The sequence below is a fragment of the Eriocheir sinensis genome, unplaced genomic scaffold (genome assembly GCF_024679095.1).
Source record: "Eriocheir sinensis breed Jianghai 21 unplaced genomic scaffold, ASM2467909v1 Scaffold738, whole genome shotgun sequence".
Taxonomy (NCBI): Eukaryota; Metazoa; Arthropoda; class Malacostraca; order Decapoda; family Varunidae; genus Eriocheir; species Eriocheir sinensis.
This window is the reverse complement of record NW_026112096.1, coordinates 150,660-222,223: the sequence shown is the minus strand read 5'-3', so window position 1 is coordinate 222,223 and position 71,564 is coordinate 150,660. Positions and strand designations below refer to the sequence as shown.

At 44.9% G+C, this 71,564-nt stretch overlaps 2 long non-coding RNA genes across 14 annotated transcripts; one reads left to right on the top strand and one right to left on the bottom strand.

The window, feature by feature from the left end:
- Positions 1-45,344: 45,344 nt before the first annotated feature.
- Positions 45,345-47,855, bottom strand: LOC126994176 (uncharacterized). Of its 3 annotated transcripts, none has more exons than XR_007748877.1 (4): positions 47,714-47,855; positions 46,456-46,848; positions 45,923-46,321; positions 45,345-45,788 (listed from the first exon to the last, which is right to left on the bottom strand). It is a non-coding gene; the product is annotated as an uncharacterized LOC126994176 (long non-coding RNA). The 3 variants fall into 3 exon arrangements; XR_007748878.1 differs by having other exon boundaries at positions 45,923-46,256; XR_007748879.1 differs by having other exon boundaries at positions 46,456-46,783.
- On the top strand, positions 45,897-48,155 carry LOC126994175 (uncharacterized). Of its 11 annotated transcripts, none has more exons than XR_007748873.1 (5): positions 46,064-46,159; positions 46,424-46,488; positions 46,557-46,881; positions 46,947-47,206; positions 47,747-48,155. It is a non-coding gene; the product is annotated as an uncharacterized LOC126994175 (long non-coding RNA). The 11 variants fall into 11 exon arrangements; XR_007748875.1 differs by having other exon boundaries at positions 46,424-46,621; positions 46,817-46,881; XR_007748869.1 differs by having other exon boundaries at positions 46,424-46,621; positions 46,752-46,881.
- The last annotated feature ends 23,409 nt before the right edge of the window (positions 48,156-71,564 follow it).

Here is a 71,564-nt window from a genome sequence, read left to right as displayed (position 1 = left end):
TCTGTATCATGAACCCAAAGAAACACTCCTGAGAACCCGATTAATCCTCTTTGTGGCCTTGGGAATGAGTTGTGGGAGCCGAAAGTGTCCCAGAAAACGGTCCTCCCAGCTTGTCTCTCCCGGCTGGTCCTCTTCCTTCCCTCCGCCATGAATACTCAGCCTCCGCTCTCCCTTACGTCTTCCATTACCCTCTTGCCTGCAGTCTCTCAGCCCCGGCCAGTTGACTTACATGCTGTCGAGTGTTTATGACCTTTCCACGACCTCTCTCTGTCTCTCTGGTTCTGGCTCTGTCTGTCTGTCACTCTCGCTCTCATTCATTCATTCACTCTCTTTTTTTTCTTTTTTCTTTCTCATTTTTCCTTTCTTTCTTTTTCTTTCTTTTCTTTCTTTTTCTCACTCTTTTTCTTTCTTTTTCTTTTTTCTTTCGTTCTCTCATTCATTCTTTCATTTTTCCTTCCTCCTTTCTTATTCATTCTCTCTCTCTCTCTCTCTCTCTCTCTCTCTCTCTCTCTCTCTCTCTCTCTCTCTCGTTCCCTCCCTCCATCCCTCCCTCTCTCTAATGTAAATAAATGGTGTTTCTGAACTCATTTTACGTGTAGAATACAAGTTTTGAGCCCCGCAGTGGACTCCCTAATTCAGGACAAAGTCGACTCGAAAACTTTACTTCCCTGCTATCATAGTCCAGAATTAGTCTCATATGTGTGTGTGTGTGTGTGTGTGTGTGTGTGTGTGTGTGTGTGTGTGTGTGATCTGTTTTATTACCTCTCTATATACGTCGACAATTTTTGTATCTATCCAATATACTATCTGTCTATCTCTCAATCTATTACTCTACCTGTATCTATCTATCTCCAACCATCTTACTATATCTCCTTTAGTATTGCATCTATCTATCAATCTATTAATCTATTATCTCCATTTATCTTTCCATCTCTCCATCAATATTACATCTATCCATCTGTTTCCATCAAGCTATTATCCATATCATCAAAGGAATAAGGATAGGAAAGGTGGGGTTAGGTGGAGTTGCCGGGGTGGAAGGGTAAGGATGGAGGGGGAGGGAGGGGGTGAATGGCCAGGGAGTGATAGTGCAAGGCGTGAGTGTGAATGTCCGTCATCCGCAGCCCAGCCTCGCCTCGCAGTGTTCAGCGGACGGCCCTTGGCAGGCGATGTCGTGGCCTCGGTGTGCATGACAAACACTGGCGGCGGGCTGGACGAGGTGCGCCATTCTTTGGGATAACGAGCTACAGCGTCTGCCAGGGAGTGTGTGAGTGTGTCAGTCTGCCAAGGGACGGCGAGTGCGAGAGAGAGAGAGAGAGAGAGAGAGAGAGAGAGAGAGAGAGAGAGAGAGAGAGAGAGAGAGAGAGAGAGAGAGAGAGAGAGAGAGAGAGAGAGAGAGAGAGAGAGAGAGAGAGAGAGAGAGAGAGAGAGAGAGAGAGAGAGAGAGAGAGAGACTTTTTGGTATATTTTTAAACATTTCAACTTCCAAGCACACATATTTGGCTTTCGTAGGAGTTCTGGGCATTTGTAAGGGTAGTTTATAACCCTGGCGGTAGTCTGACCCTTCTGTACCATGAACCTAAGAAAAATATATTTGACAAGGCTTTCGTAGGAGTTTTGGGCATTTCCAACGGTAGTTGTATGAGCCTGGTGGTAGTTTGACCCTCCTTCTGTACTGTGAACCTAAAAAACACTCGATAGAATCTGATTAATTTCATCTTTGGCCTTTGGGAATAGTTAATGTGAGGGGTGGCAGCGTCTAACAATACCGCCGTTTGCTCCAGTTGGGAAGGAAAAGCAGACTGTCCTGGTTCATACGACAAGCGGGTTCACGGCGAGCACATCAGGTTCTGCCGAGTCACCGGCGCCCCTTGTCCAGAGGTCACAGTGGTGTGTCAACATACGCTGTGCCGCCGCCACGCGCTTCCTCTCCTCCCTTCCCTCGCCTCGCCGCCTGAATAATGTCGCCACCTCACGCATTTTAATGAGTGTGACAACGTGACTGAAGAAGCGTTCCACTCACTCTGGGGCGCATAAAAGCACTGAAAGGATGCTGTAGTTACGAGTGAATGGCTAGCAGTTGTATATTTCTTAATGTAGATGTTCAGTGGGGTAAAGAAGCCGAGTTATGATTATGTTAACGTAAATGAAGAAGCGTTACGCTTACCCTGGGAATCATAAACATACTAGTAATTGATGTTGTAGTTACGAGTGAATGTCTAGCAGTTGTATATTTCTTGATGTTGATGTATAGTGGAGTAGAGAAGCCGAGTTATGATTATGTTAACGTCAATGAAGAAGCGTTGCACAAACTCTGGGAATCATAAACATACTATATTGTTGTTACGAGTTAATGTTCGTCAGTTGTTTTTTTTTGGTGTTGATGTTTTGTGGGGTAAAGAACCCGAGGTATGATTATGTTAACGTAAATGAAGAAGCGTAACACAGACACTAGGGAGGATAAACACACTTACTTAATGTTGTAGACACGGGTGAATTTCCTATACCGGTTATGTCTTTCTGGTGTTGATGTTTACTGAATGAGGTCTAAGTGCTAACGTGAATGAAGAAGCGGTCCACTGACTATAGCTCCCATAAGAATACTGAAAGGATGTTGTAGTTACTAATGAATGTTTAGCTGTTGTGTCTTTCCAGTGTTGATGTTTGGTGGATCGATTATTGCGGTAGTTAGTGTGGTCTTAAGGGGACATGATTTATAAGGATATTGAAGTTTAGGTGAAAATATTTGGTACCTGATCGGGAGTTTTTTATTATTATTATTGTTTTTCTTTTTTTTACGTCGTGGCCTATTGCGCCGGTAGGCTTCTTCCGGTGGATCCTGATGGTCGGCCCAAGGCTTCTTCCGGGTAGGGCCTGATGGTCGGCCCAACCCGTTCTGGCGCAGGCGAGTGTTTATAGTGGCGCCATCTTGCACTGGCTCATGCTACCCTCCCGGAGCTCATCTTTAATCCTAGAATCTTGAGTCCGGGTTGATAGGTGGTCTTCTGGACAGCATGTGGGTAGTTTTAAGCCACTCGGCGGCGGCTGAAAAATCCCAGCTTGGTGGCACCGGGCGGGGATTAAACTCGCGTCGTCCTGATCGCGGCGCCGTCACGCTATCCATTCAACCACCGTATATATATGTGTGTGTGTGTGTGTGTGTGTGTGTGTGTGTGTGTGTGTGTGTGTGTGTGTGTGTGTGTGTGTGTGTGTGTTTTCTCTCTCTCTCTCTCTCTCTCTCTCTCTCTCTCTCTCTCTCTCTCTCTCTCTCTCTCTCTCTCTCTCTCTCTCTCTCTCTCTCTCTCTCTCTCTCTCTCTCTCTCTCTCTCTCTCTCTCTCTCTCTCTCTCTCTCTCACACACACACACACACACACACACACACACACACACACACACACACACACCTTCGCAGCTGTCAGGAAATAATCGACTATTCCTTCCGTTCGCATGATGTTCCTGAGACGCACGCACGAAGTCACCGGAGTCAAAGGCCCATATTCTCAAACATTTCGGGGCTCACTCTCCCACATTTGATTAAACTATCGTGGAGGTTGTTGTGGGTATTGCCATGGGTAGTTTTTTGAGTCTAGTGATAGTTTGACAAGGCTTCTGCACCGTGAACGTTAAAAATACTCATGAGAACCCGACTTATCTGCTTTGTGGCCTTGGAGAATAGATGGTGTGAGAGGTGGAAGTGTCTGAGAATACCTTCCCAGGACCCACATTCTCAAACGTTTCGAGGCCTTGGGATCTCAATTTCAAGAGGCTCTCGTAGAAGTTGTAGGGATTTCCATGGTGTTTCCATATTTCTGGCGGTAATTTTGCAAGATTTCTACGCCATGAACAGGCAAAACACGCTTGAGAACCCGACGCATTATTCCTGTTGCCTTAGAGAAGTATCGTACCAAGAGCCCGAAGCCTTTGAGAATACGAGTCCCAGGGCTCTACACTCACCACCACCTCCCTGCGCTGCCCTCTCGTCCACGCCCTCCACGAAGCCTGTCATTATTACCGCTTCATCTGCCGTCATGTACTCTGCCGTTATTGATTTGCAGGTCGCACAGTACATCACACTGTTCTGGCTACTCCTACGCCCTTGTCGTGGACTTAACTTTAAGTCACGCCTCTTATTAGCCCACCAATATTCAGACAACATCCTCCCAATTTAGAGCAAGACTCATTACAGTCGATCTTCGGGGACTTCTGGGACCTGCACGCACCACACCCCCGTCCCTCTTGCTCAAGGGGGGAGTGACCATTCCTTGTAAGCTGAAAAATTTCAGCCTGAGCGGAGCTCGAAAAATGATCGTGTGTAATATTTTTGCTGGGATCTTATTTATACCTCACCGCTGGCAGGAATGTAGGAAGAATCTCTCACAGACTGAAAGAGGGGCGACCGCGGACCACTGACGACGAGGCTGAAAGTGTGTGTTCGATTTGTTGCGTCTGCCAGTGAGAAAGGAGGAAAACGAGGGACGCATTGCTGCCTTGCCTCGTCTAATGTGGGTCAACCATGGGACAACGACATGAGTTGAATGGACGCAAGGGACGAGAAGTGAGACGAAGAAATGATTAAAAGTCGGACAACAACCAAAACGGGCGGACGATAGAGAGACTGTCGACCTCCTTGCGATCTGGGTAAAATATGGGACAGCGAGCGGAGTGGGCGAACGGAATGGCTGACAAGTTAGAGATAAAGGCTGAAAAAACGGACAACCAAAGCATTATCGTATCTTCGCTGGTAGACGGACGTTAGAAAAACAGTTGACCTTCTCGTGGTGTGGGTCAACCATGGGACAGTGATTTGCGGAGTGGAGTGGACGCAAGGGACAGCAGGTAAGGGGAGGAAAGGCTGAAAGGACGGCCAATAGGAAAACACTATCGCCTCTTCATTGGTATAGGGGGGCGATAGAGACACAGTTTGAGTTCCCGTGATGTGCGTCAATTTGGGACAGCGACATTTAGAAAGGAGTGGACGCAAGAGCCGAGAAGTGAGAGGAAGGAAGGTAAAAAGAAGGACAAGCTTGAGAATATTATTGTATCTTCGTTGGTATAGACGGGCGATAACGAGACACAGTTGCCGTCCTCGTGATGTGGGTCAACTTGGGACAGCGGCATTTAGAACGGAGTGGACGCAAGAGTCGAGTAGTGAGAGAAGGAAAGGCTGAAAAGACGGACATCAAGCAGAACAGTGTTGTCCTCTTCATTGGTGTTGGCGGGTGATAGACACAGTTGTAGTTCTCGTAAAGTGGGTCAACTTGGGACAGCGACATGAGGGGTGCAGTTCACGCAAGGGCCGAGCAGTAAGAGGAAGAAAGCCTAAGATCCATATTCTTCAACGCACCGGGCTCCTATTACGACTTTCTCCCAAGGCCGCAGAGGAGATTAACAAGGTCTTCCTGGGTGATTTTCCCTGTTTATAAAGTGCAGTAGTCGTGTAAAGCTATCACGAGGATCACAAAACAGTCCATGGAAATCCCAGCAACTTCTACGAGAGGCTTTTCAAACCGGCGACCTGAGGAAGCGATACGTCTAGGAATACAGGATTAATTAAACAGACGGACAAAACGAAAACATAATAATATCTTCACTATTTTAGGCAGACGATAACAAGACACAGCTGCCGGTCACGTCGATGTTTGTTAACCAGCAGAGACATTCGATGCGGCTCGTGAAGTGGACGCGAGTACCACCCCGTGACGCCGAGGCCTCACGTGGGTTGGTCCGGGCGGCCTATTAGTAAACTCAAACTACCACCAGGGTCATAAAAGTACCTCTGAAAATGCCCCAAACTCCTATGAAAGCCTTGTGAAATGTGTGCATGTGGACTGAAATGTTTAAGAATACTGTCCCTGCAATACTGCGTCGTTTTGTTATTTGATTTTACACCGAAAAGAGTGAGTGATCTTTTCAAGTGTCTGAGAATACCGATCTATTGTTCACCTGACACCAACGAATACCAAGCGTGTGAATTCTGGGCCCCATACCAACCTAAGGGCCAGATTACTAAACTCCTCGGAGCCTTAGTACATCTGTTTTTAAAGGCTTTCGCGGAAGTTGTCGGGGTTTCCATGGGTGGTTTCCTGAGCCTGGCGGTAGTTTTGCAAGGCTTCCGCGCTGCAGTGAACGGGGAAAACACTCATGACAACCCAACGTAGCTCCTCTCTGGCCTTAAAAAAATAGCCGTAACAAGGACCAGAAGCTTTTGTTAATACCAGTCGGGAGTTATAGGGGTTTCATTGGTTGTTTCCTGAGTCTGGTGTGTAGTTTTGCAAGGCTTCCGCGCTATGAACGGGGAAAACACTCAGACAACCCAACGTAGCTCCTCTCTGGCCTTAAGAATAGTCGTAACAAGGACCAGAGTCTTTTGTTAATACCACTCTAAGGTTCCCCAGACACGACCGCGAGACGCGCTGTCAATACCGAGGACACAGCGTTAGCGTGTTTGCAGATCGAGGTTAAAAGGTTTCGTTTGGCCTCTTCCCCTCCCTTCCTCTCTTACGTTGACTCTAGTACTAAATTAGGCCCGTAGGGGGAGGCTTACACGGCTAAACCCTCTCTCGGTGGACTCTATTTGTGTGTGTGTGTGTATCTGTCTGTCTGTCTCTCTCTCTCTCTCTCTCTCTCTCTCTCTCTCTCTCTCTCTCATTCACACCTGACCTCTGCTGAGAGAAGGTCGTGACTCACCCTGCTGCGCCCCACAACATCGCTTGCCCTGTGTTTTCGTCGTGCTCTTTGGCGTTTGTGTGTTCTCGCTTGTGGAGCTTGTGTGGGGACTGTGATTTCACGACACGTGTTTGGTGTTTGTTCTCTTGTGGTTTCTGCCTGTGGTTGCCTCTGTGAATTGTGTTTCCGGTGTTTTTGCGTGTGATCTGGCTGTCTCTGGGTGTTCTGCGTGTTTCAGAGTGATTCAAGTGTGTTGTGTTTCCGGTGTTTTTGCGTGTGATCTGGCTGTTTCCCGGTGTTCTGTGGGTTTCAGAGTGATTCAAGTGTGTTGTGCTTCCGGTGTTTTGCGTGTGATCTGGCTGTTTCCGGGTGTTCTGTGGGTTTCAGAGTGATTCAAGTGCGTTGTGTTTCCGGTGTTTTTGCGTGTGATCTGGCTGTTTCCGGGTGTTCTGCGTGGGTTTCAGAGTGATTCAAGTGTGTTGTGTTTCCGGTGTTTTTGCGTGTGATCTGGCTGTTTCCGGGTGTTCTGCGTGGGTTTCAGAGTGATTCAAGTGTGTTGTGTTTCCGGTGTTTTTGCGTGTGATTTGGCTGCTTCTAAGTGTACTGCGTGGGTTTCAGAGCGTTTTGAGTGTGCTGTTTTGTTTCCGGTGTTTCTGCGTGTGATTTGGCTGTTTTCGAGTGTTCTGCGTTTCGAGTGTGTTGTGTTTCCAGTGCTTTTACGTGTGATTTGGATGTTTATAGTGCTCTGCGTGGGTTTCATAGTGTTTTGAGTGTGCTGTTGTACTTAAGGTGTTTTTGCGAGTGACTTGAGGGTGTTTAGTCGTGCTTGTGCTTGGGTTTCTGAGTGTTTTGTGTGTCCCGAGTGTGACTTTGTGTTCCCGAGTGTCTCACGCGTGATTTGGGTGTGTCGACAACCCACCTTTGAATTCCTGAGGATTCAATCTGCTCCTCCTCATTACACCTCTTTAAATCCCCTAGAGTATTAACACTTCTTACACCCAGTTCCCTCACCTCACCTAAGCCCCCCCCCAACCTCGCTCTCCTCACATCCCTTTTTCTCCTCCTCATCCACTAGAGGATTAGCACTTCCTACTCCTCCCTCACCTCCACATATTTCTAAGCCCTCCCCCCCTCACTCACCTTACCTCACATCCTATTTACCCATCCCTTCACCCACCTTACCTCGCCTCTTTCTTAACCATTATTTTTATCACACACCACACTCACCTCACATCCCTTCCTACTCCTCCTCTCTCCCACTTACCTCCTTTCCCAAACTCCCTCTCACTCATCTCACCTATTTCCTAACCCTCCTTGATCTCACACACCTCTCTTTCCCCCTCTTTACTCACCTCACATCCCTTCCTACTCCTCCTCTCTCCCACCTCACCTATTTCCTAACCCTCCTTGATCTCACTCACCGCCTCTCTTTCCCCCTCTTTACTCACCTCACATCTCTTCCTACTCCTCCTCTCTCCCACCTCACCTATTTCCTAACCCTCCTTGATCTCACACACCTCACTCACCGCCTCCCTTTCCCCTGCTTTACTCACCTCACAGCCCTGCCTCCTCCTCCTCACTCCCACCTCACCTATTTCCTACCCCTCCTTTATCTCACACAGCTCTCTTTGCCCATCTTTACTCACCTCACATCCCTTCCTACTCCTCCTCTCTCTCACTTTTCCTCCATTACTAAACTACCTCTCACACACCTCACCCCCTTTCCTAATCCCCTTCACTCTGTGTTTTTATCTCTTTCATTTCAGCTAAGATGGCGCCTAAGAAGTGCAGTACTTGTAACGGTAGCTTCTCAGCTCACTTTTTAACAGGGCGTTCTGCTGTCTGTCGACTGTGTCTGTCCAGGCAGCATCTCGAGACAAGACTGCAGGAGCAGGAAGAGAAGATGGAAGAAGGCCAGAATAAAATAATAGAGCTTTCTCACCAGGCAGCATCTCGAGACCAGACTGCAGGAGCAAGAAGAGAAGATGGAAGCAGGTCAGAATAAAATAATAGAGCTTTCTCGCACTGTTGCCTCCTTGCAGGAATTCATCCAGGCTAACGTTGCTGTGGTGCCAAACCCTTCCCCAACCGCCCCCTTGCCCTCAGCGGTACCGTCGACACCAGCGGACAACACCACGCAACGGGAGGATGCTAGTGGCACCGCCCATGATGGCTTCACCGTCGTGAATGGAGGAGCCAAACCAGCCAGACAAGCGATTTATCCTGTTCATTGCATCAACAGGTTTGCCATTCTGGAGGAGGAGGACGAGCAGGAGAGCACCTTCCTGGTGGGTGACTCCATGATTCGCCAGCAGGTCGTTGAGTTCTGCGGCAGAGTTCCTCGTCGAAGACGGAACTATTGCTATCCTGGTGCTGGGATCGACGACATAACTGCTGCTCTTGAGGAGATCTCCCCCCAGGCTACTAATGATTCACTGTTTGTTATTCACACAGGTACGAACGACATCACCACGACCCGGTCTGAGGAACTCCTGGAGAAGTACCGTAGGCTCATCCAGCAGTATAAGACTAAATCCCCTAACATTTTGATTTCAGGAGTTCTACCACGGACTTGGGCGGAGAGCGACTTTTTCAGTAAGGCCTTCAGCCTCAACAACCGCTTACAGACTCTTTGCAGGGAGCTTGACGTGGAGTTCCTCAACACATGGGACAATTTCTATGGACAAAATGAGCTCTTTCACAGGGACGGATTGCACCTTTCTCCCATCGGGGCAGCCAGACTCGGAAGGCTCCTCAACGAAGCAGTGCGTGTCATCCGAACAAAAAACGAGTCACGGCCACGTCCCTCCACCCCACCCGTGTAAATAGACGCCGTGCATCGCAACAAACCCGTAACCGTGATCCCGCAAGTACCACCACCTCTATTACTAAGCCTCTTGATAACTTAAAAATCCTTAGTTTCAATGCGCGTAGCCTAAGAAACAAATTTGATGAACTGAGATGTCTTGCTTTAACAGAAAATTTTGACATAATTGCTATAACTGAAACATTTATCGACACCACAAATATTGATTTAAGTTCCGAATACAACATAGATGGCTACAGACTCTTCAACAAAGATCGTGTAAACCGTAGAGGCTGTGGCGTCGCCCTTTATGTAAAAAGCTATTTGCAACCCACTGACAAAACACCGGGAAACAGTAACGTTGAACATTTGTGCGTGCGAGTAAACATTGCAAAAGTCAACTTAAATATATCTGTCACCTACAGACCTCCCGGCCAATCACTCGATGACGACCTTGAAATGTACAGCGTTTTAAGGCAGTCACTTAATAACAGCGACTCACTGATATTAGGAGACTTTAACCTCCCCCATATCGACTGGGCGACACTGTCAGGTACAGAAGGCGAGTCACATAGAATGATCGAATTTCTAGAAGAAAATTATCTAAGCCAAATGGTTTCTGAGCCAACTCGACAAAATAATATACTCGACCTTGTTATAACGACCCAAGATAACCTTGTCAGTAGTGTCACGGTAGGAGAACACCTCGGTTCTTGCGATCATAAATTAGTGCGCGTCGACATTAAAGCTCAATCATCAGTGACTGAAAATAAAGTAAAGGTGCCCAATTTCAAAAGAGCTAACTTCGTAGAAATCCGACAAAACTAACAGAAATACAACTATCAGATGACGGCAACGTAGAGGAAGCCTGGCTAAGCCTTAAAATTCACTTACTCACTCAGCAGAACACATTCGTCCCCTTGTGCGAGAAGCGAATTAACACTAATAAAGCCCACCGTGGTTTAATAGCGAAATTAAACAATCAGTCAATGAGAGAAAATTGTTTTACAGGTTAAAGAAAGAACAAAGCACGCCCGAAAACATTAGACTTTATAATGATGCCAGGCGACGAGTAAAAAGACTAGTAGGTCAGGCAAAGCGTAGATACGAAGAAAATATTGCAGCCAACTGTAAAATAATCCGAAATCTTTCTTCAGTTACATAAACAACAGAAAGGCGATCAAAAGTGGTATTGGACCTTTAACAAACAGCGACGGTGCACTAGTGACTGACAGCCAACACATTGCAAACCTCTTAAACAATTACTTTTCCTCGGTGTTTAATACTAACAGTCTTCCTCTCGCTACCACCAACACCAGTACTATTGTAAATCTCGAGCATGCATTGCCTAATTTTGAAATAACAACCGATGAAGTCCTTAAAGCTCTCCATTCACTTAAAACAAATAAAAGTCCTGGACCTGACAAAGTATATCCAACTCTGCTGAAAGAAACAAAGAGCGAAATACTCTCCTCCCTCACAACCGTATTCAATATGTCCTTGCGACAAGGCATCGTCCCTTCAGATTGGAAAAAGGCTAACGTGACACCGATTTTCAAGAAAGGAGACAAAAAAGTACCAGGTAATTACAGGCCCATTAGTCTAACTTCTGTTGTAGGTAAGCTACTTGAGGGCATAATTAGAGACAAAATTCTGAATTACCTTGAAAGCCACTCATTGATTGGGGACTCACAACATGGCTTCCGAAACAAAAGATCCTGCCTATCAAACCTATTAACCTTTTATAACGACCTCTTCACTGTTTATGACGTAACCAAATCACTGGACGTAGTCTATCTTGATTTCCAGAAAGCGTTTGATAAAGTCCCGCATCATAAATTACTTTACAAATTAAAGCAAATAGGTATTGACGGTCAAGTAAACCAATGGATCGCGAATTGGTTGAGCAACAGACAACAAAGAGTAGTGATTGACGGATTTAACTCAGAGTGGGCGCCTGTCACTAGTGGCGTCCCTCAGGGCTCGGTCCTTGGCCCAGTGCTCTTCATTATTTACATCAACGACGTGGATGTTGGACTCAATAACCGCATTAGTAAATTTGCAGACGACACAAAGATTGGCAACTCGGTTCTCACTGACGAAGACAGGCAAAGCCTCCAAGAGGATTTGCACAAAATTTCAGCTTGGTCGGATAGATGGGAGATGCCCTTTAACGTAGACAAGTGCCAGGTCCTTCAAGTTGGAACGAGGAATAAGAAGTTCGAATACGAAATGCGCGGCGTTAAACTCAAAAGCGTTCAATGCGTCAAAGACTTGGGGTCAAAATCGCGTCAAACCTCAAATTCTCACAGCAATGCATCGATGCAGCAAATAAAGCGAACAGAATGTTGGGCTTCATTGAAAGAAACTTTGTATTCAAGAATAAAGATGTAATACTCCTGCTCTACAACAGTTTAGTCAGACCCCACTTGGAATATGCGGTACAGTTTTGGTCTCCCCACCATGCAAAGGATATTGCTAAATTAGAAGGTGTTCAGCGTCGGCAACGAAAATGATCCCTTCCTTGCGCAACAAATCCTACGAAGAAAGGCTTTCTATCCTTAACATGTTCTCTCTTGAGAAACGTCGCCTCCGAGGAAAACTGATCGAATGTTTTAAAATACTTAATGGTTTCACGAATGTAGACAGATCAACATTGTTTATGATCGATGACACTTTGCGCACGAGGAACAATGGCGTAAAACTCAGATGTAGACAAGTAAATTCAGACTGCACCAAATTTTTCTTCACCAACGTTGTAGTGCGAGAATGGAATAAGCTTCCACCGTCAGTGGTCCAGTGTAACACGATTGACTCCTTCAAAAATAAGCTCGACCGTCACTTCCTTCAACTTAATATCAACTAGAGTAGAAATGCAACGTTTTGGAGTCTTCTGATTAATGTAAAATCACTTAGGTTTAAGGACAGACCACCAAGTCTGGACCATGGGGTCTGTGTGGTCTGATTTCTCTGTAAATCTATGTAAATCTCTCTCTCTCTCTCTCTCTCTCTCTCCCAACCTTAATAACAACCGATGAAGTCCTTAAAGCTCTCCATTCACTTAAAACAAATAAAAGTCCTGGACCTGACAAAGTATATCCAACTCTGCTGAAAGAAACAAAGAGCGAAATACTCTCCTCCCTCACAACCGTATTCAATATGTCCTTGCGACAAGGCATCGTCCCTTCTGATTGGAAAAAGGCTAACGTGACACCGATTTTCAAGAAAGGAGACAAAAAAGTACCAGGTAATTACAGGCCCATTAGTCTAACTTCCGTTGTAGGTAAGCTACTTGAGGGCATAATTAGAGACAAAATTGTGAATTACCTTGAAAGCCACTCATTGACTGGGGACTCACAACATGGCTTCCGAAACAAAAGATCCTGCCTATCAAACCTATTAACCTTTTATAACGACCTCTTCACTGTTTATGACGTAACCAAATCACTGGACGTAGTCTATCTTGATTTCCAGAAAGCGTTTGATAAAGTCCTGCATCATAAATTACTTTACAAATTAAAGCAAATAGGTATTGACGGTCAAGTAAACCAATGGATCGCGAATTGGTTGAGCAACAGACAACAAAGAGTAGTGATTGACGGATTTAACTCAGAGTGGGCGCCTGTCACTAGTGGCGTCCCTCAGGGCTCGGTCCTTGGCCCAGTGCTCTTCATTATTTACATCAACGACGTGGATGTTGGACTCAATAACCGCATTAGTAAATTTGCAGACGACACAAAGATTGGCAACTCGGTTCTCACTGACGAAGACAGGCAAAGCCTCCAAGAGGATTTGCACAAAATTTCAGCTGGGTCGGATAGATGGGAGATGCCCTTTAACGTAGACAAGTGCCAGGTCCTTCAAGTTGGAACGAGGAATAAGAAGTTCGAATACGAAATGCGCGGCGTTAAACTCAAAAGCGTTCAATGCGTCAAGGACTTGTGGGTCAAAATCGCGTCAAACCTCAAATTCTCACAACAATGCATTGATGCAGCAAATAAAGCGAACAGAATGTTGGGCTTCATTAAAAGAAACTTTGTATTCAAGAATAAAGATGTAATACTCACGATCTACAACAGTTTAGTCAGACCCCACTTGGAATATGCGGTACAGTTTTGGTCTCCCCACCATGCAAAGGATATTGCTAAATTAGAAGGTGTTCAGCGTCGGGCAACGAAAATGATCCCTTCCTTGCGCAACAAATCCTACGAAGAAAGGCTTTCTACCCTTAACATGTTCTCTCTTGAGAAACGTCGCCTCCGAGGAAAACTGATCGAATGTTTTAAAATACTTAATGGTTTCACGAATGTAGACAGATCAACATTGTTTATGATCGATGACACTTTGCGCACGAGGAACAATGGCGTAAAACTCAGATGTAGACAAGTAAATTCAGACTGCACCAAATTTTTCTTCACCAACGTTGTAGTGCGAGAATGGAATAAGCTTCCACCGTCAGTGGTCCAGTGTAACACGATTGACTCCTTCAAAAATAAGCTCGACCGTCACTTCCTTCATCTTAATATCAACTAGAGTAGAAATGCAACGTTTTGGAGTCTTCTGATTAATGTAAAATCACTTAGGTTTAAGGACAGACCACCAAGTCTGGACCATGGGGTCTGTGTGGTCTGATTTTCTATGTAAATCTATGTAAATCTCTCTCTCTCTCTCTCTCTCTCTCTCTCTCTCTCTCTCTCTCTCTCTCTCTCTCTCTCTCTCTCTCTCTCTCTCTCTCTCTCTCTCTCTAGTTATTTATCTATCTACCTTTCGTCTTATTACAGGTAATATATAGAGAATCTCTTGTACTCCTCCCCCAGATCTCTTTTAGTTCATAATACCGAGTTTACGGAAAGAAGCCATGCCAATAGGTGTTCTAATAGGCTTGCCATTGGTGTCGTAATAGGCTTAACATTGTTTTCGCGCCGCCCCGGCAAACACGCAACTCAACCACAACACAACACAACACACCTGGCGTGAAAATATAATATGGATTTGATGGTGAAGTTGCAGGAAAAAGACTCGTGTGTGTGTGTGTGTGTGTGTGTGTGTGTGTGTGTGTGTGTGTGTGTGTGTGTGTGTGTGTGTGTGTGTGTGTGTGTGTGTCTGGGTATCGGGTTTTGAGGCAATGGAATGAAAACTAAATGTCGATATTGTTCTGTTATTACAACATAATTCTTTACCAACCAACGTGACTTCCTTCCTGGTGAGATGAGTAATTTCCTTCTCTTCTTTCTGTGTTTTCCTCCTTTCTTTTTTCTCTCTATTTCCGTCTCTCATTTTCGTTCTCTCCTTCCCTTCCTCCTCTCGTCTGTCCCACCTCCTGTTCCGTGTGTACCGCCACTGGCTCTCCCTGAATGTCTCCCTTTAATAATTATAATTAACTCCCGTTGCCTGATTATAATGACGTGGCTTTCCCTTCCTCATGCGCTGGGTGTGCTGACCGTGAACCAATTAGTTAACACAGGCTGAGTGGTCAGCGTGCGGGCGTGTTGTCCTGGGGAATCCGGGTGAAGTCCCGCCCGCCGCTACAAGCTGACAATTTTCAGTCATAGCCGAGTGGCTTAAAACTACCTCCATGCTGTCCTGAAGACTACCTGTCAACTCGGACTCTAGCGAAACTCTCTACAGTGCAGGGGAGCAAAGATGAGTTCCGGGGGACAGCATGAGTCAGACAAGATGACCACATTATAAACACTTGCCCGCACCACGAACGGGCTGGTGCCGACCACTATAGGCCCCATCAAGACAGCCTACCGGTGCAACAGGCCGAACGTAAACATAAAAAAACATAGATAAATAAAAATAAACTTACGTCGCCGGGTATGCTCGCCAATTCGTACGCAACTCTCCAATTTATACTCATGAAATCTCTAGAAAACCGAGCTGCATTTCCTTTCTTCCTCCTCCTCCTCCTCCTCCTCCTTTCCCTTTCCTCTTCATTTTCTTCCTGTTCCTGTCTCTTTTCCTCTTTCTTTTTTTCCTCCTTCTTCCTTCTATTGTCAAAGCAAAAAATGATAGACACTATTTCAGCTACTCATAGGTTATATTTTGTTCAGATGTTTAATTTCACACTATTATGTACTGCCTTCATGCCCCTGACAGGAGTGCTAACAGGAGTGACGCGCACAACGTGACAAACACTCCTGCTCGTTTATGGCAACAGTTCACACTGAGAAGCCGTCCGGAGCTGCCACTAACTCGACCACCTCAACACTTTTCTCACGCGCCAGACCTTTTTCCTTTTCCCCTCGAGAGCCCGTCGCCGCACGTCCCGCCCCTCAAGCGTTGCGTTGTGGACCCGTCATCCCCTAGTTACCCTTCCTGCCCTATCTCAAGCATCAGCAGTGGTGGCCCTCGCGCAGCCATATCTTGGGCATCAGTGCGTGCCGGCGGGAGTCCTGCTGTCCGCCCCGTCACCGGCCGCCCGCCACCCACCCATCAAGGCAGGAAGGGTGCCGCCAAAACTGTTTTCCGCCTTGCTGGGTCAGAGGGCCGTAGGTCAGTGTTCTTAAGCGCTTCTGCCCCTCACATCAGCTATTTCCAGAGGCCAAAAAGGGGATTAATCGGGTTCTAAGGAGTGTGTCTTTAGGTTCATGGCTTTCGTATGAGTTGTGGGCCTTTCCTGAGGTAGCTTTTTGACCGCGGTTGGAGTTTGACCATGAACTCTTAAAAACACTCATTATTACTGTTTTGACAATAGTGGGAGTTTGACAAGGCTTCTGTATCATGAACTCTTAAAAACACTCATTATTAAACATTTCGTCGCCCAGGCTCATACGTTTGACATGGCTTCCGTAGGCGTTAAGGGCGTTTCCTGGGGGTAGTGTTTTGACCACAGTGGGAGTTTGGCAAGGCATCTATACCATGAACTCTTAAAAAATTCATTATTATCAAACATTTCGTCACCCAATCACATTCGTTTGACATGGCTTTCGTAGGCGTTAAGGGCGTTTCCTGGGGGTAGTGTTTTGACCATAGTGGGAGTTTGACAAGGCTTCTGTACCATGAACCCCAAAAGCACACATGAGAACGCATTTTACCTGTTTTTTTGGCCTTTAGAAATAGTTGATGTGAGAATCTGTAGCGTTTAAAAATACGGCACTATATATTGACCTCTCTTTCGGCCACCTCTTTTGATTCTTTTTATAGGAGCAGCGAGTAGCGGGCTTTTTTTATTATTGTTTCCTTTTTTCGTGCCCATGAGCTGTCTCCTTTGTTGTAAAAAACAAACAAAAAAAAACCCAGCTGGAGACGAGAGTTTACTAGTGTGGGAGTCTTTGCAGTCTTTTATCTGCTATTAATATCTGTATCCCGCCTCTCATTGATCTCGGTGCTTGCTCTGACGAGGCTCGCGTGTGTGGCAATAGTCTAGGCTTCAGGAAATCTCAGAGTCACTCACGGCAAAGTATAATGTGATAGGTTGGGGGGTTAGTTTCTCCTCCTCCTCCTCTTTTTCTTCCTATCCTTTTCCTCTTCATCTTCTTCCTCTTCCTTTTCCTTTAATTTCGAGATTTCCCTTTCTTCTATGCATAAAATAAAAACTAAAATTTCCATGTCCCTTTCTTCCTTAAAGGTACATGGTGTTCTCTTCTAACTGTTTCCTGCCGGCACGTTGCCGGAGGGAGAGGTGGGTGGGGAGGAGCCTTCATCTATTTTGTCCTGTCCTACCACACGTAGTTTACTAGTAGTAGCGGTAGTAAACAGACACCCTCGCCATAGACCGACAGGTCTTCTGGTGTCTGTTCTTCCTATGTATTTCCTATGTATTTCTATCTCCTTTCTCCTACCTCTCTTCTTCCTCTTTCTCCTTTCTATTCCACCCTTTCCTTTTCCGTTTCCTCTTCATCTTCTTCCTCTTCCTCTTCTATTAACTTCGAGATTTCCCTTTCTTCTATCTCTTTCTACCTCTCTTTTTCCTCTTTCTCCTTCCTCCTCCACCCTAACCTCTTCCCTCGCCTCTTCATCTTCTTCCTCTTAGTTGCTAATACTCCACTCTTTTCTAACTTTGATACCAATTTATGTATTACCTATTCTCTCATCTAATTTTTCTCCCATTTCTCCAGAACTTAAGCATCGCCACAATAGTCCGTTTAATTTGTATGGAGGTGGTGTATGCATTTCCTTCTGTTCTCCTTCAGTGTGCCTTAGCTGCTAATCCTCCTCTACTTCTCTCCTTGAACCCAGCCATGATAAGCACAAAGGGATTCTGAGATCATTCTATTATCTATTCTACCATCTCTTTTTACTCCCATGTCCACAATAGCCCGTGTAATCGTCATGGGGGTGGTGTATGCATTTCATGGTGGCCTCGTTTAGTGTGTCAGCGGCTAATCCTCCTTCTCTTCCCTTCTTAAGCCCGGCCGTCGCTCCTTGCCGCCTCCTTCCCGCTGTCCCGTCGTGTTGTTCCCGCGCCTTCACGCCTGGCCGCCCGTCCCAAGCATTCTGGAACATTGCCCCGCACATAAACTTTTCGGCGCCTCTCCACCACCTCCACCACCTCCTCCACCACCACCATCACCATCTCCCCCACATTTTTCCTTTCCCCTCTCCCTTTCCTCTTAATCTTCTTTCTCTTCCATTAGCTTTATTACCTTTTAACTTTATTTTCATCCATTTCTTCTTCCTCCTTCCTCCTCCACTTCTTTCGCTTCGCTTTCCTCTTCCTCTTCCTCTTCCTTTAACTTCGAGCTTTACCTTTCTTCCGTCTCTTTCTTCTCCTCCTCCTCCTCCTCTTTTTCCTTTCCCTTACCTGATCATCTTCTTCCTCTTCCTTTAACTTCGAGGTTTCCCTTTCTTCCTTCATTTCCTGTCTCCTTTCTCCTACCCCCGTTCTTCCTCTTTCTCCTTGCTCCTCCTCCACTTCTTCATTTCCCCTCCCTCTTCATTTTCTTCCTCTTCCTTTAACTATGAGCCTCCTTTTCTTCCCTTTCTTCCTCCTCCTTTTTCCTCCTCCACTTCCTCTTCATCTTCTTCCTCTTACCTTTTGACTTTTTTTTTCTTCTTTCTCCTTCCAACTTTTCAATCATCTTCCTTCTCTTCCATTTCTTCTTTTTCCTTTTTTCCTTTCTTCTTCTTCTTCTTCTTCTTCTTCTTTTTCTTCTTCTTCTTCTTCTTCTTCTTCTTCTTCTTCTTCTTCTTCTTCTTCTTCTTCTTCTTCTTCTTCTTTGTCTTCTTCTCTTACCTCCTGTCTGTCTGTCTTGTCTCTTACCTCCTCCTCTTCTTCCTCTTCCTCTTGTTCCTCTTCATTACCTTTTAACTTTCTTGCCTTCCATTTCTTCTCTCTCTCTCTCTCTCTCTCTCTCTCTCTCTCTCTCTCTCTCTCTCTCTCTCTCTCTCTCTCTCTCTCTCTCTCTCTCTCTCTCTCTCTCTCTCTCTCTCTCTCTCTCTCTCTCTCTTTTAACTAACCTAATCAGTCTTAATTTCTTGAACTTGTCCTTCTCTCTCTCTCTCGGTCCTTCAAGCTAACTCAAAATAGCATCAACGTCAGGTCTTTTGAGGTAACTTTTTTCACCTTATTAGACCGTCTTGTTCCCTTCTCGGCGCGGGAGTTCAGTGGAAAGGATCAAAACAACGAACTGGATGGAGAGGCTTCGAAAGGCTATTGGCAGGTTTAGTGCCTTCGATCATTAGCAGAAAGGATATCAAATGCCTTAGTTTGTGCCTCCTCAGATGTCCCTCCTTTCTGAGAGCTTTCTTGGCGTTCGAAATTGAAGTGGAAAGGATCAAAACACCAGGTGGAAAGGTTAAGTAGGTTTAGTGCAGTCGTTCATTAGCAGAAAGGATATCAAATGTCTTATGTTGTCCTCCTGAGACGCCCTTATATACGCAGTTCTTTATCAGCGTCTTTGTTTTCGGTGCGAGACTGAAATGAAAAGGATCAAAACAACAGATGGAAAGGTTAATTTAAGTAGGTTCAGTGCATTCGTTCATTAGCAGAAAGGATATCAAATGTCTTATGTTGGCCTCCTGAGACGCCCTTCTATACGCAGTTCTTTCTCAGCGTCTTTGTTTTCGGTGCGAGGTTGAAGTGGCAACTATCAAAACAACAGACTGGAAGGAGAGGGCTTGAAAGGCTACGGAGGTTTCTGGCATTCGTCCATTAGCAAAAAGGTTATCAATCCCTCATGTTTTGCCGTCTAAAATGTCCTTCCTTACGCAGTGATTCTTCACCGTTCAAAACAACGAACTGAAACGAAAGGGTCGGAAATGCTACGTAGGTTTCGTGCATTCGTTCATTTGCAGAAAGGTTACCAAGCCCTCATGTTTTGCTCTCTAAAATGTCCTTCCTTAGACAGTGATTCTTCAGCGTCCTTGTTTCTCGGTGCGAGGTTGAAGTGGAAACGATCAAAACAACAGACTGGAAGGATAGGATTGGAAAGGATACTAGGTTTCAGGCATTCGCCCATTAGCAGAAAGGTTAGTAATCTCCCTTGTTTTGCCTCCTGAAAAACCCTTCCATGCACAGTGATTCTTCAGCGTTTTTGTTTCTCGTTGCGAGGTTGAAGTGGCAACGACCATGAATGAATGAAGAGAGCTGGAAGGGTTAGGGAGGCTTAGTGCACTCGTCCATTAGCAGAAAGGTTGTCAATCCCTCATGCTTCGCCTTCTTAAACGTCCTTATACGCCCTAATTTATCTTCCATAGCGTCCTTGTTCTCTGTGCGGGATTGAAATTGAAAAGATGAAAACAAACTAAATGGAGAGGGCGGTCATTCGTTCATTAGCAGCAAGTTCATCAATCCCTCATGTTCTGTCTCCTTAAACCTCCCTACACGTCCTTATCCTGCTTCCTCCACGCCCTTGTTGTCGGCGCGTGGTGCAGGAGACCGATGACTGGCTTGCTGAGTAGTGGAAATTGTTGCCAGGACTTTGAGCTGCTTCTTTTACTGTAAAAAAAGTATATTATCCCAAATTATCTGGTCCTCCACTGTGGTATATTTTATACTATTTGTTAGTTGATATTTTTGTTTCATGTCTTTTGACCACTTTTTACTTTTCTCGTTTATAGGACCAGCGATTAGAAGGCTTTTTTCTACACTTTCCTTTTGTTGCCATTGAGCTGTTTCCTTGACAAAAAAAAAAAAAAAAGTCTTCCTCTACACAATAATTCGGCCTCCCTCTCCATCATTTATCATATTCGGCACGTCACGCCATAAAATGTACTCCTCCAGATTTTCGTCGATAAATTTGTGTTTTCTGAGCGTGAATTAATCTCTACAGCACGCCGTAGCTATGCAAACTTATGTCAGGCCCATTTTCTTAAACATTTCGGGACTCACACACACATTTGAAAAAGCTTTGGTAGAGGTTGTGTTAGTATTTCCATGCGTATTGTGTGTTCAGTGTTAGTTTGGCAAGGCTTCTGCACCATGGACGTGAAAAAAAAAAAAATCATGAGAACCCGACTAATCTCCTTTGTGGCCTTGGGAAGTATCTGTTGTGGGTGCCGAAAGCGTCTGAGAACACGGGCCTTCGTAGAGGTTGTGTTACTATTTTCATGAGTTGTGTTGTGAGCCTAGTGATAGTTCGACAAGGCTTCTGCACCATGAACGTGAAAAAATTACTCATGAGAACCCGACTAACCTTTGTGGCCTTGGGAAACACTTGTCGTGAGAGCCGAAAGCGTCTGAGTATACGGGACCAGTTTTCAAGCTTAATAAGTGATTTGGTGAAGGATTTGTTGAAGGATTTGGTGAAGGATTTGGTGATGGATTTGGTGATGGATTTGGTGATGGATTTGGTGAAGGATTTGGTGAAGGATTTGGTGATGGATTTGTTGAAGGATTTGTTGAAGGATTTGGTGAAGGATTTGGTGATGGATTTGGTGATGGATTTGGTGAAGGATTTGGTTAAGGATTTGGTTATGGATTTGGTGAAGGATTTGGTGAAGGATTTGGTTATGGATTTGGTGATGGATTTGGTGAAGGATTTGGTGAAGGATTTGGTGAAGGATTTGGTGATGGATTTGGTGAAGGATTTGGTTATGGATTTGGTTATGGATTTGGTTATGGATTTGGTGAAGGATTTGGTTATGGATTTGGTGATGGATTTGGTGATGGATTTGGTGAAGGATTTGGTGAAGGATTTGGTGAAGGACTTAGTGAAGGATTTGGTGAAGGATTTGGTGATGGATTTGGTGATGGATTTGGTGAAGGATTTGGTGAAGGATTTATTGAAGGATTTGGTTATGGATTTGGTTATGGATTTGGTTATGGATTTGATTATGGATTTGGTGAAGGATTTGGTGATGGATTTGGTGAGAGGATTTGGTGAAGGATTTGGTGAAGGATTTGGTGATGGATTTGGTGAAGGATTTGGTGATGGATTTGGTGAAGGATTTGGTGAAGGATTTGGTTATGGATTTGGTGAAGGATTTGGTGAAGGATTTGGTTATGGATTTGGTGATGGATTTCGTTATGGATTTGGTGAAGGATTTGGTGAAGGATTTGGTGAAGGATTTGGTGAAGGATTTGGTGATGGATTTGGTGAAGGATTTAATGGAGGATTTGGTTATGGATTTGGTGAAGGATTTGGTGAAGGATTTGGTGATGGATTTGGTGATGGATTTGGTGAAGGATTTGGTGAAGGATTTGGTGAAGGATTTGGTGATGGATTTGGTGAAGGATTTGGTGATGGATTTAGTGAAGGATTTAGTGAAGGATTTGGTTATGGATTTGGTGAAGGATTTGGTGAAGGATTTGGTGATGGATTTGGTGAAGGATTTGGTGAAGGATTTGGTGAAGGATTTGGTGATGGATTTAGTGAAGGATTTGGTGAAGGATTTGGTGAAGGATTTGGTGAAGGATTTGGTGAAGGATTTGGTAAAGGATTTGGTGAAGGATTTGGTGAAGGATTTGGTGAAGGATTTGGTGAAGGATTAGGTTAAGACTCGCTTTAGTAACACACACACACACACACACACACTCTCTCTCTCTCTCTCTCTCTCTCTCTCTCTCTCTCTCTCTCTCTCTCTCTCTCTCTCTCTCTCTCTCTCTCTCTCTCTCTCTCTCTCTCTCTCTCTCTCTCTCTCTCTCTCTCTCTCTCAGATGCCCCTCCCCCACCCCCTCACACACAGCTCACAGCATTCTAACACTATTTCCTTATCTTCAGGTTAGCATGATCGAGGATCCTCTTCCTGTACCTTGGTGGCGAGGTGTCCCTTGGCTTCCTCGTCTTGACCTCGGCAATACCTCCTTGGGCCTTGCCGCCGTCTACATTGAAGGTAAGAAGGGGTAGTATTGACTTGGATTTTATAACTGAGATAAGAAAGGATACAATTAACTTACCCTCGTCATAGTGGGTTAAAAAGGGATAATATTGTCTTGTCTTTGTTATATGTGAGGTAGGAAGGGATATAAATTTTGGTTTGTTCGTCTCATAGTGAGGCAGAAGATAAAAGTAATGTAAAGTTGGAGGCATACTTTATAGCTGCGCGTGACCTCGGTGCTCATCTCCGTCGCCTTTGCTAATGAGTCTTTGGTGGGAAGAGATGGAAATATAATAATTCCTTGTTTAATTTATTTTTCTAATGAAGAGAGAGAGAGAGAGAGAGAGACCCCTTTGATAATCAGGTAATAACAACAGCAGCAACAATAACAACAATGAAAATAACGAAGGCCAGGACGTGATGTTTATGCGCAGTCAGACAATGCCTGGTTGAAGTAAAGTCAAGGGAAAGGAGTGTGTGTGTGTGTGTGTGTGTGTGTGTGTGTGTGTGTGTGTGTGTGTGTGTGTGTGTGTGTGTGTGTGTGTGTGTGTGTGTGTGTGTGCTTTGACAGGTGACGAGAGAGGGGGGAAGGGGTCAGTCTCTCTCGGTGTGTGTGTGTGTGTGTGTGTGTGTGTGTGTGTGTGTGTGTGTGTGTGTGTTTTGACAGGTGCCTAGTCGTGGGGGCAAGGAGGTGGCGGGTTGGGGGAAGGGGAAGAGGAAGGGAAAGGGGTCAGTCTGCAGGCATCACTTCCCCGAACTGTGTCCTGCATTGCGAGGGGGGACGAGGGGCCAAACTTCCCGCGTCTTGCCTCGGGGACACGGACACACCAAGGTTTTGATGGCCACAATCTATCACGCTTTCTTTTTTGTTTATATAAGTTTCAAGGCCGCCAAAGGTGTCGCCCCGAAAATGTAGTGAGGAGGTCTGAAGATACGTTTTCTGCTTCTGTATATTTAGGTTTCAACGCTTCCGAAGATATTCAAGTCAACTTATATGGAATTAAATGCTCCTAAAATGTAGTGAAGGGGTTTAGATGCGTTCCCTTCCATGTATATATGAAGTTTCAACGCTTTCAAAGATACGTTTTCTGCTTTTGTGTATGTATGTTTCAACGCTTCCGAAGATATTCGTCAAATTATATGGAAGCAAATTCTCCAAAAAAATAGTGAAGGGGCTTACATGCGTTTCTGTCCGTGTATATATTAAGTTTCAATGCTTCTGAAGATAATCGTCAACCAAATCCTTAACCAAATCCTTAATCCATCACTGAATCCCTAACCAAATCCATCACCAAATCCTTAACCAAATCCTTCACCAAACCCATAACCAAATCCTCAAAGATGTCATGAGTTTTACATATGCGTTTTCTCCTTTGTATAATACTTTTCAACGCTTCTAAAGGTAATGCTCAGAAACGGTTGTGAGGAATTTTAAAGGTATGTTTTCGTGTGTAAATTCCATACTGACAGATTGGGAGAAGTGGTGGTGTCAAGAAGGTGTCAATTTATCCTCCATCCTCCTCTTGACACCACCTCCTCTCCCGTACGTTTTCTTCTTTGTATACTTATGTTTCAACGCTTCCAAAGATATTGCTCCTAAAGTGTGGTGAGGAGTTCTTAAGGTTCGTTTTCTTCTTTGTGGAGGTACATTTAAACGCCCAAAAAGTAGTGCTTCTGAAATATAGGGATGCGCTCTCGAGATTCGTTTTCTTCTTGGTATATTTTTAAGTTTCAACGCTTCTAAAGGTAATAAATGTAGTGAGGAGTTCTAAAGATATATTCCCTCCTTCTACCTCTATTTCTGTTTCTCATCTTCCTTCTTTCCTTCCCTTCCCCTTTATCTCCTTTTGCTCCCTCCCTCTTCTCTCTTTCCGTTTCTCATCTTCCTTTTCTCCTTCCCTTCCCCTTCTCTATCCTTTTGTTCCCTCCCTCTACTTCTCTCTTTCCGTTTCTCATCTTCATTCTCTTCCCTTCTCCCTTTCTATCTTTTTGTTCCCTCCCTCTACTTCTCTCCGTTTCTCTTCTTCCTTCTCTCGTTCCCTTCCCCCTTTCTATCCTTTTGTTCCCTCCCTCTTCTTCTCTCCGTTTCTCATCTTCCTTCTCTCCTTCCCTTCCCCCTTTCTATCCTTTTGTTCCCTCCCTCTTCTTCTCTCTTTCCGTTTCTCATCTTCCTTCTCTTCCCTTCTCCCTTTCTATCTTTTTGTTCCCTCCCTCTACTTCTCTCCGTTTCTCTTCTTCCTTCTCTCCTTCCCTTCCCCCTTTCTATCCTTTTGTTCCCTCCCTCTACTTCTCTCCGTTTCTCATCTTCCTTCTCTTCCCTTCTCCCTTTCTATCCTTTTGTTCCCTCCCTCTACTTCTCTCCGTTTCTCTTCTTCCTTCTCTCCTTCCCTTCCCCCTTTATATCCTTTTGTTCCCTCCCTCTACTTCTCTCCGTTTCTCATCTTCCTTCTCTTCCCTTCTCCCTTTCTATCCTTTTGTTCCTTCCCTATACTTCTCTCCGTTTCTCATCTTCCTTCTCTCCTCCCTTCCCTCTTTCTATCTTTTTGTTCCCTCCTGCTTCTCTCTTTCCGTTTCTCATCAGTTTTCTCTTTGTACATATGCATTTCAACGCCTCCAAAAGCAATAGTCCAGAAATACAGTGAGAAGCTTTAAGATGCAAAGGCCAATTAGCTCCCGGGCTGTCCCAAAACTCCCTTCGTGAAAACTTTGATTGTAGGAAGTGGAGACAACGCGGCAGGCAGTTGTCGTGTCCCTGAAGGCTGGAGGCGAGAGAAACATTGGAGAGAGAAGTTAGTCATTATTTTTATCTCCTCCTCCTGTTCTTGGTCGTTTCTCTATCAACTCTCTCATTTTCTCTTTTTCTGCGTCTCTGGTGATTGGGTGCAGCTGATCAGGTGGGTTACTGTTTCCGCACTTCACTCTCTGCCTTGTTCGTCTCTTACATAATAATAATAATAATAATAATAATAATAATAATAATAATAATAATAATAATAATAATAATAATAATAATAACAATAATAATAACCATCGGGAGTGTTAGCAGTCTTTGTGTAGGGAGGCAAGCGAGAGGTATTGGCAAGGGAAGTTACTCGTATCATTTCTCGCTCCTGCTGCTGCTGCTGCTGCTCTTCCTTTCTCTATCACACATTATTTTCAGCTCCTGCCTCTGTTCCTGATTCCGCGCCTGCTCCTCCTCCTGCTTCTTTATCTATCAAAGCCAAACACTACACAGGGAATGATCGTTGTGTTTTGTGTGTGTTTTGGCAGCTTACAAACCCGTGGAGTTGATTGGGACGAAATAATGATAGAATGAGTCGAGGACCTTACGAAGAGTGTCTGACGAACTAATTGAAGTTTGCAATGAGCGAGTTCGGAACCAAGTTAGCGCCAAGACTTGTTGAGAACGTAACTTGTGAAGGAGCGTCGCGTCGGCCAGTGAGGACTTGAGAAGGCTACTATTATACCGAATTTAACTTTACTAAACTGTTGATACAAATATCACTCCTCTGGTTCATTGTATTTGTAAGGTTTTCTCAGAGACGAACAAATCACCATTCCCAGCAGAAACATATATCTGTCCAACCTACCCTATCTAACCTTTGCCTCCTCTTGGCTAACCTAATCTAACCTAACTTAACCTCTATCTGTCCAACCTACCCTAACTAACCTTTGCCTCCTCTTGTCTAACCTAATCTAACCTAACTTAACCTCTATCTGTCCAACCTACCCTATCTAACCTTTGTCTCCTCTTGTCTAACCTAATCTAACCTAACTTAACCTCTGTCTGTCCAACCTACCCTAACTAACCTCTGCCTCCTCTTGTCTAACCTAATCTAACCTAACTTAACCTCTGTCTCCCCTTGTGTGACTTACCCTAACCTTTGCATCTCCTTGTCTAATACTTTGTGACCTTCAGTTTCCCTCGTGAAATGAAAACAAATGCAAATATCTCAAATTCATCAGCTATTTTCTCATCCCCATTATATATTTCACACTTTCCTTTGCTAATTTAAAGAGGATATACAACAAGAACAAACTCAACAACTTTTTTTACATTCCCATTACTTATTTTAGTTTCTTTTGCTTGCGAAATGAAAACAAATGCAAACAGAAAAAATCACGTCAACTATTTCACATTCTAAATTATATTCTTGTGTCTATTCCGACGTTAAAAAGATAGAGATCGCGAATTAACTCACCACTTTTCACATTCCCTCTCGACTGACTCACCCACAAACTCCTTCCCATAGACCGTCCTTTACTCTCCTCCCTTTCATTTCCTCACCTCTCCTTCTTTCTCCTTCTCTCCTTCTCTTTCTTTTCCTCTCCTCTCCTTTCATTTCTTTCCCTCTCCTCTTTTTCCCTTTCCCCTTCCCTCTCTTTCCCTCTCCTTCCCTTTCTTTCCCTCTCCTCTCCTTCCCTTTCTTTCTCTCTCCTCTCCTTCCCCTTCTTTCCCTCTCCTCTCCTTCCCTTTCTTTCCCTCTCCTCTCCTTCCATTCTTTACCTCTCCTATCCTTCACTTTTTCCCTCTCCTTCCTTTCTTTCCCTCTCCTTTCCTTCCCTTTCTTTCCCTCTCTCCTTCCTTTCTTTCCCTCTCCTCCTTCCTCTCTTTCCCTCTCCTTCTCTTTCTTTCCTCTCCTCTCCTTCCTTTCTTCCCTCTCCTCTCCTTCCCTTTCTTTCCCTCTCCTCTCCTTCCCTCTCTTTCCCTCTCCTTCCCTTTCTTTCCCTTTCCTCTCCTTCCCTTTCTTTCCCTCTCCTCTCCTTCCCTTTCTTTCCCTCTCCTCTCCTTCCCTTTCTCTCCCTTTCTTTCCCTCTCCTATCCTTCCCTCTCTTTCCCTCTCCTTCTCTTTCTTTCCCTCTCCTCTCCTTCCCTTTCTTTCCCTCTCCTACTCTTTCTTTCCCTCTCCTCTCCTTCCCTTTCTTTCCCTCTCCTCTCCTTCCCTTTCTTTCCCTCTCCTCTCCTTCCCTTTCTTTCCCTCTCCTCTCCTTCCTTTCTTTCCCTCTCCTCTCCTTCCCTTTCTTTCCCTCTCCTCTCCTACCCTTTCTTTCCCTCTCCACTCCTTCCCTTTCTTTCCCTCTCTCCTTCCCTCTCTTTCCCTCTCCTTCTCTTTCTTTCCCTCTCCTCTCCTTCCTTTCTTTCCTCTCCTCTCCTTCCCTTTCTTTCCCACTCCTCTCCTTCCTTTCTTTCCTCTCCTCTCCTTCCCTTTCTTTCCCTCTCCTCTCCTTCCATTTCTTTCCCTCTCCTCTCATTCCCTTTCTTTACCTCTCCTCTCCTTCCCTTTCTTTCCCTCTCCTCTCCTTCCCTTTCTTTCCCTCTCCTCTCCTTCCCATTCTTTCCCTCTCCTCTCCTTCCCTTTCTTTCCCTCAACTCTCCTTCCCTCTTTCCCTCCTCTCCTTCCCTTTCTTTCCCTCTCCTCTCCTTCCCATTCTTTCCCTCTCCTCTCCTTCCCTTTCTTTCCCTCTCCTCTCCTTCCCTTTCTTTCCCTCTTCCCTCCTTCCCTTTCTTTCCCTCTCCTCTCCTTCCCTTTCTTTCCCTCTCCTCTCCTTCCTTTCTTTCCCTCTCCTCTCCTTCCCTTTCTTTCCCTCTCCTCTCCTTCCCTTTCTTTCCCTCTCCTCTCCTTCCCTTTCTTTCCCTCTCCTCTCCTTCCCTTTCTTTCCCTCTCCTCTCCTTCCCTTTCTTTCCCTCTCCTCTCCTTCCCTTTCTTTCCCTCTCCTCTACTTCCCTTTCTTTCCCTCTCCTCTCCTTCCCATTCTTTCCCTCTCCTTTCCTTCCATTTCTTTCCCCTCACTGTTCTCAAGCACTGACTCCACTCGACCTGGTTCCCGCTAAAGCTTTCCCTCTTTCGGTCGACCATCTGTGTTCCGCACCAGCTGTGAGTCAGTCTTCAGGTGGGGCTCGCCGTCTGCGTCCCCTGCGGCCTCTCCTCCTGGTCCTGAGGCTCCCGGCGCGGCTACTCTCTTGAAGCTGCAGGCGGTCTCTGTGTGTTCCCGACGGTGCCTCCCTGAATCTTGAGTCTCGTCTTGCCTCCTCCTCCTCCTGTTTTCTGTTTTCCGTTTTTCATGCTTTCTCTATTTCCATCTGTCTGTCTATCTATTTATTTATCTATCTGTCTGTCTGTGTCTGCTCGTCTGTCTGTATCTCTGAATTCTAAGTCGCCTTTCTCTTTCAGCTTTCTGTTGTAAATACTCTCCATATCTCTATCTATCTGGCTGTCTATCTATCTATCTATTTGTGTATGCAACTGAGATGAACACCGAGGCTATGCGCAGCTGTATCGTATGGCCCTAACTTTACTTACTGGTCTATCCACCAATATGTATTTATTTATCTATCTATCGTACGTCATATTTAAATTCACAATCTTCTATCCATTCTTCCACTTTCTCAACAGCCCCTTCTCTCTCTCTCTCTCTCTCTCTCTCTCTCTCTCTCTCTCTCTCTCTCTCTCTCTCTCTCTCTCTCTCTCTCTCTCTCTCTCTCTCTCTCTCTCTCTCTCTCTCTCTCTCTCTCTCTCTCTCTCTCTCTCTCTCTCTCTCTCTCTCTCTCTCTCTCTCTCTCTCTCTCTCTCTCTCTCTCTCTCTCTCTCTCTCTCTCTCTCTCTCTCTCTCTCTCTACTATTGTAAATCTCGAGCATGCATTGCCTAATTTTGAAATAACAACCGATGAAGTCCTTAAGGCTCTCCATTCACTTAAAACAAATAAAAGTCCTGGACCTGACAAAGTATTTCCAACTCTGCTGAAAGAAACAAAGAGCGAAATACTCTCCTCCCTCACAACCGTATTCAATATGTCCTTGCGACAAGGCATCGTCCCTTCAGATTGGAAAAAGGCTAACGTGACACCGATTTTCAAGAAATGAGACAAAAAAGTACCAGGTAATTACAGGCCCATTAGTCTAACTTCTGTTGTAGGTAAGCTACTTGAGGGCATAATTAGAGACAAAATTGTGAATTACCTTGAAAGCCACTCATTGATTGGGGACTCACAACATGGCTTCCGAAACAAAAGATCCTGCCTATCAAACCTATTAACCTTTTATAACGACCTCTTCACTGTTTATGACGTAACCAAATCACTGGACGTAGTCTATCTTGATTTCCAGAAAGCGTTTGATAAAGTCCCGCATCATAAATTACTTTACAAATTAAAGCAAATAGGTATTGACGGTCAAGTAAACCAATGGATCGCGAATTGGTTGAGCAACAGACAACAAAGAGTAGTGATTGACGGATTTAACTCAGAGTGGGCGCCTGTCACTAGTGGCGTCCCTCAGGGCTCGGTCCTTGGCCCAGTGCTCTTCATTATTTACATCAACGACGTGGATGTTGGACTCAATAACCGCATTAGTAAATTTGCAGACGACACAAAGATTGGCAACTCGGTTCTCACTGACGAAGACAGGCAAAGCCTCCAAGAGGATTTGCACAAAATTTCAGCTGGGTCGGATAGATGGGAGATGCCCTTTAACGTAGACAAGTGCCAGGTCCTTCAAGTTGGAACGAGGAATAAGAAGTTCGAATACGAAATGCGCGGCGTTAAACTCAAAAGCGTTCAATGCGTCAAAGACCTGGGGGTCAAAATCGCGTCAAACCTCAAATTCTCACAGCAATGCATCGATGCAGCAAATAAAGCGAACAGAATGATGGGCTTCATTAAAAGAAACTTTGTATTCAAGAATAAAGATGTAATACTCCCGCTCTACAACAGTTTAGTCAGACCCCATTTGGAATATGCGGTACAGTTTTGGTCTCCCCACCATGCAAAGGATATTGCTAAATTAGAAGGTGTTCAGCGTCGGGCAACGAAAATGATCCCTTCCTTGCGCAACAAATCCTACGAAGAAAGGCTTTCCACCCTTAACATGTTCTCTCTTGAGAAACGTCGCCTCCGAGGAAAACTGATCGAATGTTTTAAAATACTTAATGGTTTCACGAATGTAGACAGATCAGCATTGTTTATGATCGATGACACTTTGCGCACGAGGAACAATGGCGTAAAACTCAGATGTAGACAAGTAAATTGAGACTGCACCAAATTTTTCTTCACCAACGTTGTATTGCGAGAATGGAATAAGCTTCCACCGTCAGTGGTCCAGTGTAACACGATTGACTCCAAAAATAAGCTCGACCGTCACTTCCTTCAACTTAATATCAACTAGAGTAGAAATGTAACGTTTTGGAGTCTTCTGATTAATGTAAAATCACTTAGGTTTAAGGACAGACCACCAAGTCTGGACCATGGGGTCTGTGTGGTCTGATTTTCTATGTAAATCTCTCTCTCTCTCTCTCTCTCTCTCTCTCTCTCTCTCTCTCTCTCTCTCTCTCTCTCTCTCTCTCTCTCTCTCTCTCTCTCTCTCTCTCTCTCTCTCTCTCTCTCTCTCTCTCTCTCTCTCTCTCTCTCTCTCTCTCTCTCTCTCTCTCTCTCTCTCTCTCTCTCTCTCTCTCTCTCTCTCTCTCTCTCTCTCTCTCTCTCTCTCTCTCTCTCTCTCTCTCTCTCTCTCTCTCTCTCTCTCTCTCTCTCTCTATATATATATATATATATATAACTCTTTCTTCAGTCATTCAAATTCACAATCTTCTATCCATTCTTCCATTTTCTCACCACCCCTTCTCTCTCTACCTCTATCTATCTATCTAACTCTTTCTTCAGTCATTCACATTCACAGTCATCATCCGTCCATTCTTTCCCGGGACAATTTTTCCTCCTCGTGTCTCTCGTTCCCGGCGCCGGCCACCCACCACTGGCAGGCGTCGTCATCAGAATGTCTCTCTCTCTTTTCAATCTTTTATTTTCATCTATCATTTGTGGCGTCCTCCTCCTCTTCCTCTTCTTCCTCATCCTTTTCTGCTTCCTCTTCTTCTTCTACCTCTTCCTCGCCTTCGTCCTCCTCCTTTACCTTCTCTTCCTCTTCCTCTTTTTCTTCCTCCTTCTCGTTTCCTCCTCCTCCTCCTCCTCCTCCTTCTCTTGTTGCTGTTGTTTTGCTGTGCTTGCATTTCTTGCTAGAGGAAGAGAAAACGAAGAAGAAGAAAAAGAAGAAGAAGAAGAAGAAGAGGAGGAAGAAGGAGACGAAAAAAAGAAAGATGGGGAGAGAGAGAGAGAGAGAGAGAGTCGTTTTTAGCAAGACAAAGTAAAAAGAAGGAGCGTCAAGTTTTGAGGTAACAGACAGGGCGGGGAAAAGAACCCTCCTAAATATTATGGTCGAGTGTCAACAATGGGGCGTGAATGAAAGAACTGCTAACAAGACGGAACCTGCCTGAGCCAAGATGGAAAGGCGGGAGGCAAGCAGGCAGGCAGGAAGGGAGGGAGGGAGGGGCAGACTCAGAGGGCAAAGAAAGTGAAGAGATGCTCGGAGTAAAAAGGCGGAGGAGGGAGATGTGAAGAAAGGAGGAGGAGGAGGAGGACAGGAGAGGAGATGAGAGAGGATAAAGGAAGGGAAGGGAAGGGTAGGGAAGGGAAAGAGAAGAGAAGAGAAGTAATGGAAAGGAAAGGAAAGGGAAGGGAAGGGAAGGGAAGGGATGGAATGGGAGGAGAAGAGAAGAGAAGAGAAGAGAAGAGAAGGGAAGGGAAGGGAAGGGAAGGGAAGGGATGGAATGGGAGGAGAAGAGAAGAGAAGAGAAGAGAAGAGAAGAGAAGAGAAGAGAAGAGAAGAGAAGGGAAGGGAAGGGAAGAGAGAGAAGAAGAGAAGAGAGAGAAGAGAGAAGAAGAAAAAGAAGAACGGAAGAAGAGAGAAGAGAAGAAGAAGAAGAAGGGAAGGGAAGGGAAGGGAAGGGAAGGGAAGGGAAAGGAAAGAAAACGAAAGGAAAGGAAGATAAGCGAAGGGAAAACAAAAAGAAAAGAAAAAAAAGGAGAAGAGAGAAGGGAGAGGAGGAGAAGGAGGAAAGAAGAGAAGAAAGGAGAGAAGAAGAAGAAGGAGGATGAAAGCAGCAGGAGGAGGAGGAGGAGGAGAGAACGAAGTGGCCGCGGTGTTGGGAAGGACAGTTTGGGCGAGTGGCAAAACGTTGAATTTAATTACGAGAAGTTAAGACGACACTGAGGAGAGAGGAAAGGAAGGGAGGGAGGGAGGGAGGCAGACAGGCAGGTTGATAGATAGGTAGGTAGGTAGGTAGGTAGATAGGTAGATTGATAGGGACATAGATAGATGGATAGAAAGATGGAGTTTGAGATAGATTAAGAAATTGATGAGAGAGATATTGACAAAAAAAAAGAGAAATAGAGATAGGAAAAGAGAGATAGAAAGAGGTAGATAGAGATAGAAAAAAAGTCATAAAAGATGTAGATAGAGATAGAAAGAAATTGAAAAGAGATAGATAGAGATAAAAGAAGAGATAGAGATAAATAGCGACGGACAGAAAGAGACAGAAAATAGATATAAAGAGAGAGAGAGAGAGAGAGAGAGAGAGAGAGAGAGAGAGAGAGAGAGAGAGAGAGAGAGAGAGAGAGAGAGAGAGACAAGAGAGAGAAAAAAGAGAGAGAGTGGAGAGAGAGAGAGAGAGAGAGAGAGAGAGAGAGAGAGAGAGAGTCAATGAGCTTAGCACCCTGAGAGCTAATAAATAGAATCTCAGTTCAAAAGGAAAGCTGTCGGTTGGGTGCGCGGTCTACGAGGAGGGGCGGCGAAGGCGGTGATGGGGTAGTTAGGGAAGAAATGAGTAAAGAACATTGAGAAGGAAAAAGAAGAAATGGGGAATAAGAAACAATACATTGAGAGCTATACATGAAGGAGAGGTGGAAGAGGAAGAATTGTGTAAGAAGATATAATGAGTGAAAAGCAAAAGGAAGAAGAAAGGGGAAGAAGAAACAGAATGCATTGAGAACTATACGAAAAGGAGAGGTGGGAGAGGAAGATTTGTGGAAGACATGATGAGTGAAGAACAACAAGGAAAAAGAAGAATTGGGGGATAAGAAACAGAATGCCTTGAAAACTATACATTAAGGATTGGTGGAAGAGGAAGAAGTGTACCAGAAGACATGATGGGTGGGGAACATGACTCATATTCTCAGGCGCTTCGGGCTCCTGTTACGTTAAATTCTGAAGGCGACATAACAGACACGGCGGGTTCTCAAGAGTGTTCTTCTTGTTCATGGCGCAGAGGTCTTGCAAAACTACATCCAGAGAAATTAATGAAGCATCTTTACACTGAACATTCATATTCATATCTCATAATGAACTTACTTTTCCCTACTGTAATTAGAGCAGACATGGGGCGATTACTTATGTTTTGTAATCAATAATGATTACTTTATATTTTCACAATTACGATTACAATTACAGTATAATTGTTTTAATCGATTACAATTACATGATGTATTAACCATGATTACAATCGCAATTACAGGGGGGATTGGAAGGTAAACATATTTCTGCGAGTCGCGACTCGTCCAGTTTTCATAGAGTAACATTCAAATAATCGTTTGATTGCACCTTGTAGGAATGCATACCTTATATTGTTTGTGTAGCTACTCTTCATTCACTATAATTTATAGTTCATAAGGTGCATATAATAGACTCCTAACCTTTGGCAAGTTGGGAGGTCCACTGTATTACTACCCTGGAAACACAATGACGTCACCCTGGCGTCACGGTGACGTTGCCTTTTGGTCACGTTTTTGTCGTCGGACGACGTCACTTTGACGTCATCTTGTAGACTCCCAGCGACATCAATACGACGTCGCACGGCGACGTCGCCAGATGACCTTTGAATGACCAAAAGATGACCTAGGAATGACCTGGATGCAACCCAAATATGACCCATGGGGTGACCTCTGGGTGCCCTAGGGGTGTCTATAGTGCAAGCATCACGCAGTATGGGATAAACTTCACCAAAATACTTTGGAAATACTTCTTCCATCATAAAACAAATCACTTTATTCTGCAGTCAAATGCAAATTATACTTTGAGAAATCTGGCAGCCTGAGTCCATAGACTTTGCAACCAACTGAACACATGACTGTGTTCGGTTAACTGCGAAGTATACAGGCTCAGGCAACCAGGTTCTTCTCAAAGCAAGATTTATTTTTTGCATTCAATCAGAGAATAAAGCAGATTCGTTTTACAATGAATGATATGCCATATTGTATGAAACCAGCAAAATTGGAGGATAAACGTATATCTGAGAGTATTCTTCAAATACTGACTAAGCTCGTCCTCACACTCAAGAACACCAAATATGCCGACCGACTAAAAACCCTGGACATTCCAAGCATGAAATACCACAGACTGGGGTGATATGATATAAGTATAGAAATACGTGAATGATGTGAATGATGTGCCATGTTTACTTGCGGAGGTTGGGACAACGAGATTGCGAGGGCATGATAAGAAGCTTGCATAACTGGGAGCGAACAGACCCATCACTTCCAATGACTGGAATTCACTGCCCCACAAAGTGATGTACTAATACATTAAATAGCTTTAAAGATTATCTTGACAAAATGTGGAAGTACAAAAAATATGACGTGGTCTATAAACTAAATTAGGTTCTAAATAGTTGACTTTTTAAAAATCTTTTTACGTAAGGAGAGGACAAAAAGCCCTTGACTTATTCAAGTCTGCTGCAATTATTATCATTATTATACCAGTCAGAATTCCCTTTTCCAAAACACAGTATCAGCCCCCACACTCAACACCTTCAAGCACAAAGTTCACGCTGTACCAGTCAGTAGCCTTTATGAATACATACAGGGCAACACGCATTGTCACACAAGTGTATTCCCCTGCTCCAAATGCATTAACAGGACAAACTGTTCAAAACACCTTTCATCACAAGCACAGAAATACAACCACCACAGCATCATTACAGCCTGACCAGCTGGTTGTGTGCCTGTATTCATGACTTGGAACCTGAGTGGTGTGGGCCAACCTGCTAAGTTACACACACACACACACACACACACACCGCCCACCCACCTCCCTCCTCTCTCTCTCTCTCTCTCTCTCTCTCTCTCTCTCTCTCTCTCTCACACACACATATGCTAAACATCCCCAGGGTCACCCACCCCAGTACCACGTCTTCTTCAGGATCAGTCAGCCAAATCACTCATTGCCTACGTAATTAACACAAGCCAGGTTAATACATGCCCAGTAATTCTCCCCAACACCCTCACGCCCCAAGAGTACCCAGGTTCAAGCCATTTCAATGAACTTGAAAAATATATTTCTTTTGGTTTGCTAGAAAACACAAAACACAAACCCTGGAATGTGGCTTTTATCTCCTCTCCTGCAATGTTTCTGTGGTGCTGTGGGTACTTAAAACTAGTGTGATGGTTCTATGTGCTACTCCTGTGTGGAAGGAGTTAATGGAAGTGGGGTTAAGGCATGAACTTACTTCAATTCGAGGCAGATTGTAAGGGCACTCAGGGATAACACAGCTGTTGGCGGCTTGGCCGGCCTGCCACACGGGACAGGGCTCGTCCCGATTGGTCGAGTATAATTGCACTTATCTTCCACATGCTTAAAATTAACAAGGTACCTAAATTAAAGCTTAAAATGACTTTCATAGGTCTACTTTATTTATTTATTTATTTATGGCGTGTACATGTGGAATAATGGTGAGGGTATTTATGTTTTCACAGTATGTTGTGGCTGCCTATATTCTGGGAGGCATTTGTTTGCGTTAACGGAGCTACTCTTCCTCTTCCTCTTCCTGTGGGCTAAGCTTCATTTGAAAACAAAATTGGAAAATGTTGATTAAATAGAATTGCAAGAGGTAATGGTAAAGGCGGAAAGGTTTATAATTTCGTCTTTCTCCTCTGGCCTTCTCTTCTCCCCCCTCCCTGGGCTCTTACAGATGAATAACCCGGTAACATGTTGCTTAATAGGCATACATATGTCATCTTGACGTTGGTTCATGGTTGTCATGCAACGTCACTCTGCGCCGTCATCTTGACGTTGGTTCATGGTTAAACCATGACAACATCACTCTGCAACGTCGTCTTGACATTGGTTCATGGTCATTCTTGGAATATGACCAGAAGGTGACCAGGAGGTGACGTCATTTTAAGGTCATGTGTTTGCTGGGCAATGATGCTAATGTAATTGCAAAAGTAATCATGATTATGATCTTAATAAAATGTAAGAGTAATTAATTATAATTACTTAAGAAGCTGTAATCAGTTTCAATTACCTCATGTTTGAATTTGAGCTCTCCCTTTATCAATGTACTTTAGACTCTGATATTTAACTTTCGCACTTATCCTCTCGTTTGATCTAGAATAGTTTCGTCAGTTTTGTTAAATAGTGACAAATTCTTGCTTTCTTGAACCTCTTCATAGAATGACCTTCAACACATGTGTCTTGCTATTCCAGAGTTCACTGCATGAATATGATGTAATTCACTACATTGAAAATGAAATTTCCTTCAAACGAGGAAGAGGTGTGAAGTCTCAGCCAGTTATCCTGCTAAGAGTATTGTATGGTGATCAAGATAAAGACTTCAGTAGTGCTGAAAAGTCTCCTCCTCACATCATCTTGACTGTTGAAAATAAAAGCCTGAAGGATGTATATATCACTGGGGATGGATGTACAATTCCATGTGAAACAGGTGATGATGTGTGTGATGCAGTAATCTTATTGCTTGGGACATATTACATATTTGACTTAGGGTATCCAAGGATTTATTCACAGATTTTAGGATTCCTGCAACAGTATGTGTTAAATGAACCATACACTTTGGAGAAGTCTTCAGGTTATAATCATTTTGTAGCACAGTATGAAAGGTTGTTGAGAGCATAGGAGGATTCACATAATGTAAGTTGCCTCCATCCTCCTTCCTCCCCCTATCCTTCTAAGATAAGAAAGAGATAAGATAATTTATTGGTCACATTCTTCTACATAAATGCATACAAGTGAAATTCTTTATAGCAAAAACAGGCTCCAAAAGTATTCTACATAGATAAGAGTATAGCACATAAAAAACATAAAAGCATATTTTTTTTTAAAAGGTATTAAAATTATTTTTGTGGATAAAAATGGTTAAAGAGCACTATACTGCTTGGGACAAAAGATTTTCTGTAGCGATCTGTTTTAATCAATGGCAGTGCCAGCCTTCGTCCTGATCTTAAAAAGTTATAACAGTTATTAAGAGGGTGAGTTTGATCCTGCATTATTTTTCCTACTTGTTTTATTGCTGCCTCTTGATTTTTTTTTTTTCTTTTTTTTTACAGCAAAGGAGACAGCTCAAGGGCACAAAAAAGTAAACATTAATACAAAAAAAAGCCTGCTACTCGCTGCTCCTAAAAAGAATCCAAAGAGGTGGCCGAAAGATAAGTCAGTCTCGGGAGGAGAGGTGTCCTGATACCCTCCTCTTGAAAGAGTTCAAGTCGTAGGCAGGAGGAAATACAGATGAAGGAAGATTGTTCCAGAGTTTACCAGCGTGAGGGATGAAAGAGTGAAGATGCTGGTTAACTCTTGCATAAGGGGTTTGGACAGTATAGGGATGAGCATGAGTAGAAAGTCGAGTGCAGCGGGGCCGCGGGAGTGGGGGAGGCATGCAGTTAGCAAGTTCAGAAGAGCAGTCAGCGTGGAAATATCGATAGAAGATAGAAAGAGAGGCAACATTGCGGCGGAATTTAAGAGGTAGAAGACTATCAGTATGAGGAGGAGAGCTGATGAGACGAAGAGCCTTTGCCCCCACTCTGTCCAGAAGAGCTGTGTGAGTGGAGCCCCCCCACACATGAGATGCATACTCCATACGAGGGCGGACAAGGCTCCTGTATATGGACAGCAACTGTGCAGGGGAGAAGAACTGGCGGAGACGGTACAGAACGCCCAGCCTCGAGGAAGCTGATTTAGTAAGAGATGAGATATGAAGTTTCCAGTTGAGATTTTGAGTTAAGGATAGACCGAGGATGTTTAGTGTTGAGGAAGGTGATAGCTGGGTGTTGTCAAAGAATAGGGGATAGTTGTTTGGAAGATTGTGTCGAGTGGATAGGTGGAGAAACTGTGTTTTGAGGCGTTGAAGGACACCAGGTTCTTCTTGCCCCAATCGGAAATAATAGTAAGGTCTGAGGCTAAGCGTTCTGCAGCCTCCAGCCTTGAGTCGTTAAGTTCCTGAAGGGTGGGTCTTCTATTAAAAGAAGTTGAATAATGCAGAGTGGAATCATCGGCGTAGGAATGGATAGGACAGTTCGTTTTGGAAAGAAGATCATCAATGAACAACAGAAAAAGAGTGGGAGATAGGACAGAACCCTGTGGGACACCACTGTTAATAGATTTAGGGAAGAACAGTGACCGTCTACCACGGCAGAAATAGAACAGTCAGAAAGGAAACTGGAGATAAAGGTACAGAGAGAAGGATAGAAACCGTAGGAGGGTAGTTTAGAAAGAAAGATTTGTGCCAGACCCTATCAAAAGCTTTTGATATGTCCAGCGCAGTAGCAAAAGTTTCACCGAAACGGCTAAGAGAGGATGACCAAGAGTCAGTTAAGAAGGCTAGGAGATCACCAGTAGAACGCCCTTGCGGAACCCATACTGGCGATCAGATAGAAGGTCAAGTGGAAAGGTGCTTTTGAATCTTACGGTTAAGGATTGATTCAAAAGCTTTAGATAGACAAGAAAGTAAAGCAATAGGACGGTAGTTTGAGGGATTGGAGCGGTCACCCTTCTTAGGTACAGGCTGTGTGAAGGCATACTTCCAGCAAGAAGGAAAGGTAGATGTTGACAGGCAGAGGCGAAAGAGTTTGACCAGGCAGGGTGACAGCACGGAGGCACAGTTTTTAAGGACAATAGGAGGCACTCCATCAGGTCCATAAGCCTTCTGAGGATTGAGGCCAGAGAGGGCATAGAAAACATCATTTTGAAGAATCTTTATAACAGGCATAAAGGAGTCAGAGGGGGGATGAGTAGGAGGAATATGCCCAGAATCGTCCAGAGTGGAGTTTTTAGAAAAAGTTTGAGAGAAGAGTTCAGCCTTAGAGATAGATGAGACGGCAGTGTTGCCGTCAGGACTGAGGAGTGGAGGAAAGATGAAGAAGTGAAGTTGGAGGAGATGTTTTGGCTAGATGCCAGAAGTCACGGGAAGAGTTAGAGAAAGCAAGGTTTTGACATTTTCTATTAATGAAAGAATTTTTGGTTAGTCGGAGAATAGATTTGGCACGATTTCGGGCAGAAATGTAAAGTTCATAATTAGCATTAGTTTGAAGGCTTTGGTATCTTTTGTGAGCTACCTCTCTATCATTGACAGCACGAGAACAAGCGTGATTAAACCAAGGCTTTTTAGCGTGAGGAGTAGAGAAAGAACGAGGAATGTATGCCTCCATTCCAGAGACAATCACCTCTGTGATGCGCTGAGCACACACAGAGGGATCTCTATCCTGGAAGCAATAATCATTCCACGGGAATCGGAAAGTACATCCTCAGGTCGTCCCACCGAGCTGAAGCAAAATGCCAGAAGCATCGCCTCTTCGGTGGGTCCAGAGGATGTACAGGAGCGATAGGACAGGATGCAGAAATAAGATTGTGATCGGAGGAGCCCAACGGAGAGAACAGTTTGACAGAATAAGCAGAAGGGTTTGAGGTAAGGAAGAGGTCTAGAATGTTGGGCCGATCTCCAAGACGGTCAGGAATACGTGTAGGGTGCTGGACCAACTGCTCTAGGTCGTTGAGGATAGCAAAGTTGTAGGCTTGTTCACCAGGATAGTCAGTGAAAGAGGATGAAAGCCAAAGCTGGTGGTGAACATTGAAATCTCCTAGGATGGAGATTTCAGCGAAGGGAGAGTGGGTCAAGATGTGCTCCACTTTATAATTCAAATAGTCAAAGAATTTTACATAGTTGGTAGAGTTAGGTGAGAGATAAACAGCACAGATGTATTTAGTAATAGAATGACAGTGAAGTCTTAACCAGATGGTGGAAAATTCAGAAGAGTCAAGGTCGTGGGCACGAGAGCAAGTGATGTCGTTGCGCACGTAGGCGCAACATCCAGCTTTGGATTGAAATTTAGGATAGAGATAGTAGGAGGGAACAGAGTAGAGATTGCTGTCAGTAGCCTCAGAAACCTGTGTTTCGGTGAGGAAGAGAAGGTGAGGTTTAGAGGAGGAGAGATGATGTTCCACAGAATGAAAATTAGAGCGAAGACCGCGAATGTTGCAGAAATTGAGAAGAAAGAGGTTCGAGGAGTTATCAAGACACCTCTCGGGTCGGCAGCCAGAAGGGGAGTCCTCCCTGGGGGAATTTGTGGTCCCCCCCTCAGGCGGGGACTCCGAGGCATTGCTTAATTGAGCCATTTTGAATTTTGAATTTTGGAAAAAGGTGTATATGTTATGTGAATGTAGTGTGGTGTGGATAAAGAGAGGATCTGTCTTTAGAGTGCATGCTGAACTACTCTCAGGTGTTGGTGAGACAATAGGGAAACGGTTAGTGAGGACATGGGAAGGGTCTTTGGAGGGCTTCAGCTCCCTTCTCACCTCCCATATATACCTCACCGGGAGTGGCTTGCGCCCGTTCGGTAGGTGTCTTCCTACCTACTCCAGCCAAGCTGTGAATGTTACTGATGCCCCTAACTTTTTAGCTTTTTTAACTATTTTGTTCAGTTTATTTTTGTCTGCTAAAGTTAGCCTTTTGTACCAAGTAGAGATAGAAAAAATCAAAATTGACTCAAGGGTAGATCTATAAAATAAGTTGATTATTTTCTTGTTTACCTGAACGGAACGTTATTTAAAATTCTAATGAAGTAAAGTCTCTCTCTCTCTCTCTCTCTCTCTCTCTCTCTCTCTCTCTCTCTCTCTCTCTCTCTCTCTCTCTCTCTCTCTCTCTCTCTCTCTCTCTCTCTCTCTCTCTCTCTCTCTCTCTCTCTCTCTCTCTCTCTCTCTCTCTCTCTCTCTTCTTTGCAAATTTCATATAAATGTTTATTTTAGCACTAATGTGAGTGAGTAAATATCCACATTAGGTTATCTTAAAACATATTTTGTATTAACTAAAGCAATTTTTCAGTAAATTATTAATGACTACAATTACATCATTGTCACAATTTTACTTATTAATGAGTAAAATCTTGACAGTGATGTAATTGCAATCAAAAATAATTTGTTGAAACAATGCTGTTGTTTAATGCAAAACAAATGTTTTAAGATAAACTACTGTGTGTTTTTACTTAAACACATTAACACTTCTAAAACACCTAAAGGTGTTTTAGAAGTGTAACAAACCCATAAACAGCTTTTTGTGTTTTTGAATAAACGGTATTAAACACCATGTGTTTATAATGGAACACCTATGTTTATGAAACCATCCTGTTTTTAGTAAAACATGGTTGTTTATATAAATACGCGTATTTGTGTTTTAGAAGTGTAACAGCGGAAAACATGTTATCGCGTTTTCCCAAAAACATTTATTTTTACAGTGAGATCTTAGTGCAGCATTTGATACGGTTGTTCATGAATTGCTTGTAAAAGACTTAAGGAACATTGGAGTGGTAGACAATGCGTTAAAGTAGAGTTATTTACAAACCAGAAGTTATTGTGTGCAAATTGGAAATTGTTTTTCTTCACATGAAGCTCTGACAAGAGGAGCTCCACAAGGAAGTGTGCTGGGACCTATTTTATTTTGTATATACACGATTAGTTTATCCAGGATACTACAACAACATGGTGTAGGATTCAAGTTATTTGCTGATGACACCCAGTTCTACTTTTCCATCACTGATATTGAAAATACAAGTGCTAAGATCAATAGTGTTATTAAATCAGTCAAGGATTGGATGCATTATAAGCAATTGAAATTAAACGATGATAAGACTGAATTCATGCTTGTGGGGAAGAAGGACACTACGTTATTTTCGTGACGGTAACATGATTATAGGTGGTAATGAAATTCATATTGTTGAAAGTGTTCGTGACTTGGGAGTGTTGTTGGATTCCAATTTGACACTGAAATGTCAGATAAATAATGTCGTAAGGATTGCCGGATATCACCTTAGAAATATTGCTTTTATCAAGAAATACCTGGATGAAGATTCTATCAAGAAATTGTTGATTAACAATATCATATCAAGAGTGGACTATTGCAACTCAATCCACTATAACCTGCCAAAGCTCCAATTAAGGAAATTACAGATGGTCTTAAATAGAGCAGCGAGATTAATCAAGGAACTCCACCACGAGAGAGAATTACTCCTGTTCTGATAGAGCTCCACTGGTTGCCAATAAAAGCAAGGATAGTATTTAAGTTATGTGTTTTGACACACCAAGCTTTGATTACTGGCCGTCCACCGTATTTGAGAGAATTATTACACGAAATACAGCCAGGTGAAGGCATTAACACTCGCCGAGCCACTTCTGGAATCACACTTCATGAACCACAAAAGCACTGATTTGTTCGATGTATCTTAGCTTCGCAGCATTCTCAAGCGATCTCGCGTAATCACTTAACACAAATGATGCTGCAGGTCCTGCCAGTTGCCCGCGGGTAGTGACTTAGGGAGGGGGCACACGTGGTCCGTCTGCTCACTCTGCTGGGGAGGTGACCACCAGCGGGTCTGCAGACGACGCACAAGGTGCAGACGACGCTATTTCGTGACGTCACTGCAAAACCTCTATACTCGTAAGAACATAAGGGGCCATATTCTGAAACATTTCGAGGTAAAGATTCGTTTTAGGTCCGTGCCAGTATCTCATAATCTACTTTATGAAACATCACTATCTCTTCATATATCTTTTCTACAAACCTTCAGCAGTCATGGAAACGCTTTGAAAATCCAATTCAAGGACTTTTTTTTTTATTCTTGAAAATAGGTGATAATGGTGTGGAGCTTAGTTGACCCCGCAGCCTACACTACCTCACCCGCCACGTTGGGTTTCTCCTCCTCCTCCTCCTCCTCCTCCTCCTTTTCCTCCCTCTCGCTAGCTCCCCTTTCTTGACCTCAACCTCGTCGTCTTTTTCCTTTGCTATTTTATCCTCCTCCTCCTCCTCACGCGTGGGTCAGTGAAATGGATATGCCTGGGAAAGGTAAACTGAGGTAACCTGCGTGCCACAATCGGTCCTGTGTCGTCGGCTGAGGGGGTCTGCTGTTACCTGCGCGGGGTCACGGGCCAAGGGGACGGAGGAGCGCGCAGGGGTAATGCGTAGGTTATCGTGTGACCTCCCCCCCCTTCACCCCTCTTCCCACCATCATCTTTGCCTTATACAGTGTTGCGTCCTGGTGTTTTTTCTTGTGAGTGTTTGACATATTGTTTTAAATGAGGGTTTGATAGTTTTATGCGTGTGTGTGTGTGTGTGGGTGGGTGGGTGAGGGGGGGGTTAGTGGTTGAATGTAGGGAAGTGAGCCAGTCATGTATTAGCACAGGTATGAAGGGGTATACAGTAAGGTTAGGTTAGGAAGGTTAGGTTAGGTTAGGTGTGGGTTTTATGGTTGAGGGAAGATTGTGTGCTGATAGCGGAGACAGTAACAGGAGGAGGCAGGCAGATGTAGAAGTCACCCAACCAGCCAGGTATTAGTACAGGTGTGAATGGGGGTATACAGAAAGGTTAGGTTAGGTTAGGTGTGGGTTTTATGGGGGAGGGAAGATTTGTGCCTATAGCGGAGAGAGTAACAGGAGGGGAGGCAGGCAGAGGTAGAAGGAGTCACCCAACCAGCCAGGTATTAGCACAGGTATGAAGGGGGTATACAGAAGGTTAGGTTAGGTTAGGTATGGGTTTTATGGGGGAGCGTAGATTGTGTGCTGATAGCGGAGACAGTAGCAGGAGGGGAGGCAGGCAGAGGTAGAAGAGTCACCCAACCAGTCAGGTATTAGTACAGGTGTGAATGGGGCTTAAGGGCCATATTCTTAAACGTAAAAGAACATAAGAACGTAAGGAGTCTGCAAGAGGCCGGTTAGTCTATACAAGGCAGCTCCTGTAAGTCTAATCCCACCTTACCTCACTATCCATGTTAGATCGTTAAGTGGTTTGTTAGTTTGTTTGTTAATGGGTAGTCAAACAGCTGTATTACCGTTAGTTAGGTAGGTTAGTTAAACAGATAGTTTGATAGTTAGCTAAGCAGTTAGAGTCAGTTAGTTAACTTTACTATATTCTGTATTTATTTATTTATTTGTTTATATTATTTTGTTTATTTATTTTTATTTTATTTTGTTATTTTGTTTTTTCTTTTCCTTTTCTTTCTTTCTTTTCTTTTTTTCTATTTGTATTCTTTTTCTTTTCTTTTTCTTTCTTTTTTCCTTTGTGTTTTCTTGCTGTTGGTTTTCTTTTTTGATGTTCTTTTTTGGTGTTCTTTTTTCCTATCATCCTTTTGTTGATGTTCGTTGGTCTGGGTGAGCCGCTTTCCTCCCAGAAGAGACCCGCCCATAATTTTGGAGATGTTGTTAGGGCCGAAAGGTGGATGATGTTTGTTTTATTTTATTTTCTTGATGTCGTTTTTTTCGTTCTTTTTATTGCTTTTGTTTTCTTTTTCGATGTTTTCCTGTTCTTTTTCTTTCTTTTACTTCTTTTTGATGTTTTTGTTGTTATTTTTTTCCCATCATCCTTTTGTTGATGTTCCTTGGTCTGGATGAGCCGCTTTCCTCCCAGAAGAGACCCATCCATAATTTTGGTGATGTTTGTTAGTGACGAAAGGTGGATGATGTTTGTTTGTATTTCTCTTTCTTGATGTTGTTCATTTATTTCTGTTGCTTTTCTTTTCGATATTTTTCTGTTCTTTTCCATATTTTTGGGTGTTATTTTCGATAACATCCCTTGTTGATGTTCTTTGGTCTGGGTGAGCCGCTTTCTCCCCAGAAGAGACCCACCCATAATTTTGGTGATGTTAGTCAGGGCCGGAAGGTGGATGATGTTTGTTATATTTTTCTTTCCTTGATGTGTTTTTCTTTGTTTTTTTTATGTTCATTTATTCATATCATCCTTTTGTTGATGTTCTTTGGTCTGGGTGAGCCGCTTTCTCCCCAGAAGAGACCCACCCATAATTTTGGCGATGTTAGGGCCTAAAGGTGGATGATCTTTTTGTTTCTTTTCTTGATGTTTCGTTTCTGTATTTTCCATTTTTCTGGTGTTTTTTTATTTTCCTTTTCTTTGGTGTTCCCATCGCGTGGATTGTCTACGACAGTATAACGAGCACCACAAGCCCGGGTTTATTTAGAGTTTGCTCTCCTAGGCAGACTGCCTACCACGGCTGACGACCTCCACCTGCCCGGGTTTATTGTTCGGAGTTTGCTCTCCTAGGCAGATTGCCTACCACGGCTGACGAGCTCCTGCCCGGGTTTGTTGTTCGGTTTGTTGCTCTCCTAGGCAGAGTGCCTACCACGGCTGACGAGCTCCACCTGCCCGGGTTTGTTGTTCGGAGTTTGCTCTCCTAGGCAGATTGCCTACCACGGCTGACGAGCTCCACCTGCCCGGGTTTGTTGTTCGGAGTTTGCTCTCCTAGGTGTATTGCCTACCACGGCTGACGAGCTCCACCTGCCCGGGTTTGTTGTTCGGAGTTTGCTCTCCTAGGTGAATTGCCTCCCACGGCTAACGACCTCCACCTGCCCGGGTTTGTTTAGAGTTTGCTCTCCTAGGTGAATTGCCTCCCACGGCTGACGACCTCCACCTGCCCGGGTTTGTATAGAGTTTGCTCTCCTAGGTGAATTGCCTACCACGGCTAACGACCTCCACCTGCCCGGGTTTGTATAGAGTTTGCTCTCCTAGGTGAATTGCCTACCACGGCTAACGACCTCCACCTGCCCGGGTTTGTTGTTAGAGTTTGCTCTCCAGGTGAATTGCCTCCCCCGGCTGCCGCGCACCACCTGCCCGCGTGTCTTGTTCCGAGTTTGCTCTCCTAGGTGAATTGCCTACCACGGCTAACGACCTCCACCTGCCCGGGTTTGTTTAGAGTTTGCTCTCCTAGGTGAATTGCCTCCCACGGCTGACGAGCTCCACCTGCCCGGGTTTATTGTTCGGAGTTTGCTCTCCTAGGTGAATTGCCTACCACGGCTAACGACCTCCACCTGCCCGGGTTTGTTTAGAGTTTGCTCTCCTAGGTGAATTGCCTCCCACGGCTAACGAGCTCCACCTGCCCGGGTTTGTTTAGAGTTTGCTCTCCTAGGTGAATTGCCTCCCACGGCTAACGACCTCCACCTGCCCGGGTTTGTTTAGAGTTTGCTCTCCTAGGTGAATTGCCTACCACGGCTAACGACCTCCACCTGCCCGGGTTTGTTTAGAGTTTGCTCTCCTAGGTGAATTGCCTACCACGGCTAACGACCTCCACCTGCCCGGGTTTGTTTAGAGTTTGCTCTCCTAGGTGAATTGCTTACCACGGCTAACGACCTCCACCTGCCCGGGGTTGTTTAGAGTTTGCTCTCCTAGGTGAATTGCCTACCACGGCTAACGACCTCCACCTGCCCGGGTTTGTTTAGAGTTTGCTCTCCTAGGTGAATTGCCTTCCACGGCTTACGAGCCTCACCTGCCCGGGTTTGTATAGAGTTTGCTCTCCTAGGTGAATTGCCTTCCACGGCTAACGAGCCTCACCTGCCCGGGTTTGTATAGAGTTTGCTCTCCTAGGTGAATTGCCTACCACGGCTAACGACCTCCACCTGCCCGGGTTTGTATAGAGTTTGCTCTCCTAGGTTGCTGCTGCTCAACTTAGCTACTTTTCATTGAATTTGTATAATAATTTGTACTTATGGAAAATTACAATCCAGGAGAACAATACTAATTATATGATTTTGCTGTTAATTGTACCACTGGCTAACGAGCCTCACCTGCCAGGGTTTGTATAGAGTGAGGTTGCTCTCCAGGTGAATTGCCACGTACAGGGCAGGGCTAACGAGCCGCACCTGCCCAGGCCCAGAATGTCTCAGTACTGATTGGTGACGCAAAGGAAGCAGGTGAATATCCTCCTCCACGGCTCGTTAGCAATACCTGCATTATCTATGTATGGTGTTGTTACATCGAAATGTCAAAATGAAAAAAAATATATATAATAAACATATATCTATGTATAAGGTGTTGTTACATCGATGCAAAATGTCAAAATGAAAAAAAATATATATATAAAAAAACAACGGGTTTGTATATAGTTTGCTAAGGGTCCCAGGAGTTTTGAATTACCTTCCACGGGTAACGAGCCTCACCTGCCCGGGTTTGTATAGAGTTTGCTCTCCTAGGCAGATTGCCTACCACGGCTAACGAGCTCCACCTGCCCGGGTTTGTAGCCGGAAGATCTCCGGCACCTCCGTCGGGGCCCGGAGGGACGCCGAGGAGCCCTGCCTGGAGCCCTCCATTCCTGCCATGCTCGCCAGGGAGACCTTGGGCTCGCTGGCGCTCCACACCCCCGCCGAGGCGAGGATGCAAGAACTCGCTTCTTAAAACTACCAGACTGGATTATAAAATTAATCATAATTACTGTGAAGGCGCCGGTCACCGCGTTTATCGGTTCAGGGATGGAAGACCGACGGGCCTGGGAAACGCGCACAAGCATCCAAAGGAATCCTCGCGACGGCTTGCGACGCAGCATCCGTTTCCCTTTTCTTTCTCATTCCAATTTTTCTTTTTTATTATATTTTCCTTCTCTGATTGATTGATGGATTGATTTTACTTGGTAGGAATCTGCTCACCAATTAACACCATTCAGGTGTACATTGCACCCACACACCTGCCGAGAGAAAACACCAGTGAGAGTGGTGACGCTCACGAGGACGGCTCGCTAGAGTTTCCTAACATTCGCATCGGGGCCCACATCTCTTTAGTCGTCCGTCTCTTTATTTTTATCTTCTCTATTTCATTCTAGTTCTCCTTTCTTTCAGCCTTGCTCTCTATCTATTTATTTATTTATTTATTTCTCTCTCTCTCTCTCTCTCTCTCTCTCTCTCTCTCTCTCTCTCTCTCTCTCTCTCTCTCTCTCTCACACACACACACACACACAGCTTTCGTAGGTGTTGTGGGTATTGCCAGGGGTAGTTTAATGACCCGGGTGGTAGTCTGACCTCCTATCTGTACTATGGACCCAAAAAAACACTCATGAGAATCAGACTGATCTGCTTTGACCCCCGTGGAAAAACTTGGTATGAGAGACAGAAGCGTCTGAGAATACCGGCCTAGGAGTTGTCATGTATGAGTCGAGTGTCCTCTTGTTGGGTTAAGGATATGCACTGTTAATTATTTATTAATTTATTAGCATCACAGGAGGCGGCTCAAAGACAAAACAAAACACACTCACTAAAAAACACCAACCACTTCTCCCACTATCAGAAAACACTCACCATCATGTGTTTTTTTCTTTTTTTTTCTCTCTCCCATTTATATATTTATTTTCGCATCATAGCAGGCAAACACTAGCACACAGCACACACACAAAAACGATAACCACTTCTCCCACCATCAGAAAACAGTCACCATAATGTGCTTTTTCTATTTTTTTCTCTCCCATTTATCTAATTATTTTCGCATCACAGGAGGCAGCTCAAGGGTAACACAATAACACCCCAAAAAACTAAACCACTTCTCCCACAATCAGAAAGCAGTCACCATCATGTGCTTTTCTCCTTTTTTTCTCTCCCATTTATCTGTTTATTTTCGCATCACAGGAAGCAGCTCAAAGGTAAAACAATAACACACAAAAAGTCTGTCCACCACTTCTCCTCCCACAAACACACGAAAAAAATAGCTGCCATCAAGTGCTTTTTCTCTTTTTTCTTTTCTTTCATTGATTCATTGAGTTTTCACATCATAGGAGTTTCATTTGATGTTGATGAAAGTTCAGCATGCAGCTTTTTTTTATTTATATTGCCATTGTGCGGAACTTATTCTATGAGTATGTCGGAAAAAATGACCGAACGGGTAAATGTTATGAAAGAGATGGGGAAGCAAAATGGGGTTCGATCCTTATGAGAAGAAAGTTTTATCTGCGAATTATTGGGTCTGGATTAAAGTCTTCTTCCACCTCTTCCGCTGCTTCCTCCTCTTCCTCCTTTTCTTCCTCCACTTACCCTCTTCTAGGTTCTATCTGTACACCTCTATATAGTTTCTCGTGGAAATAGTACAAGAATACACAGTCGTTCCACGCACAGCATGATGACGTCACACTCTCATCTGACCTAAATCTCGGCTCCAGGGTTCCCATGAAAACAACAACAACTAAAAGTAAAGGGATGACTCATGTGTGACGAATATAATGCAAATAAAAGGTAGCGAAAACAAAGAACCTGATGTTAAGGGCCAGTCTTACAGTCCGGTACAGCACGTTTGTAAGCTCCCCAACCGAACACAAAACACGACGAAAATTCCTTGTATAGTTTTTTTTTTTTTCCCTTACAGCAGAGGAGTCAGTTCAAGGGCATAAAAAAAGGTAACAAATGTGAAAAAAACACTATACAAGGAATTTTCGTCGTGTTTTGTGTTTGGTTGGGGAGCTTACAAACGTGCTGTATGTTTACGAAAGCGCGTCGCCTCCTCTGGCAATGGCCGCGGCGACTCTGCAGTCGCCGCAGCCGTGAAATAGCTCGCAGAGGGTTTAGGGTCGGGGAGCATAGTTAAACTACTCCAACCGAACTTTACGACCTACTAACGGGGGGGCTGCGCCCCCCTCGACCCCCTCATTCTAACCAGGGGTGGCTACGCCCACCCCTTGGACATGTATATATGACTTATTTCAGCAAGGAGGTATTTCTCGCAACACCGGCTGCAGCGTCGCCGCGGCCGCCACCAGAGGAGGCTACGCGCTTTCGTAAACATTATCCCCTACTTGCAGGAGTAAAAAAAAAGTCCTTGAATTGGATTTTCAAAGCGTTTCCATGACTGTTAAAGGTTTGTAGAAAAGATATATGAAGAGATACTGATGTTTCATAAAGTAGGTCATGAGATACTGGCACGGACCTAAAACGAATCTTAACCCTTTTCGGCGCCCGAGCTCACATACTTGACACGGTTTTCGTATGAGTTTTCGGTATTTCCAGGAGTATTTTATTGGTCCTAGTAGTAGTTTGATTCTGCTTCTGTACCATGAACCTGAAAACACTCTCATGAGAACCCAATTGGTCCCCTTTTTGGCCTTTGGAAATAGTTGATGTGAGGGGAAGTGTCTGCCAATACTAACCAAGGAGTCTGCAAGAGGTACGTGGGCGTATACAAGGCAGCTCCCGTGAACCTGACCCCACCTAACGCCACTAGTCAATCCGATCTTCATAATCTTCACCCATTACTAGTCCACTGCAGCATAGAGGCCTTTCCCAACGTCCTCCACCTCTCCTAACCCCACCTAACCTAACCTAACCCCACTCTGATCTTCATAATCTTCACCCATTACTAGTCCACTGCAGCATAGAGCCCTTTCCCAACGTCCTCCACCTCTCCTAACCCCCACCTAACCTAACCTAACCCCACTCTGATCTTCATAATCTTCACCCATTAGGTACTAGTCCACTGCAGCATAGAGGCCTTTCCCAACGTCCTCCACCTCTCCTAACCCCACCTAACCTAACCTAACCCCACTCTGATCTTCATAATCTTCGGTCATGACTAGTCCACTGCAGCATAGAGGCCTTTCCCAACGTCATCCACCCCTCTCTGTTTGATATATTACTCCATCGTGCTTTGGCAAATACTCTTAACTTAATATAATCTTCATCTTCAGGCATTGCTAGTCTACTGCAGAACAAAGGCCTTTCCCAACGTCCTCCACTTTTCTCTGATATTATACTCCATCGTGCTTTGGCAAATACTCAAACTTAATCTAATCTTCATCTTAAGGCCTTGCTAGTCCAATACAAAACAAAGGCCTTTCCCAACGTCCTCCACCTTTCTCTGATATTATACTCCATCGTGGTTTGGCAAATACTCAAACTTAATCTAATCTTCATCTTAAGGCCTTGTTAGTCCAATACAAAACAAAGGCCTTTCCCAACGTCCTCCACCTTTCCCTGATATTATACTCCATCGTGGTTTGGCAAATACTCAAACTTAATCTAATCTTCATCTTAAGGCCTTGCTAGTCCAATACAAAACAAAGGCCTTTCCCAACGTCCTCCACCTTTCTATGTTAGGTGTTAGACTTCTTCATCCTGCTCTGGCAAATGCTCTAACTTTAGGGATTGACACTGTAAATAAACTTCATATCGTCAGTCTATGGCAGAACAGAGGTCTTTCTCAATGGTCCATCTCTATTCCTTCACCTTTCTCTGTTTGATGTTAGATTACGCCATCCTGCTCCGGCAAATGCTCTAACTTAAGTGACTGCAATACTCTAATATTCACCATCGTAAGTTATTACTAGTCTATTACAAAGGCCTTTCCCAGTTGTCTGTTCCTCTACCTTTCTCTGTTTGATGTTAGTGTACTCCATCCTGCTCCGGCAAATGATCTAATGTAATCTCTCCACCTGCTCGCCCTCCGCCCGCCCTGACGTGTACGTGTTCTGGGTCGTCACTGTTGCGTTGGCTGTCCTCCTGATGGCAGTTCTCCGCGTGCTGTGTCCCGCCGAGTCCATTTCTCGTTCTTGTTTGTTGTTAGATTATCTTTATTTTTTGTTTGTTACCTAATCCATGATGCTCTCTCTGTCTGTCTGTCTGTCCGTCTCTCTCTCTCTCTCTCTCTCTCTCTCTCTCTCTCTCTCTCTCTCTCTCTCTCTCTCTCTCTCTCTCTCTCTCTCTCTCTCTCTCTCTCTCTCTCTCTCTCTCTCTCTCTCTCTCTCTCTCTCTCTCTCTCTCATCTCCTCCCACCATCCTCCTGCCCATACATACAAGCATACATACATTCACACACACATGCATACACATACATACATACATTCACTCACACACAAACAAACATATTCTCCCAGTAGTTCCTCGCAGACATGCCCATTAGGAATTCAGTCGCCGCGGGAACAACAAGGAAGCACCTACTCTACTCTCTCAGTAAGGTGAACGGCCTCGAGCTCTTGTCATCCCAGCGGCAGAGTGTTGAGCTCGTCCCGCACTGGGCTGGCGTGGCGGCGAGGGCGGGTCTAAAGGTTCTGATAACGCTTTAGTAGAGATTGTGTTATTATTTCCGTGAGTTGTTGTATGAGCCGAGTGATAGTGTGACAAAGCTTCTACACCGGGGATGCCACAATACTGTATTTTATCATGGTTTTAATAAGTTTTAAACATGAGAAGAATTCCGAATGATGAACAAGTGAAGTCGTATAAAAGAATATATTATATAATATTGGTTTAAGCCATTTTTAAACATTAGATATCTTCCAATTGATTAACTAATGAAGCATAAATTTGTGTTTCTTCCAGGGTTTTAGTCATGGACTTCCAAATGATAAACAAGTGAAGTCGTATTAAAGAAGCTGTTTTTTTTTTCATCGCTGTAGTAATTTTTAAGCTTGAATGGCCTTTGAAATGGACCTAGAACCAACGAGTAAGTCAAGTAAGCGAAGAGGGAAAGAAAGAAAAAGAAAAGTAAAGCTCCTAGGCCTTCAAAATGATTTACTATGGAAGTCAAGTGAAATAAGCGGTGTTGTTCTTCATTGTTTCAGTCACATGTAAGCATACAAATGCACCTTACAAATGGACCCAGAAGTCACCGCTAGAACTCAAATAACCTCGAGAAAAGGAAGAATGAAAGCAAGTTCAGTGCTCCACCAACATCCTTCTCGTGGTGGTGAGGAGCGGGGCGCGTCACACCAACAGCCTCAAGTATGCCATGAGGGCGGCGGAGGGGGGGCAGGGCGGGGCAGGGGAGAGCAGCAACCATGTGTGTGTGTGTGTGTGTGTGTGTGTGTGTGTGTGTGCTGGGGTCTGTCACTGTTTACCCACTCATATAATAGCGTAGGGGCTTTTGGGGGCAGTGACCACCGATGTGTGTAGGCATGGGGGCGTTTAGGCTATTTCCGGGCGGGTAGAAAAAGATTAGTCAAAATGTGCCACTAACTAGCTAACAAACTAACTAACTAACTATATAACTAACACCACACACCTTTCAACCTCATACTCCTCTTTGTTCTCACGGGAAAGGATGGAAAAGACGGAACGGGAAGGAGGGAAAGGAAAGGAAGAGGAGACGGGGAAGGAGGAAGAGAAGGGACGGGTGAAGGAGGGAAAGAAAGTGAATGAAGAAGGAAAGGAAAGGGGAAGGGACGGGAAGGAGGAGGGAAGGGATATGTGTGTGTTGAGGGGGAGTTTAGGTTCTTTGCTGGCGGGTTAGAAAAAAAGTTCGTCAGAATTTGCCAGTAACCAACAAACTAACGAACTAACTAACCAAAACTGACCTCTGTCTGAAGTTCATCTCCCTTTTGGCCACTCCTCTGAACTCTTTTTTTAATTTTTTTATAAGGGCAGTGTTTAGCGTTTTTTTCTCATTATTGCTATTATTTATTTTCTCCTTGAGCTGCTTCCTTCACTGTGAAAAAATAACACCTTCACACCTTCAAAATTCACATTCCTCTATCCTCACCTTCACGCGTCATACTCCTCCTATATCTAACACCACGCCACATATTCCTCTTCTCTTTAACACTTATAGTCTTAAACATTTCAGGGCTCACACACCCACATATGGTAAGGCTTTCGTAGAGGTTGTTATGTTAGTATTTCCATGAGTAAAGAGCCTAGTTATACTTTGATAGGCCTTCTGCATCATGAACGTGAAAATAACACCCATGAGAACCCGACTAATCTCCTTTGTGGCCTTGAGAAATATTGATTGTGAGAGGTGAAAGCGTTTGGTAAAGGTTGTAGGCATTTCCATGGGTAGTGTTATGGACGTAGAGATAGTTTGACAAGGCTTCCGCACCATGAACTTGAAAAAACAACAACTCATGAGAACGTGACTAATCTCCTTTGTGGCCTTGGGAAATTTGTTGCAGCTGAGAATACACGCCTCAAACATCAATAACCACATGACGCAGCAGTCCACGGCCGCCAGAGGGGAGTGAATGCGTCAGTGTGTTAGTAAAGCCGGTATTTCAAGGAACGATTTTGCTCGGGACCCAGACCTTCGGGCGGTGACTTTCGCGCAGCTGCTGTGCGAACATGACATGCACTAATCACACGAGGATGCTACGTTTGATGGGCACCTGGCGATCTTGGTCTTGACCTTGACTTTCAGGGACCGTATACCTACTTTCAATTAGAAATAAATGTTGATTAATTTCTGTCAGTCATATTATGTTTTAGTATAGTTATTCGTACACCGAAAACAAAAATGCATTTACTTTAAATTCACACCTCACCCTTCCTTCCTCCCTCCCTCACCTCACCTAGATGAATGAGATGAATTTGAAAGGCGCTCAGTTAGTACAAATACTGCTGGAGATTTAAATGTAATAGTTAACAGTTTTAAAGACAGAGAAATCAGAAGGTGAATGAATCACAAGTGGTCACGAGTAGTATTGTGGAGCGACAACATTGGATTGCAAAAGACTTATCAGAACCTAACCAGGAATAAATACGATATATGCAAAGTCCATCCCTACCTATAACTACTCGAAGTAGTATAAGTAGAGAGAGAGGAGAGGAGAGGAGAGGAGAGGCGAGAGCGAGAGCGAAGTCATTGAGGTGGGAGGAGCATTTGAACCAGCCGGCCAATCAGGGTAGAGTGAGACGAGCGGCGGGCTGCCTGCGCAGCAGAAAAATAGCTCCAGCCAACCCGTTCTAGTACCCCCTCTGGTTCATGAGCACGAGTCCACTCCGTGACTTCTGTTCACGGAAGAGGCATGCTGCACCAAAAGCATCCTCGTGAAATACCGGCTTAAAGGAATCCAGTGCAACCGTCGCCAGGCTGATCCGACACCCACGAGGGATCAAGTGTTTACAAATATTAGTTCGTGCCGAGCAGTGAACCTTCCCGCCCTGACTCACCACAATGCTAACACGCTGAATCTGTTGATCTCCGGCGCACGCACGAACACTTGCAACGAGGAGGGCAACGGGGCGGAGGACAAGCTAAGAGAGACATGAAGGGAAGGAAAGAGGGAGAAGGGGAAGGGAAATTAAGAAGGGAGGGAGGAAGGAGGGAGAGAGGGGAAAGGATCACTCTTGCAATGGGAAGGAAAAAGTAACGAAGGACAAGCTAATAGACAAATGAAGGGTTAGGAAAGGATGGTTTGAGGGGAAGGGAAGGCAAGGGGGAGGAGGGATGGTAAGGGAAAAAGGGAGGGTAAGGGAAAGGAAGGAGGGAGAGGAAGGAACGGGAAATGAAAGGCAAGGAAGGGGAAGGAAGATTAGAAGGGAAGGAAGGAGGGAGAGGAAGGGACGGGGAAGGAGCGGTAAGAAAGAAGGAACAGGAGAAAGAGGAATGAACGGGGAAAAAAAGGGAGGAGGAGAGAGAATGGACGGGAAGGAAGGAGAGGCACGTCAAGGAAGGGGAAAGGAAAGAGGGAACTAAAGACGGGAAGAGCCAGAGGAAGGAGGGAGGGGGAAGGAGAGAAATGAAGAAACGGGGAAAGAATGAAAGGGGAAAGGAAGAGAGAGAGACAGAGAAGGGGGGGAAATAAGGGATGGGAAGGAGAGAAAGGAAGGAACGGGGAATAAGGGAGGAGAAAGGAAGGGAGAGAGACAGGGAAGGAGGGAAAAGAATGGAGGGGAAGGAGGAAGAAGTAGAAGGAAAGGGGGCTAAGAAGAAGGGAAGGGGAATAAGGGGAAGGGAGAACACACTTGCAGGCCGCGTGTTCCCTCGAGGGGCTGAACAGAGGGGAGAGAGAATGAAAACAGCGGACTAGGAAGTGGGCGAAAGACTTGTTACACCACGACTAAAAAAGAGGTGAGCTGCATTTCAACGAGTGAGAGGACGGCATCAGAGAACGAGGATATGGACACGAGGACACGCTTGTTGAGAAAGGAAGGAACGCAAGTGACTAGGAGGATGAGAAATGGCTGACAAAATTAGGGAAGGGAAGGGGAAAGAAGGGAAAGAATTAAGCCCCGTTCACACTGTGCCGACTCTGGGCCACGACTACCCACGACTCTAGAGTACACGAGGTCTTGGGTGTTGATGTGAAAGGGTCGGGCATGTCTGGAAAGAGGTCTTGAAACGGTCGCCGAATGCTGCGCCGACGTCGTGAGGGGAGTCTGGAGTCGTGAGGGTTAGCGCGAAAAAGTATTCCATGCTAAACTTTCACGACAAGAGTCCGCAAGAGACTGGACCAACCGTCATTTCCGGTTGAGGTCTGATGGAGGTCTGGGGCAGTCGTCAAGACAGTTGTCAACAGTCTTGGCTTGTCTTGAGACAGTCGTGACGACTGTCTTGGCCATTTTTCAAATTTTTACAGTTTCTTGTCGGCACATTCGTCGTTGCCGACTACTTAAGAATGATGAGGGACTGTCGTGACGACAGTCTTCGCCTAATGAAGGACGTTCGTGACGAATGTCTGCTCAGAAATATTGGCTAACACTGCCGCCATCAAGAAATTTATCTTTTCAGTTTGCAGTCACAAGTACAATACAACTGGGCATGGTTACGTTTCGCTGGCACAAATTTGGGAGCCGCACAGCACGCACGCACTCCAGCTGCCTCTCTTGTTTTGAATGACAGGTTGCCACCCTGAGGTCAGAAAAATGTGGAATGCAACATCTCACTCTCCAATAAGGAATGGATCCATATTTAAAGGAACGGGTGGCAACCCTAAAATGTCTCGAGCATGCAATGAGTGATAATGATAAGGAGGAAGAAGAAGAGGAGGGATTGCTGATAAAACTACTGAAAGAGGGAGGAGGAGAGAGAGAAAGGGGGAGGAGAGTGTGGTCGCTATGCTCAGACGCCTCCGCCGCTCACATCAGCGATTTCCAAAGGTCAAAAATGAGATGAATCAGGTTTTTATGACTGTTTTTTTCACGTTCGTGGTACAGAAGAAGGGTCAATCTACTACCAGAGTCATAAAACGACCCCTGGAAATGCCCAAAGCTCCTACGAAAGCCTTATCAAATGTGTGCGTATGTGTGTGTGTGTGTGTGTGTGTGTGTGTGTGTGTGTGTGTGTGTGTGTGTGTGTGTGTGTGTGTTAAAAGAACAAGCCTCGCCGGTCTGAGACTATTGGATGATTAAGGGTGTGGGTGTGAGTCTGGGCGGGGAGGGGACGGGGTGAGGGTGTGTAGGGGTGGCGTGAGGGAGGAAAGGTCGAGGATGAGGAGCCGTGGGTGGTGGTGGTGGTGCTGGTGATGGTGGTGGTTGAGGCATGAGTGAGCGAGGCATGAGCGATGGTGAATGGGGGCAACGTTGAGGATAGAATGACTAGAATGACCCGAGGAGGAATTACGTTGCTGATGTGTGTGTTTAGCTTAATCTTTAGTCTCAACGTACAGAGAAGGAGAATGTCAAGTGGAAATGAATGTACACCGCCACACAGAAAGCAGAATAAAGCAGAAAGGGAAGGAGTGTACATGAAAGACTTAGTTATTAGATGGGGGGGGGGGGACCTTTAACCTGCCAACTTACGAAGGAAGGTATATATATGTGTGTCAAATGGACATGAGCTTGTACGTATTAACGAACATCAATAGAGCACAAAACGAAAGAATATAGGAGTAAAAAATTGACGGATAGGAATGCGTGTTTACCTTAACCTTTCTTTAGTGAGTCAACGTACAGAGGAGGCTGAGGCAAATGAAGGGAGGAGAAGGGAAAAGGAAGTACGGGGGAAGTAGGGAGGGAAGGGAAGGGCAGCGTGGTGGATAGAATGAGCCGAGGTGGAGTTACGTTGAAGGACAGGAATGTGTGTGTTTAGCTTAACCTTTAGACAGTCAACGAGCGGAGGAGAGTATGTCAAGTGGATATGAAGCTATGAACGTACACTGGCAAACATCAACAGAGCACGGAAGGAAGGAATAGAAATAGACTAAAAATTGAAGGCTGGGAATCCGTATGTTTGCCCTTCAGCCGGTCAGCGCAGAGAGAAGAATGTTAAATGGATATGAACCTGTAACGCCAAAGAGTAGAATAACACAATAGGAAGGACTAGAAGTGAAAGACATAGTAATTAGGTGTGAAATGCTTAGTTCATTATACATTTTGTCGAACCTTCAGCCAGTCAAGTTACAGAAGAGGTGAATGTCAAATGGATGTGAACCTGTATCGCCAAAGAGTAGAATAACACAATAGGAAGGACCAGAAGTGAAAGACATAGTAATTAGGTGGAAAATACTTAGTTCATATTAATTTTGTCGAACCTTCAGCCAGTCAAGTTACTGAAGAGATGAATGTCAAATGGATATGAACCTGTATCGCTAAAGAGTAGAATAACACAATAGGAAGGACTAGAAGTGAAAGACGTGGCAATTAGGTGAAGAGTGCATGATTACTAGACACTGTGTTGGCACCCTGTAGCCAGTCAACTTACGGAGAAGGTGAATGTCAAATGGATATGGACCTGTATACCCGAACATTAGACTAACACAATAGGAAGGACCACAAACGAAAGACGTGGTAATGAGGTGGGAGGGGCATAGTTTCTACATGTTTTGGTGGTACCCTTTAGCCAGTCAACTTGTGGAGGAAAGTATATGTCAAATGGATATGAACCTGTATACCCAAGCATTAGACTTACACAAAAGGAAGGACTACATTATGAGAGACGTGGTAATGAGGTGGGAGGGGCATAGCTAACACACATTCTGGTGGCTCCCTCGACATGCAGGAAAAAAGTATATCCATGGAAATGAAGACAGCTGGGAGTGAAGGGACTAAAACAAGAGAGCAGGTAACTTCAGAAGGGAGGGAGAGAGAGAGAGGTGATGCACAGAGTGTGTTCAGTGAGATGGATGTTACACGGCTTCTCAAACATTGCTCTCCGCCGACACGGCATAAAGTTCCTTGGTTAGTTGAGGTCCGTGTTCTCAGGCGCTTTCGACACTCACAACATTTTTTTTTCAAAGGCCACAAAGGAGATGAGACGGGTTTTAATGAGTGTATTTTCGCGTTCATTGTGCAGAGGCCTTGTCAAACTATCACTAGGCTCATAAAACAACCCTTGGAAATATAAACTTAACCTATACCAAGGCCTTAACAAATGTGGGTGAGTGTGTAAGCCCCGAAGTGTTTGAGGATATGGATCTAAGGCTCTCACAACAACTATTTCCAAAGGCCACAAAGGAGACGAGTCGGGTTCTAATGAGTGTTCTTTCACGTTCATGGTGCAGAGGTCTTGTCAGACTACCACTAGGCTCATAAAACAACCCTTGGAAATATTAACATAACCTATACCAAACTTTTAACAAATGTAAGTGTGTGTGTAAGCCCCGAAATGCTTGAGAATATGCCTGACCACTCATCGTCGCTCGCTGCCTTCCTTGTGGCGAGAGGTGCGCGCTGTAAGCTTTGATGTCGGACACGATTGCACGCGCATGAAAAAAATCTAGTAACTCGTCTTGTGGTAAAAACACTGATGACTTCCCTGGCGGTGACGCACGGAAAGGTGGGAGGAGAGGAGAGGGGGTGGGTGGTTGTGGTGGTGGTGGTAGTGCTCCGCCTCAGCTGCGCTTGTCAAGACGAGGTTTGTTTGCTCGCTCATCACCGCGACCCGCCAATCTAGGTCACAGCAGCCTCCCGGGACTCTGGTGAACCCCCTTGACCCTCCCTCTGCTGTTGCGGCTGGTTGGGGCGCTGTTCTTGGCTCAAGCGATCTCACCCAAGCATGCACCCAACACACAGCTACTACGGGAAAGAATAACACCCATTGCCAGGTCACAGCAGCCTCCCGGGACCCTGGCGAAACCCTTCGACCCTCCCTCTTCTCTGGCGGCTTGTTGGGGCGCTGTTCTTGGCATTAGCGACCTCACCCAAGCATGCACCCAACACAGCTGCTACGGGAAAGAATAACACTCATTTCCAGGACACAGCAGCCTCTCTGGGAGCCTACTGAACACCCCTCGACCCTTACTAGCTGTGGTGGGTGGAATGGGACTCTGTTCATGCATGACCTTGGCGACGTAACCCAAACACAGCTGCCACGGGAAAGAATAACACACCCATTACCAGGACACAGCAGCCTGTCTGGGACCCTGGTGAAGCCCTCCCTTCCGAGCTGTTATGGATGGAACTGGGGTCTGTTCATGGCCTTGGCGACACCCGCCCAACACACAGACACACACACGGTAAAAAATAACACCCGCCAATCCTCTCCTTATGGTTTGTTACTACCTTTTTTTATTCCTGCTTAACATTTGTGACTAACGGTGAAGAATAACCCGCCATTGCTCTCCTTACAGCTTGTCACTTGCATTTGTTTTATCATTCCTACTGAACGTTTGTCACATTAAGCGGTACAGAGCCAAGTAATGCACGGAATTTACATGCGTTTTCCAAGGGTCACTTTCTTAAACATTCCGGGGCCCAGGGACACACATTATGGCAAGGCTTTCCTAGGAGTTTGGGCATTTCCAGGGGTAGTTTAATGACCCTGGTGGTAGTATGACCCTTCTTCTGTACTATGAACCTAAGAAACACGCATTTGACAACGCCTTCATAGGAGTTTTGGGCATTTCCAGGGATAGTTTAATGACCCTGGTGGTAGTATGACCCTTCTTCTGTACCATGAATCTAAGAAACACGCATTTGACAACGCTTTCATAGGAGTTTTGGGCATTTCCAGGGATAGTTTAATCACCCTGGTTGTAGTATGACACTTCGTATGTACCATTAATTTAAGAAACACGCATTTGACAAGGCTTTCATGGGAGTTTTGGCCATTTTCAGGGATAGTTTAATCACCCTGGATGTAGTATGACCCTTCTTATGTACCATTAACCTAAGAAACACACATTTGACAAGGCTTTCATAGGAGCCCATGAGAACCCCAGCGACTTCCACGAGAGGCTTTTCAAACAGACGAACTGCAGGGCCGATACGTTTAAAAATACAGACTTAAATGTTGAGGGTCAGGATGTTTTTTGCTGTTTAAGTCGCGTCCCGCCAGTATTTCTTTTTCTTTTTTACAGAAAAGGAGACAGTTCAAGGGCATGGAAAGAAAGATAACAATAATGAAAAAAAAAAAAGGCCGCTACTTACTGCTCCTGAATAGAGGTGAAGCCTCAAGTTAACTCGATGACGGCCGGGACGTAAGAAGCGTGAGACACAAGACAAAGTTTGAGGGCGGCTCAACGAGTCGGACAAAGTCTCGGCACAAACAAAGGCGAGGCGCAGCAGCAGGCGAGGTAGTTTTTCGCGTCCCGGCAGACGGCGAGGCAGGACGAGGTGACTCCGTCCTCTCTCCCTTTGTCCCTGCTGATCAAAGCCTCGCTCAGCCCGTGTTTCCTCCCTATCCCATTTTCTCCTTTTCTTTCATCCCGTCTCGTTCTGGCTTTTTCCCCTCGCAGCTGACAGTTACAATAAATGGATATGTATCTTGAAAGCTGCTGTAATCCACCAGTGGCCGGGAGCGCAATCTGGCGACGGGGATAACGAGCAACTCCTCCGCGGCTCTTTGTCTTTCTCCTTCCTGCAGACGGCAGGAAAGTTAGTCTGCCCTTCCATTGTGGCGGCGCCTGGCCGGGGCTGGCCGGGGCTTTGTGCGGGCCTCCCTGGCGTGACTCGGGCTCGCCCTTTTTGTGCCGGTACTTTCTTTGGTGCGGCGTAAAAGCCAACTTGTTTTCCACGGGAGCTCAGTCACTCGGTAAAACAGGCACCAACATAAAAGGCCGGGCCACGGCCGTCCCGTGGGCCCGTGGGGATCGGGGCCGCCAGCCGTGCGGGCGCTGTGCTGCGGCGCTGCCCTCCCGCCTCGCCCCGCCCCCATCCCGGCGAGGGTTCGGCGGGCTGGCCTTCCGTTGAGTAGCGTCAAGTGGTCCTCTCACCCGTAATGGCGCGGCCCGTTGTCAAGTGACAAAACTAGTGCTGCCTTCTATGGCGCGCCGATGTGCATGAGAGGGAGAAAATAAACTGAACAACAGCATTTGTTTGCTCGTATCTGACTAATGAACATTCTCCGGCGTGTTCCTTCCGCGCACTGTTTTGAAGTGGAGCGAACTGACTTGGTTACTGCTCCGGCCTCCAAGGTCAGGGCTGCCGGTGCAGGCAGAGGACACACGAGCAGGGAACGCACGCGCTGCATACGCTGCTGCGACCTGCTTGAAACACACCGCCGCCAGACTGAAGGAAGACAGCTCTGGCGATGACGGAAAGAGAAGAAAAACATCCCACTACAACATAGGCGAACTGTTTTACACGAGTGGGAAACATTTAACTTGAAAACACTGAACAAACAAAGGCATACAAAGGGGAAAAAGAACACGTACAGCCAGGGCCGGGCAGAGGCGGCGCGGCGAGGCCCTCCCCATGCACCTGTCCGCCGAGGCCTGTGTGTTTACCTTCCGGCCCCGCCACGCCAGGGGCACGCCCGCACCACTTCCTGCGCCTTCCCTTCACCTCAACCCCTCCCCTGTTTGTTCCCTTGCCTGTGTGTGTGTGTGTGTGTGTGTGTGAGAGAGAGAGAGAGAGAGAGAGAGAGAGAGAGAGAGAGAGAGAGAGAGAGAGAGAGAGAGAGAGAGAGAGAGAGAGAGAGAGAGAGAGAGAGAGATTTACATAGATTTACATAGAAAATCAGACCACACAGACCCCATGGTCCAGACTTGGTGGTCTGTCCTTAAACCTAAGTGATTTTACATTAATCAGAAGACTCCAAAACGTTGCATTTCTACTCTAGTTGATATTAAGTTGAAGGAAGTGACGGTCGAGCTTATTTTTGAAGGAGTCAATCGTGTTACACTGGACCACTGACGGTGGAAGCTTATTCCATTCTCGCACTACAACGTTGGTGAAGAAAAATTTGGTGCAGTCTGAATTTACTTGTCTACATCTGAGTTTTACGCCATTGTTCCTCGTGCGCAAAGTGTCATCGATCATAAACAATGTTGATCTGTCTACATTCGTGAAACCATTAAGTATTTTAAAACATTCGATCAGTTTTCCTCGGAGGCGACGTTTCTCAAGAGAGAACATGTTAAGGGTAGAAAGCCTTTCTTCGTAGGATTTGTTGCGCAAGAAAGGGATCATTTTCGTTGCCCGACGCTGAACACCTTCTAATTTAGCAATATCCTTTGCATGGTGGGGAGACCAAAACTGTACCGCATATTCCAAGTGGGGTCTGACTAAACTGTTGTAGAGCGGGAGTATTACATCTTTATTCTTGAATACAAAGTTTCTTTTAATGAAGCCCAACATTCTGTTCGCTTTATTTGCTGCATCGATGCATTGCTGTGAGAATTTGAGGTTTGACGCGATTTTGACCCCCAAGTCTTTGACGCATTGAACGCTTTTGAGTTTAACGCCGCGCATTTCGTATTCGAACTTCTTATTCCTCGTTCCAACTTGAATGACCTGGCACTTGTCTACGTTAAAGGGCATCTCCCATCTATCCGACCAAGCTGAAATTTTGTGCAAATCCTCTTGGAGGCTTTGCCTGTCTTCGTCAGTGAGAACCGAGTTGCCAATCTTTGTGTCGTCTGCAAATTTACTAATGCGGTTATTGAGTCCAGCATCCACGTCGTTGATGTAAATAATGAAGAGCACTGGGCCAAGGACCGAGCCCTGAGGGACACCACTAGTGACAGGCGCCCACTCTGAGTTAAATCCGTCAATCACTACTCTTTGTTGTCTGTTGCTCAACCAATTCGCGATCCATTGGTTTACTTGACCGTCAATACCTATTTGCTTTAATTTGTAAAGTAATTTATGATGCGGGACTTTATCAAACGCTTTCTGAAATCAAGATAGACTACGTCCAGTGATTTGGTTACGTCATAAACAGTGAAGAGGTCGTTATAAAAGGTTAATAGGTTTGATAGGCAGGATCTTTTGTTTCGGAAGCCATGTTGTGAGTCCCCAATCAATGAGTGGCTTTCAAGGTAATTCACAATTTTGTCTCTAATTATGCCCTCAAGTAGCTTACCTACAACCGAAGTTAGACTAATGGGCCTGTAATTACCTGGTACTTTTTTGTCTCCTTTCTTGAAAATCGGTGTCACGTTAGCCTTTTTCCAATCTGAAGGGACGATGCCTTGTCGCAAGGACATATTGAATACGGTTGTGAGGGAGGAGAGTATTTCGCTCTTTGTTTCTTTCAGCAGAGTTGGATATACTTTGTCAGGTCCAGGACTTTTATTTGTTTTAAGTGAATGGAGAGCTTTAAGGACTTCCTCGGTTGTTATTTCAAAATTAGGCAATGCATGCTCGAGATTTACAATAGTACTGGTGTTGGTGGTAGCGAGAGGAAGACTGTTAGTATTAAACACCGAGGAAAAGTAATTGTTTAAGAGGTTTGCAATGTGTTGGCTGTCAGTCACTAGTGCACCGTCGCTGTTTGTTAAAGGTCCAATACCACTTTTGATCGCCTTTCTGTTGTTTATGTAACTGAAGAAAGATTTCGGATTATTTTTACAGTTGGCTGCAATATTTTCTTCGTATCTACGCTTTGCCTGACCTACTAGTCTTTTTACTCGTCGCCTGGCATCATTATAAAGTCTAATGTTTTCGGGCGTGCTTTGTTCTTTCTTTAACCTGTAAAACAATTTTCTCTCATTGACTGATTGTTTAATTTCGCTATTAAACCACGGTGGGCTTTTATTAGTGTTAATTCGCTTCTCGCACAAGGGGACGAATGTGTTCTGCTGAGTGAGTAAGTGATTTTAAGGCTTAGCCAGGCTTCCTCTACGTTGCCGTCATCTGATAGTTGTATTTCTGTTAGTTTTTGTCGGATTTCTACGAAGTTAGCTCTTTTGAAATTGGGCACCTTTACTTTATTTTCAGTCACTGATGATTGAGCTTTAATGTCGACGCGCACTAATTTATGATCGCAAGAACCGAGGTGTTCTCCTACCGTGACACTACTGATTAGGTTATCTTGGGTCGTTATAACAAGGTCGAGTATATTATTTTGTCGAGTTGGCTCAGAAACCATTTGGCTTAGATAATTTTCTTCTAGAAATTCGATCATTCTATGTGACTCGCCTTCTGTACCTGACAGTGTCGCCCAGTCGATATGGGGAGGTTAAAGTCTCCTAATATCAGTGAGTCGCTGTTATTAAGTGACTGCCTTAAGACGCTGTACATTTCAAGGTCGTCATCGAGTGATTGCCCGGGAGGTCTGTAGGTGACAGATATATTTAAGTTGACTTTTGCAATGTTTACTCGCACGCACAAATGTTCAACGTTACTGTTTCCCAGTGTTTTGTCAGTGGGTTGCAAATAGCTTTTGACATAAAGGGCGACGCCACCGCCTCTACGGTTTACACGATCTTTGTTGAAGAGTCTGTAGCCATCTATGTTGTATTCGGAACTTAAATCAATATTTGTGGTGTCGATAAATGTTTCGGTTATAGCAATTATGTCAAAATTTTCTGTTAAAGCAAGACATCTCAGTTCATCAAATTTGTTTCTTAGGCTACGCGCATTGAAATTAAGGATTTTTAAGTTATCTAGAGGCTTAGTAATAGAGGTGGTGGTACTTGCGGGATCACGGTTACGGGTTTGTTGCGATGCACGGCGTCTATTTACACGGGTGGGGTGGAGGGACGTGGCCGTGACTCGTTTTTTGTTCGGATGACACGCACTGCTTCGTTGAGGAGCCTTCCGAGTCTGGCTGCCCCGATGGGAGAAAGGTGCAATCCGTCCCTGTGGAAGAGCTCATTTTGTCCATAGAAATTGTCCCATGCGTTTAGGAACTCCACGTCAAGCTCCCTATAAAGAGTCTGTAAGCGGTTGTTTAGGCTGAAGGCCTTACTGAAAAAGTCGCTCTCCGCCCAAGTCCTTGGTAGAACTCCTGAAATCAAAATGTTAGGGGATTTAGTCTTATACTGCTGGATGAGCCTACGGTACTTCTCCAGGAGTTCCTCAGACCGGGTCGTGGTGACGTCGTTCGTACCTGTGTGAATAACAAACAGTGAATCATTAGTAGCCTGGGGGGAGATCTCCTCAAGAGCAGCAGTTATGTCGTCGATCCCAGCACCAGGATAGCAATAGTTCCGTCTTCGACGAGGAACTCTGCCGCAGAACTCAACGACCTGCTGGCGAATCATGGAGTCACCCACCAGGAAGGTGCTCTCCTGCTCGTCCTCCTCCTCCAGAATGGCAAACCTGTTGAAGCAATGAACAGGATAAATCGCTTGTCTGGCTGGTTTGGCTCCTCCATTCAAGACGGTGAAGCCATCATGGGCGGTGCCACTAGCATCCTCCCGTTGCGTGGTGTTGTCTGCTGGTGTCGACGGTACCGCTGAGGGCAAGGGGGCGGTTGGAGATGGGTTGGCACCACAGCAACGTTAGCCTGGATGAATTCCTGCAAGGAGGCAACAGTGCGAGAAAGCTCTATTATTTTATTCTGACCTGCTTCCATCTTCTCTTCCTGCTCCTGCAGTCTGGTCTCGAGATGCTGCCTGGTGAGAGAAAGCTCTATTATTTTATTCTGGCCTTCTTCCATCTTCTCTTCCTGCTCCTGCAGTCTTGTCTCGAGATGCTGCCTGGACAGACACAGTCGACAGACAGCAGAACGCCCTGTAAAAAAGTGAGCTGAGAAGCTACCGTTACAAGTACTGCACTTCTTAGGCGCCATCTTAGCTGAAATGAGAGAGAGAGAGAGAGAGAGAGAGAGAGAGAGAGAGAGAGAGAGAGAGAGAGAGAGAGAGAGAGAGAGAGAGAGAGAGAGAGAGAGAGAGAGAGAGAGAGAGAGAGAGAGAAAGAGAGAGAGTACATAATCGCAATACATACATTTCGCCTTTCTTTTCCTGTACTTTCTCTCTTACTACAAATGTAGATGATATATATATATATATATATATATATATATATATATATATATATATATATATATATATATATATATATATATATATATATATATATATATATATTTATTAAAGGCCATCGCTTGCAGCGACCGCCCTGCATCACCCAGCAACTGGATGTACCGGAGCGCTGCGCAGAAACTCAGGTCACTGGGCCTTACTCTTGAACATTTCGGCCCCCAAGCACACACTCATTTGACAAAGCTTTCGTAGGTGTTTGGGGCGTTCCTAGAAGTACGTTTATGACCTCGGTAGTAGTTTGATCCTTCTTCTTTACCATGGACGTTAAAGAACACTCATGAAAACCTGGACTAATCTCCTTTTGGGCCTTTGTAAACAGTTGATGTAAGGGGTGGAAGCGTCTGAGGGTCATATTCTTAAGCTTTTCGATCCCACAGCACACACACGTTTGACAAGACTTTCGGAGGTGTTTGGGACATATCTAGAGGTACGTTCATGACCCTGGTGGTAGTCCAATTCTTCCACTGTGCCATGAACGTAAAAATACACTCATGCAGACCCTGTTAATCTCCTTTTAGGCCTTTGTAAACAGTTGACGTGAGAGGAGCGTGAGGAGGAAGCGTCTGAAAATACCAACCAAACACCTGTCGCTCTCCTTTAGGCCGCCGCTGCCGCTGCTGCTGGAAATGGTCGTGTTAGTGCAGGACAGCGACCCGGGTGACCGATCGGCAGGCGGGTCATTCGTCATGGGAGATAGACGGAGCCGCTGTGCCCGCGAGATGAAACACGAGTCATTGATTGGTTAGTCGTTTGCCAGGAAGCCTTCACTCTCGCCCTTGCTCTTTCGTTGTCACCTAAAGTGTTATGGGGTGAGAAATGAAGGTAAACCGTAAACAGCATATATTAAAGGCTACAGCAGAGGCCATTGATTGTGTTAGTCGTTTACGAGGAAGCATTCACCCTCGTCACTGCCCTTTCCTCGTCTTCTAAAGTGCTATGGCGTAAGAAATAAAGAAAAATTGTTAGCGACGTATAGAAAAGATTAAAGCAGAGGTCATTGGTTTGGTTAGTCGTTTCCCAGGAAGCCTTCGCCCTCGCCCTTGCCTCGTCACCTAAAGTGTTATGGGGTAAGAAATGAAGGTAAACCTTAAACCGCATATATAAAAGGTTACAGCAGAGGTCATTGATTGGGTTAGTTTTTTACCAGGAGCCTCCACCCTCGCCCTTGCCCTTTTCTTCTCGCCCTAAATGTTCTGGGTTAAGAAATAAAGATGAACCGTGAGCAATATATAGGAAAGATTACAGCAGAGGTCATTGATTGGGTTAGTTGTTTACCAGGAGCCTCCACCCTCGCCCTTGCCCTTTTCTTCTCGCCCTAAATGTTCTGGGGTGAGAAATAAAGATGAACCGTGAGCAGCATATAAAAATGACTACAGCAGAGGTCATGGATTTGGTTAGTTGTTTACCAGGAAGCATTCACCCTCGCCCTTGCCCTTTCCTTCTCGCCTTAAATGTTATGGGTTAAGAAATAAAGATGAACCGTGAGCAGCATATAGAAAAATTACAGCAGAGGTCATTGATTGGGTTAGTCGTTTATTTATTTATTTATTTATTTATTTACAGGAAGGGAGTCAACTCAAGGGCAACAAAAAAGTGTACAAAACAAAGCCCGCTAATCGCTGCTCCCACACCCCCGCCCTTGCCCTTTCGTGGCCATCCAAAATATTATGTAAGGCAGTAAAGTTGAGAGCATCCGCTATAGCTGCGCGTGGCCTCGGTGCTCATCTCCGTCACATTAGCCTTTGAGCCTGTGGTGGGTGAGAAAATATTATGTGGTGAGGAAAAATGGACAACCCTTAACGTAAACGACGTAGAAGATAAGAACAAAGACCATTTATCTGTTTATTCACTTACCATTGTCCAGGAAGCCCTTGCCCTCGCCCTTCCCTCGTCACCTAAAATGGGATGTGGGTGGGACAAGAAAATTATAACGTGTAATCAACGTGAAACATAACAGCCGAGGCCATTGCAGTCACGACTATTCATAAACTATCAGCATCATGGCGGCATTATAACCTTTCCAGGCACAGAGATAAAATTTCCAACCGAGGGAGTATTTTTTTCTTTTTTTTTTTCTTCTTTTTGCTTGCTTGGCTGATGCTGCCCCACGGAGCCCATCTTTGATCCTCTTTAGAGCAAGCATCGAGAGTCTGGGTTGATAGCTCCCACTCTAACCGCTCAGCCACCGCCTTTGTACCCTTCAGTAGATGTCTATTATCAAATGTCACACGGCCACACTTCTGTCAAGCGTTGCTCTTCTATTCTAAGACACCGGTGAAAGCACAGAGAAGGGGAGGAGGAGAGGAAGCTGAGGCGAGGGTTGGATGTAAAGAGATCAGAAGAGTTCAGACGAAAGGATTGGCGGTTCGAGGAAAGGAAGGCGAGCTGGAGGTGAAGGAACAAGAGCTGGGACTGACCATTGAAGGCAGGACGGAGGGTGAGCAGAGAGGTGGCGGAATAAAGTGTGGGAGGCGGTAGGGAGAACAGACAGAAGAGGCCAGAAAAAGAGGAAAGGGCCATGAGGGAAGGAAGGCAAGCTGGAGGTGAAGGAACAAGAGCTGGGACTGACCATTGGAGGCAGAACGGAGGGTAAGCAAAGAGGAGGAGAGGAGAGGAGGAGAGGTAGAAGAGGGTAGAAAAAAAAAGGAAAGGAAAGGGACGTGAGCGATGAGGGCAGTAGAGGACCCAAGGGAGGAGTTGCCAAATGCGGGTGCCTGCTGTGTAGTGCCGAAGCGAAACGGAGATAAGGCAAAGGAGTGACTCAAGTATTTCGAGGCTGACATATCCTCACACACATGGTAAGGCTTTCGTGGGAGTTGTGTTAGTAGTTGTGGGGAGTTTAACAAGGCTTCCGCACTATGTATGTGGAAAAGTGCCTATATTCTCAAACATTTCGGGGCTCACACACTCACATTTGGCAAGGCTTTCGTGGAGGTTATGTTAGTAGTATTTCCATGGGTAGTATTATGAGCCTGGTGATACTTTGACAAGGCTACTGTACCATGAGATTGAAAAAAAGGCCAATAGTCTCAAACATTTCACGATTCACACATTAGATAACACTTTGGTAGAGGTCATGTTAGTAGTATTTCCATGGGTAGTTTTATGAGCCTAGTGAGAGTTTGCCAAGGCTTCTGGACCATGAACGTGAAGAAACACTCATGAGAACCCGACTAATCTCCTTTGTAGCCTTTGGAAATAGTTGTGAGAGCTGAAAGAATCTGAGAGTGAGTTTGAGATTGAAAAAAAATGCTGATAAAAGGTAGATAAATAAATAGAACAGAGGAAAGTAAATATAGGAGAGGAATACACTGAAAACGGATACACCGAGAAGGGAGGAGGAGGAAGGGAAGGAGGAATCAGAGACTTAGTAAAGAGAAGCTGGGGAGACTAAATAGCTTGCCTGTGAGGAAAAATAAAAAGCCGGGACCAAAACCGTAGAGCAGAGGGGAGTGAATGGAGAAGAGGGAAAGGATGAGGATGAGGGTGGATGTGTGGGTAGAGGAGAGAAGGATAAGAAGGGGAAGAACGAGTCAGAGGTTATATAAGGAAAGGAGTTAAGTTAGGTAAGGTGTTAGGTAAGGTTAGGTAAGGTTAGGTTGGCCTGCCTGCTTGCTAGATTAGGTTAAGGTAGGTTAGGTTAGGATAGGTGTTAGGTTAGGTATAAAATCGTCCCCCTCACATCCTCAACCTTACCTGCTCTCTCCCTCTTTTTCCTGTTAAAAGAAATGTGCTGAGACTAAAATTATCAAGAGGTTAGTAAATGTAAAGAAGGAAGTGGATGAGGATAAAGGGGATGGGAAGGGGAAAAAATGAGTTAGGTTACATAAGGGAAGGAGGTTAAGAATGAATGACCTTCTGTTGAAAAAATGTGCTGATAGTAAAATTATCAAGAGATTAGTAAATGTAGAGAAGGAAATGGGTGAGGATAAAGGGGATGGGAAGGGGAAATAATGAGTTAGAGGTTACATAAGGGAAGGAGGTTAAGAATGAATGACCTCCTGTGGAAAAAATGTGATGAGAGTAATATTTTCAAGAAGTGTAGTAAATATAGAAAGAAAATAGATAAGGATGACAGGGATGGGAAGGGGAAGGAATGAGTTAGAGGTTACATAAGGAAGGAAGGATAAGAATGAATGACTTGTTCAAAAATGGAATGAGAGTAATATTATAGAGAGATTAGGAATTATAGAAAAGAAAATGGATGAGGATTATGGGGATGGGAAGGGGAAGGA